Source organism: Anolis sagrei, chromosome 1, assembly GCF_037176765.1.
Source record: "Anolis sagrei isolate rAnoSag1 chromosome 1, rAnoSag1.mat, whole genome shotgun sequence".
NCBI lineage: Eukaryota > Metazoa > Chordata > Lepidosauria > Squamata > Dactyloidae > Anolis > Anolis sagrei.
Genome location: NC_090021.1, coordinates 81,943,918 through 82,016,006, shown reverse-complemented (window position 1 = coordinate 82,016,006; position 72,089 = coordinate 81,943,918). Strand labels below are relative to the sequence as shown.

Here is a 72,089-nt window from a genome sequence, read left to right as displayed (position 1 = left end):
AATCTGAAGACCTCTCTTCCACACTGTGATACAAAATATGGATAAAAGTTATGATTGCCTTTCTCAGATACTGCATCTAATATATACTTGTTTTCATTCTGAAGTGTTCAATTGGTGAAACAATGCAGACCTGCTTGGTCACTGCCTCCCTCTGATGGTAAATGTTGGTATTTCTTCCCGAAATAAAAAAGTCCCCCCCCCCCCCCCCCTATTTAATACCTAAACTTCATTGAAACTGTTATCATAGCAGAGGAGGATTAATCTGCTCCTTTGGAGCTATATATGTTGCAGAACTTATGGATATAACTGAAACATTTGAGCTAGAAATCAGAAGACATATGAGCAAAAGTGCAGTACTGGAGAAATCATGAAAATGATCACATTAATGTTGCCTGAGAATCAAACTGATTTGTAAAGTCTGATATATCATACACCTTTACTTGATTTGTCTTCAGCTGCCTGCCAAGAGCCAAGCAGATAACCAAGCCCCAGAAATACCAAGAACCCCTCAGCCTGATGGAGGGGCGTGGCTTCCCCTAACATGTTGGTTGTTCCATTGCCTGCCTGTTTCCCTGATGCAACTTTGCTACACTATTTGGCCTATCATCTTCTTGATGAGTTAATATTTATTTCTCCAAACTAGGTCCTGAGCGGGAATATAAATATTGTGTATGTTGCTTATTGTACAGTATTAGGGAAAGAGGAAAACATCCTATTCCCTTGGTTTACTCAGCATAAAAATATGTCCAATATTAAATGCATATTTTAAATCAATGGCTGCTTCTTCATATATACAGAGAGGAGGGGAGTAGTGACAATTCAGTGAGAAACAGAGCAATAGTCCCTGCTAGGTAAAATGAGGGTTGCCAAATTGAAAACTGGAAAAGGCTCCTGTACCTTAACAGTTGGATAAAAAGGGAGATTTTAGCAGATGTTGCTTGTCAGGTGACCTGGGTATAAACAACACCTGCTAAAATTCTCTCTTCTACTATCAGTGGTTCTGGCCTTCAACTCCCAGAAATCCTTACAGCTGGCTCACTGGCTGGGATTTCTGGGAGTTGTAGGCCAAAACACCTGGGGACCCACAGGTTGAGAACCACTGTACTACACCATTATTAAAGCTATCAGAGCCATCTTCACTTTTCATTCTGGCAACCCTATGTGACATCATTTCAGGTTCTCTTTGCCTACCTTTGCTCCCATTCATAGCCCAACCGACAGCCAGCCAAGTGCTTTGGAAATTCAAAATGAACTACATGGACTTGGCTGTGGTCAGATGTTTCCCCATAATTGGGGGGGGGGGGTCACTCAAGGAAAAAAATGGGATCAGGTTCTGTGGTGGAAAAAAGACCATCATGGTTTCCAAGAGCAAATTGGACATTGGAATTGTTAGCATTTCAGGGAAATAAATGTGTTTTGGTCAGTGAGGCTTAGTCATATTCCAAAAAAGGAAGAGTTGCTGACCCCAAAGGCCTGAAGTTGGTCACAAACTAAGGAGGTGCTGGGTTTTTTCCCATCATTCCAACACAGAGGTGGAAAAAAACCAGTAGTGTTATATAACTTCTCCACCTCAATGAAAAACTTATAGAGGCAAACACCTCTTACTTGTTGGGCATGAGCCACAGCAGATCACCAAGGGTCTGTTCTGAGTCAGTCAGGAAGCAGCTGCATAACATTGCCTGACAGGAGAACAGATTTCCATTGATTGTAGCATCTGCTTCCTAGTAAGGGGCAATTGGGGTTTGGATCAGGTTGGGATTCACTGTGTAGAACCATAACTATGGCTCTTACACATATGTAAATCCCATGCTTTTGATTGCTAACTTGAAGGTCCACAGCCACTATAGTTTCACCCTCTGGCCAAATTCCATTTTGTCCACATGCAACTGTATGTATAGCTCTGATAGTATCAGGATGGAAAAGTACACATGAAGATTTCTTTCATGTACATTTTCCCATCCTGTTACCGTCATTACCACAGTTACAATAACATAGTGTATTGATGGCATTTTGCCAACCAAGGAACAGACAGCTCAGAGCTATAAGATTTTCTGTGGCTTCCTTCAGCCATCACTGTATGAGTATGAACTATTCCACACCATATAGTTATTTAAAAAAGATCCCATATTAACTTCTATGGTCCTATCCTATGGAAACTCCAGACTTCCATTGGGTGGGGTAAATATTTAGAATTCTTGACCGTATACCTCAAGTGCCTCACAAAACTATGTGGCAGATGGCAGTTAAAGTTTACTGGGAAGCTGGTGGTGCTTGGACTCCTGGCCATTGACCTGTGGGGTTACGCAAGGTTTCATTCTATCTCACATGCTTTTTAACATCTACATGAAACTTCTGGGGGAGGTCATCCAGAGTTTTGAAGTTTGGTGCCATCTGTACACAGAAGACACTCAACTCTACTACTCTTTTCCATCCCATTCCAAGGAAGCTCCCCAGATCCTGGACCAGTGACTGGAAGCCATGATGGACTGGATGAGGGCTAACAAGCTGAAGCTTAATCTAGACAACAGAGGTCCTCCTGGTCAGTTGTGAGGCCAGCTGTGACATAGGGTGGCAACCTGTGCTTGGCAGGTTACACTCCCCCTGAAGACACAGATTCGCAGTCCGGGGGTCTTCCTAGATTCAGCACTGTCACTTGGTGCTAAGGTGGTAGCAGTGGCTTGGAGGGCTTTTTCACAGTTAAAATTTGTGTCCCAGCTGCAACAGTTCCTCAAGAAGCCTGATTTGGTCATAGTGGTCCATGCCTAAATTACATCTAGATTGGATTATTGCAATGCACTCTACATGGGGCTGCCTTTGAAGATGACCCATAAATTGCAACTATTGCAAAGGTCAGCAGCCAGGCTTCTAACTGGAGCTAATTATAGGGAGCATATGACACCCCTATTAAAACAGCTCCACTGGTTGCTGATAAGCTTCCAGTCCCAATTCAAGGTGCACCCACCTTCAAAGTTCTAAATGGTTCAGGCCCTGCCTTTTTTCGTGATCACATCTTCCCCTATCTGTCAGGGAGTCCCTCCTCTCGCTTCCACCACCATCACAAACTTGGTTAGTGGGGACAAGGGAGAGGACCTTCTCGGTGGTGGGGCCCCGACTTTGGAATACCCTCCCCAGGGAGATTAGGCAAGCCCCTACTCTGTCCTCCTCCACCTGGATATTCCAGCAAGCATTCGAGAATGATTAGTCCCTAGTTGTATATGCCCAGTTCCTAGTTCGCCAGATAGTACTTTGTTTTGCAATTCATCTACTTCCCCGGCCCTATGTTATGCTATTTGCACTATCCTCTGCCCAGTGTGTTTATAGTTTGGTCTTGCCCTTTTAGCAATCTCAGTCATTGTTTTTGTTGAACTTGGTCTGATGAAGCTCCAATGCAATTTGTTTTATTCTGTTATGTTTAATGTGTTTTATCTGGATTGTTGTGTTTTATGATGTTCCTTTTAATTTTTTTTTTTTGCTTTATGGATTGTTTTGTTTTCTGTTTTATGGACATTTGCCCCATTTGTAAGCTGTCCTGAGTCCCTCTGGGGAGGTGGTGGCAGGGTATAAGAATAAAGTTGTTGTTGTTGTTATTGAAAGGACCCCCTAAGCAGCTGCTAATTGTTGATGAAGTTTCCCAACAGGATTCTACACTGACCACCTCATCAGACAGCAAAAGGAGGCAGCAGTCCACTTTTCCATGAGATGTGGAGAATCCGGCACCCCACACCTTGCCTCTCCTGCCTTGCTGGGAAGGGGGAGCATGGAGTGTGCATGTTACATGCAGCTTCCCCCATAGATTGGGCATGCCAGTTCCACCTCTCTGCACCCACAGAGCTGGCATGACATTGTTTGATGGGAGCTGGACAGCTCCATAGGTGGCCAGGGCTAGATTGGTGTTTGGTGTTTGCCACCGAATGTATCCCCATATGATGAGCCTCCTAGTATTCATAGAGGTCATGCTAGAAGCTAAATCACTGCCATATGGTACAGTTTTAAACTATATTATATAGTCAGAGTAAACTAATATAATGCAATTTAACAGAACTGAACTGCATTATATGTGTCCGCACTGACCGTGCAATGCAGTTTGAAACTCATTCACATACCACAAAACCATGATTTATTGCTATTTCAGAATGCTTCTGTGCTTTCAAGCTATCAGTAAATTTCCTCCATTTGAATCTGGAGGAAAAAAAACAATGGCTTGAGATTGTCGAGTTGAATCACAGTGTTTTTACTATGACCGTATACATATGTGTACACTAAGAACAAAGATGGATTTTCTGAAAATGGATCTGGTTTTGTAAAAATCCTGATTTGCTAAATTCTAATTTACATTGTTTACTCCTTTTATTCAGAGTAGATTTTGCAACTAATGATAGAATTTTAACTGGTAGATTCTGTACTTTTTCTTGATATATTTTAAAAAATTAAATCATGGAGATAAACTCTGTATTTTGTGGCAAGCGTATGACTATACTGGCTCCCACCTAGTTCATCATAGAAGCTTCTCCGACTATTCACTCCACTGTGATCTGTGTAAGTTGTTTTAGCAGCCAGCCACGTCTTAATTGCAACACTGGCTCTTCTTCCTGTGTCCCAGAGCTTCTCCTTCTACACACGATATCCTGGCAAGGTGCCACAGACAGCCGTCTGACCACCTTGACTCGGTCATATTTGTTAGCTTAGTCTGGATAAACAAAGTTGATCAGAAGCAGACTCTGTGTACCCTGCTCAGCTTCCCCACCACCCGCCTCAGAACCTCTGGGTCACAGTAGTCAACTGTCTTATTTGTCACGGTTGAGCATGAAAAACTGGTGTCATTGGGAGAGTAGTACTTGAATGTCAGCTTCCAGAGTAACCTTCTTCTGCATTTTGATGGGCCAAAAGGAAATAACACTTATGCTACAAATTAATTAGCGGTGCTGTGGCTTTTCGGCTACACAACACATAGCATCTGTGGAAAGGTCAGCACAGGGTGCCAAAGGTCAGTGCCAAAGAATGAGAGAGCTTGTAAATCAACATAACACAGAGCAGTTCCTATCTCTTTGCGGTGGTAAATTTGTTCTGGGTTTTAATCCAAACTTTAAAGCAAATATCGAATTTGCCAAGCCTGTTTGAGAAATATGATTCAGCACTTTGATAGCTTCTTGGAAGTTTGGAGTGAAATTTAGAGTACATACTCCAATACCACTGTTAGCCAACATGGTTCCAAATTTATTTTGTGTTGTTTGCAAGAAAGCCACAAATTATTCACTTGGAAATGAACAATTTTCTCTTTCTTGTGGTCCCTTGTGTCTATTTTCCATTGCTGTAACCTGCAAACAAGTAAGTGAGGACCTTACTTTAACTGTTGTGTTGAATTTATTCTGTAAAGGACAGGTCCAAAAACCCTTTATTTCATCTCCAGCTGGTAATGTGATCATTTTAAGCCGTGATTGGCAGTGATTTTGCCCTCTAGGATTGCATTTCTAACTTCTTGTGGGGTCAGGGGCGGCTCAACCTATTACGCAAAGTAAGCATTTGCACTATAGTTGATTTTGCCCAGGGGAGCTCTTGAGGCGCTCTTGGGAAAAATAGACCTTGACATATGCGAGTTGTAGTTACTGGGATGTATAGTTCACCTAAAATCAAAGAGCATTCTGAACTCCACCAATGATGGAATTGACCCAGATATGGCACACAGAACTCCCATGACAAACAGAAAATATATATCAGTGATTGGTTGGGGGGGGGGGGGGGTGCCAAAATGCTGTTTGCTTACCGTTGATAATTGCCTAGGGCTGCCTCTGTGTGGGGTGGAGATGAACAATGAATAAATGGGCCTAGTGCAAATCCACTTTTCCTTGTAAATTCACCACCATCTCACATGAGAGAGAAAAGGGACGGAGAGCGGAATGTGGGAAAAATGACAAGGGAAACATTGTAGGATGGTAATGACCTTAATATTAGTAATGTCCAACATTCTTTCTTTCCTTCTCTTTCACACAAACAACCATACACCATATACAAAGGAATGCCACATTGCATAGAATAACATTGAAATGGAATGTATTATTTGGACATTTTTGCAGGAAAATCAAATAAGGCTCATTTCTGAAGACTTATTGTTGATTATATAATCCTAGAATTGGAAGACCTAAAGATGTTAGTGCATGTGCTGGTATCCTAAAGGCTTGACCTCTGCAATACATTGTGCAATGGGCTACTTCTGTGCCAAACTCCAGGGACATCAATTACTGCAAAACAAGTAAACCAGTCTGGTCACTGGTTCTTTTGGATTGACAATATCAAAATTGCTGCACTGGCTGCCAATTAGTTTCTGGGCAAAGTATAAAGTGTTGGTTATTACCTCTATAAGGTTTGGGTTACGGTTACCTGCAGGATTGCTTTCTTCTGTACAATTCACTCCATGCATTCAGTTCCTTCAAAGGAGATTTAATTCAACCAGCCAGAACCTGACTGGCAATTATCACCTAAAGTTTCTTTTCATCAGCAAAAGTGAGGAATAACCTTTTAGAAGATATTCAACAGCTAAATGGACTGTCAGAATTTAAAACATAATTAAAGTCTTATCTCTTCTGGCAGGCCTACCCAGTCAATTTTAAACTATAAATTTTAAATTGACATTTTATTCATTTGAATTATTTGAATGCTTGTTTTAATCTTACATCTATGTGTTTTAATCCATGTGTTCTAAATTGTTTTATGTTTTAATGTATTGTATTTTAATGTATTGTGTTATAACCTACATTGAGCCTTGAAGAGAGGCAGGTAAGAAATAATTATTATTATGTTTATCGTTGTTGTTGTTTGGGAGAAATGCAAGATACACATGTAATTTCTGTTAGCATAAAGGAACAGTACTCTGTCTCCCTCTACCATTCTGTCAGAATATGTTCAGCTCTAAAGCCAGATGTCTAAAGAGGAAACCCTAGTACACTCCATATTAGAAAAACAGCCAAATAAAAGGGGTTCCCTGGCAAAAAAAAAAAAAAAAAATCCAGCCCACACAATGCCATTTCTTGGTGTGGAATGAAACTAAAATTATACAGACATTTTCCAGAAACAGAATACCAATTGCACTTATCCATCTACTCAGCAAAAACTTCTCTAAAGCGATGTCGGTAAGCTATGTGTTTATCTTCCTGTCTCTGTGCTGAGAAACCCTCTGACTTGCATTTCTTAGTTTATAGTTGTGTCTTAACAGTCTGGCTGATCTAAGGAATTTTCTGTGAGCAAGTCTTTTACTATAATTTTGCCAAACATAATCTATAAGTAGAAACAACTGAGACACAATAAAAATATTATATTTAGTGCTGAGCCTAGCAAAGTTACTTTTCATGGACTATGAGACTGGAAGTTGTAGTCCAAAAAGTAACCTTTCCAAATTCTAATACGGTATTATACTGTTTTTGGGATTTTTAAAATTATGTATAAATAATCTTTCATTACTTCGAAATGGTCACTACTATTTGCACACCAAAAGCCTCACATCAATTTCAAATCACAGAACACAAAACACGCTGAGTATAGTAGTTCTGAGTATAGTAGACACACTGAATTCATTGGTTTTACCTACGTCAGTTCACTCTTGAACAATTGATTCAATTGATTTACTCCAGTACCGACTCATCTAAACAACAGGGTTCCAGTCATAGGACTTCACCACATGCTACTGCTATCTCACACCATTAGCATAATTGGGAACTTACCAGCATGATGACCTTCAGTATTGTACCTCTACAAGTGTCATATAATTGCAACACTTCAGCAATCTGAGGACTCATCACTGCACTTCTGGTTGAGCATTGTAACTCCACCAACCCTCAGGACTGCTGTTGTGTTTATTTTTTAAGTTAAGGAAACTTTGCAATTCCAGTGAAATGTAATATTTTAAAAATAAATAAATAAAAGTATTAAAAACTTTACCCAGAAGGAGAGAATGGGAGAGGAGGACAGTCCTGTCTCCTGATGTCACTTCTGTGCTGGATAGGGATCATCACATCTGATAATGTGATGTGACCAAGGGCTATTGATTGGTTTTGCCCATCAATAGTATTGGATAGGTTTGTAGTGGGGAAGTAGCACATGGTGCAATTACGAACTGGTATTGAAGAAAGCGGTTTTGCTCTGCAGATGATTTCATAGGAAATCCTGGAACCAGTTTGAGGCCCAGATAATAAGCACTGGTGCCGTTAAGGGTTTTCTTTTGTAGAAGTTTTTTTTTCTGGCTGTCACAGTTTTAAGATAGCTTTGAACTGCATTATATAAGCAGTGTAGATGAGGCCAGAGAGAGAGAGAATCATAGAATCACAGAGTTGGAAGGCACCACAATGACCATCCAGTGCAACCCCCTGACATGCAAGGACACACAATTAAACCACCTCTGATAGATTACCATCCAACCTCTGTTTAAAACTCCCCAGAGAAAGAGACTCCCACCCCACTCTGAGGCAATGTATTCCATTGCTGAACATCTCTTACTATCAAGAAGTTATTTCTAATGTTTAGGAGGAATCTTTTTCCTGTAATTTGAATCCATTGCGCCATGGCATAGTCTTCAGAGCAGCAGAGCAGCCCTCATATCAGGTCTGGATTATACTAACATGTATAACTTTTCCTTGTGGCCCATTTCACAATCAAACATTTCATCTGAATCTGAAGTATTTAGCCAAACCAATGATTTATGATGATTTTAAGCCATACCCCATACTCTCCAAACTATTGATTGTGCTTCCATTTCTGTGCTTGCTAAAGAACTATTCCATGCAGTTACCAAGAGGTGGCAGCATCTACTTACAAAATATAGTCCCTGTTCTATAAACCTTCAACACTCTCTTATTCCTCTAAGAAGTTGAGTTTTACTTTATCTCCCTTCGAAAACTTTGGTTGGGGTGAAATGTATCATTATATAGAACAGAAATCCAAAAAAGTTATTAATGAAAGAAATTCAGAGGGAAAGTCAAGAGAGCATTGATGAAATAACAGTTGAAAAAAGTTACAGTTGGCCCTCCGTATTCATGCTTTGTGCACCTACAAATTCAAAATATTCAGAAATCATTTTGAGAAAACAAACATTGATTTTGTTGTGTGGTGAACTCCACACTGATGTGTGGACAATACCCTGTTGTAAAGTCCCACTATTTTGGAGATCCTCAGTCTCCCTACTCATTTGAGTGGCTTGTCATATTATACCAGGGACACTAGTCTATTACACCATTAGCTGGACATTCATGGATTGGGGTATCTACAGAGGATCCTGGAACTAAATTCCAGCAGATACCGAAGGTCCACTATATTTTCTTCAAGATAGCAAGCTGGGTGATAACAGTTGCATGTTACTACAAGTTAATACTACCAATATTAGAGGTTAATAGAAAATCATGAGTAGCTATGCTAAGGAAATACAAAGTATACAGGTGGAAATTTTGGAAGGTATATATGGTAGGTAATAATTGACTATTATGGTGAACTGATATTTAAAAATAGAAAAATATAGACTTATTAAGTTGCATTTGCACATGCAAAAAACCCACAGAAATTGAAAACATTCTAATCATATTACTTGGTATGTTGTCAGTTTTCCTTACCTTTTATAGTTTCATAGATGGAAAGCCTAATGTTGGTTCCAAACCTCATGTCTCAAGAATCAAACAGAGAAAAGGTAACAAGAATGCTATGTTGGGAAGTTAGAAATAGAAACAAAACTGCCTAAATGAAATCTGCATGTAGGAAAAAAAAACATAAATGCTACTAGGGTATATAGTCCAATGTCCAAATGGCCACATGATTCCCATCTCGGTATTATATTGACAGCAATATTTTATTAGTTGAATAACCACAAGTTTAATAATCAGTAGTTTAATGCAAAAAGGCTCAAGCAGAATTTGATAAAGATAATTTTAGCATGTTGTTTTATTTGTTTAGCTTGTTATGTAATATTAGTGTCTTTATCCATGGACAACTGATTCTAAATATAATGATAACTCATTCTAAAGCATGATGGCAGAATGCTTAAGATACAGTAGCATATTCTCTGAAAGTCAGAGCTTAAAAATCAGTGTTCCAGAGGAAAGATCTGCATTGCTGTATGTGTGCAAAAAGAAGAATAACTAGCTCTCCCAGCAATAGCATAAACCTTGCCTCTCATATTTTAACCATTCTGGTTTAAAATGTTGCCTTTCCCTGTATAGAGACTCAAAACATCATAGTGAAACCCAGAACTCAAATCTGATTGCGAATAATATTTTAAAAAATGGATGTATCACTCAATTTCTGCTCACTCGTTGATTGTGATTTTTAGCCTGTTGCTGTATGACACAAGTATGTGAAGATCAAGTTGAAAATAACTCTTACAATCCTGATAACAAAAACTTACTTACTTCTTACTTAGGCGATCCCTCGTTGGACGAGTAAGATGGTCTTCCATTATGGATTTCCTTGTGGGTCCGTATGTGGCTGTGGAGCCCTATTCTTGCTCAATTCATTTTTTTTTTGGCCGCAGGGTGGTGACCCCACTGGACGCGGCAGTCCAGTCAGGGATAAGTGAGGCAGACTATGTTTAGGGCACCTTTTCTAGCCCCCTCCCCATGTGGGGTGAGCAGAGTGGGTCCTCAAAAGGGCTGCTCAGTTGCGGATACAGCTGCCGAACTACTCAACTGCCTCGGACCTTGAGGTAGAACGACTGAGTCTGTACCCACCGCCCATGTGCCAGTCTGTGACTAGGGGCTTCCAGATTTCACAGTCCTGCCCCCGTCGCCACTCGCTGATCGCCATGGGGCTTTGGTTGGTTTGTTTTTATTTTCTTTGGAAGACGCCTGTGCGTGAGTTTTTTTAATGTGTGGAGGTCAGTGCACAACTGATCAACACACAGTCTTCACAGAGTGAGGTTCCACTGGTGATGTAGTTTAACATAATGACCGTGGCTTCTCAGTCTGTTGCAGCCTTCTTCCGCCTTCACAGCCATTGTAACATGTGCCATGTTATCCTCTGCCTGCTCCGCCATTGAGGTCTTTGGGTCTTCGGACTGTGCTTGGTCTGGAACCTCCCCCGCGGCCACTCCTGGGAGTGCACGACTCCAGTTGTTGTGCCTACAGGTTCATCGGAACACGCAAGCCCCCTCACCATGACAAGGTGACAGTCCATCGAGGGGGGATAACAAAAAAAAAAAAAGATAACAAAAAGGCATGTGCTGTATTGAGAAGAAATTTGTCTCTAGTTGCAAGGTGCTAGCAAACACCTTCTTTGCCCAGCCCAAATGATATCTGAGAAACAGGATGTATATAACAGGGACCAAAGACCTGAATAAAACATTTAGTTCCCATGAAAGTACAACCAGCAATGTGGTAAATCAACATTCTTGTACATTCTGGTGGTTCAGTAGGTCTATTCTAGTTGGGACTGACACCTCAGTTTTTAGCCAAGGACAATTTTGTCCCATTCAGGTATGTTCATCCAGTATTAGTAATTACCTGGCAAAGAGGAATATGCTACCTATAACCCATTTCTGCTTCCAGGATTGCTGTATGTGGAAGGCAGTTTTGTTGAAGAATGTGGTTTAAAATCATGCAGATAGCCTATACAAAGAAGACTTTACACACATTGTGTGCAATTTGAGCCATAGAAGGGAGAAGCTAAAGCAATTCTCTTCTTGTGTGTTTAGTAAACCCTGCTAAGCAATACTTGAACAAGAATTTGGAAACTAGGAATAATACAGAAATTCCTGTAAATGGGGATCAAGGGATTGGGATTAATCCTCATTCAAGGTATATTAGCCATTTGCAAATTGGTGCAGTATTTTAAAGACCAAGAGAGTTATAAAAACAGCCATAGGAAAAAAAATTAATTGAGCTTAAAACATCTAAAATTACAGAAGTAAATTTCTACTCTTTTCTTTATTGTGAAGAATACAGTCCTGTATGTCCGTACGCAATAGACATGTGTGCAAAATTCATTCTTACAGTTTCTTCTGTTTCTTTCATGGCTTCCCTTTAGTCAGAAGCACGAAACAGGAAGCCCCCTTCTCACATGAAGCTCAGCTCGCTTTCATGTGGAGCTGAAATTGCGCACTTCTTCCTTTTCTCTTCCTTGAGCCCCGATTGCCCCACATTCACTCATGGGAGTCGCAGCCAGGCAACCCCCACATCTGATCCTCAGCATTAGGGCAGAAGGAGCCACCATCCCTTCTTTTTTGGGCATGTGTGTGTGGTGGGGTGTGTGGCTGTGCAGGTACCCAGCTGTAGGCAGGTACTGACAGGTGCATGTGCACTTTCCAGGCCTGCCTGCACTCTGCTACACACACTCTCTCTTTCCAGGAAGTGTGTGTGTGTGGTATGGGGTGTGCAACCAGGCCTGGAAAGCTTACGTGCACCTGTCAGTACCTGCCTGCAGCAGAGCACCTGCACAGTCACACACCCCACCACACACACAAGTCCCATCACACTCTCCGAGTGGAAAGTAGGGAGGGGCGGTGGTTCCTTCAGCCCTGATAAAGCATGCTTGGGGTCCGGATGTGGGGCTGCCCAGCCATGACTCCTGTGAGTGAATGCAGGGCATTATGGGCGAGAGGGAGGGAGAGAGGAGGAGCAAGAGAAGAAGCACGGTGCTCATACATGCACGCACCTGCCAGTGACTGCCAGGCAACCGAGCACCTCAGGAAGGGGAGCCAGTGGGGGGGGGGGGAGTCCCTCCCCCCCACATAATGGGCTGATTTTCAGTCCCGAAATGAAAGAAACAAAAATGACCCTCCCAATTTTGGAAGTTTGGAAACAAAATGGGATAAGCTTTTACCTGAATATATGCTGCTAGTAGGCAGTAGATAAGAACTATTAAAATATTTTAAGTTCCAGATCCTTCCATCTTTAGAGCTAAAAATGGGCACATTTAGATTCAAGCAGGATAATAAAACCTTATCATAAAATCTTATTGCCATTCAGTGATGCTCTACTTAGTCACATATTTTGTAGCCTGCTGGTACTCAAAATTCAGCATTCTTCATACTCATAAAATAATTATATTATTTCCCCAGCCAATAGCATATCTGAGAACCACATTCTTTCTCCATTCAGTGCCTTGGGAAGAATTCATTAAGCTCTTTTCTGATATCCCTGATGCTTTAAAAACCACCAACTAATCATTATCAGGAAACAGACAGTTAAACTATAAGGAATTGTTTCCCTTTTCAGCCCACTAAGCCAATTAACAGATTTGCCTTTCCATTTAAAGACAACAATGGGTGTTCTGGTTTCATTAGCCTAAGTGCAGGGGAGACAGATTATGTCACATTGCTTTATAAAAATATCTCTGACATACCATTTGTGTGACTGAAATAAGTGCACTATTTTAGACAAAGGCTGGTTGTTCTGATTGGTCACCCAGAGCTCGATAGCACTTAAATCTGCAAGAGCGGCTGCAACCAACATCCATCAAGGTCAAGCGGCCAACTAGCAAATTGACCAAAATAAATGAGGCATGCACATATATATGATGTCTTCCTGAGAGGGAGGCAAAACAGTAATGGGCCTTACATCTGGAAGAGTGGTTTTTGAAAAGTTTAAAGAAATATACTGCAAGGAAGGGATTCTTAAGTTTTGCAGTAGGCCTGCTTCCAAAATCAGGAACAGTGAATGTTCTGCAGTTCACAGGTAACAAATAAATAGTGTTTATAAGTGCACTATTTCAGACAAAGGCTGGTTGTTTATATGCAAGGTTTGGGCAGGACCAACTTTACATATCAATTGTACTTACACACAAGTTTCCACACAGTCAAAACCCTAGTTTAAACCACTTCAAGCCACCACAAGGCAGTGTGTTAGGCATAGACATGCATCACCGATTTATTTATTTATTTATTTATTAGGGCCCAAGATACCTATCTGACCGCATCTCGACCTATGAGCCCACCAGGACTTTGAGATCGTCCGGGGAGGCCCTGCTCTCGATCCCGCCTGCTTCACAGGCACGGCTGGCGGGGACGAGAGATAGGGCCTTCTCTGTCTTGGCTCCTCGGCTGTGAAACACCCTTCCCGTGGACATCAGACTGGCTCCTTCCCTGATGATATTCCGCAGGAAATTAAAGACTTGGCTGTTCAAGAAGGCGTTCGAACAAGAAGTGCAATGATTGGTAATTGACTATAGGAATGGAACAATGGAAAATGATACTGGATTGTGGTTTTGACGATGAGACGACGCGGAATGGCTTTCGTAGTCATGATGATGTTTTTTGATGATGATGTTTTTTGTTAATGATGGATTGTGGATTATTTTATATTGTGTCTTGTATTTTGAACCTTGTTCTTTCTATGTTGTACACCGCTGTGAGTCGCCCCTGGGCTGAGAACAGCGGTATATAAGCAAAGTAAATAAATAAATAATGTACTGTTACAAAAGGAATACAAGCAGAGGACAAGAAGCACAACCATAATTATTACTGGTTTGGTAAGAATGATCTCATAAATTTTCTGGATTTTTTCTACATATACTCCTCCTGAACAGTTGGATAATGTCCAGTCCCACTTCCAGAAAATATCACTTACATTCTGTTTAGTTTGCCAGGTTAAGACTATCCCAGTTCCTGGCATTAAGATGAAGAAAATAGAAATTGTCTCAGCCAGAGATATAAGGCCAGAGATAAAACTGGGTTGGTGGTGGACCAACAGACCTTTCAGTTCTTATTTCTTCATTAGTCTCTCCTCTCTGGCCCCGTTTTTTAGGGCTGGGCGGTTTCATTTCGTTAATTCGTAATTCGTTAATAATTCGTTAATTTTTTCAATTACAAAACGATAACAAACCATTCTGGAGCAATTATTTCAAAAAACGAATTTTCAAAAACGTTTTGTAAATGCTTCGTATTTTGATATTGTATTCGTTTCGTTATTGTTTTGAGGTCGTTTCGTTATTATTTCCGCATGTCTGGGCCAGTTTTATGGTTTAATTAGTGAAAAAAATTTATAATATCACACCAACAGTCAACAACAGAGGGAGAAGGAAGCTTCAGAAGGTTTTGGAGGTTTTTTAGCGTATTTCGCGGTCGCGTCCGCCATTAACGAATCGATTCGTTATTGTTTCAGAAATCGATTTGTTATTTTTTTTACCATTTACGAAATTTCGTAAATATCGAACTTTTTAAAAGGAAAATTTTGTAATTATTTTAAATATCGAAACAAAAAAAAACCCCAAATACAAATCGATTTTAGAAACAAATTTTTCCGTTGTTACCCAGGCCTACCGTTTTTACATTATAGAAAGAATAAGATGTAAGAACAGACGACAGAAAATACGGTTCCCTTCCATCTTCTCATCTCCTACCAGTGTTCTCCATCTCTGAATACCAGTGGATGACTGTGGCAGATATATGGCATCTTTTTCTTTCAGGTAACATTTGTAGTGGTTTAACATTGGACTACAATACTAGTCAAGGGTTTGAATCCCCATTCGATCATGAGACTCACTTGAGCAAATCACACACTCTCAGCATGAGGAGAAGGCAATGGTAAACCTCTTCTGCCCTATGCAGCCTCAATTACGGGGGATCAGCCACATAGCTTATTTGTGCTGACCCTGGTTTGGCAGAGTTGGTCAAGGGTAGCACCTCCCAAACCTCCTTGCACCCCATTTTCCTGCCAAAATGACAGAAAAGCCTTCTTACCATTGCAATAAGGTCTGTATCTCCTGGTTCTATCTAATTCAGGATGCACTGGAGCTTTGGAGTGATAAGTTCCCTCCCCTTCTCCTAAGGTCCATCATTTCCTGAGTGACACTGATCCTGGAAATACAGTCACTGCTGTGATGGTAAGGAGGCTTTTCCATCCTTGCGGGGTGGGGGTGGGGTGTAGACAGGCTTAGGAGACACTGCCATACCACCTCCTTGGGCTGCCTTTGGTGTGACCATCTGGGATTGTGCATGGCCACTGTCAGACCACCCACCATGTCTTTCTGGAAGATTTGAATTTTTGCTGGAGTTTTTTTAAAATCCAGGGTCAAGATGAATTAAAAAACATACCTTGGGTTAAATTGCATTAGTGTTTAGTGATTTCAGCTCCACTAAATCATGGGTGTGTAGACCCCTAGTGTTTAACTTCCCAGAAGGTCACATGAGACACAGATGGGTAGAAGGGGGAAGCAGTTTATACTCAATGGGCAGAGAGGATGACAGCAGAGAAAGTATACCTCAATGAATACATGCAGAAACATTTATAGCATTTGTCTGCACTTTGAAACAAAGGACTTCTGCTGTCCCTGAGTGTCGATTAGTCCAGATCATGGCAGGGTAGGACCTGCAGGCCAGTTGGCTGGGATGTACTGTCTGTGGTTGTTGCCGATTGGCCTCCAGATTTGGAGGGGAATTTAATAAATCGTCATTGATCTGTTTGAACTTTTGTGGCCACTGCTGATGGGGTGTGTGAAGGAAAGAATGTGGGTTTGAGGTAATGGGTGCTTATAATGGTAGTATCCCCAATCTGGGGAGGACAATGGCTCATGCTGGTGAAACACTGGGTAGCAAAAAGTGTTAGGCGCATTAATGGGTTCACAAAAAGAGGACAAAAGAGGGCGTCCTGTGACCTCTGGTTCTCCTTCATTGTTAGGTGTGTGGAGGCATTGTTAGAGGATTATGGTAATTGTGGGGTTATTGCTTATCACTAGGTGTGCTGGGGCAACATTCCAATGAAATCCATGAAAGATTTCTAGCAGACAAGAAAGAGTCCAGTGCATGCTGGCTGTATATATCAATGGCCCACAGATAATAATTCATAATTTGGGGGTTCCATTTTTTCAATAATATTAGCCTGAGTGTGTTGTTTGGATGCCACAGGATAATGTGAGTACTACATTGCACTTTGTAGCAGTGCAGGTGGGGGCATGGATCCTGGTAGCAAAGAAAGTTATGGGGGAAAGTGCTTACAATAACATCTTATAGGTTGAGAAGAGTATCCTCAGGGCTCATTTAATTGATGACTAAATTCATAGGGGTTGCTTCCTGCTGAATCATGTAACAGGAAAAACATAACATTGCCATGTTCCACATAACGTTGAAGTAAAAGTCTTTCCTGATAAATATATCTAAACATGAACAAAATTAAGCCTTTGGCAATAATCCTCCAAATTACCTTCTTCTTAGATTATTTTGCCACTGCTAACTATTTTATCAGTATCTCTGTTTTTATTCATGCTATCCATAACATTGACAAGAATTAGGTCAAATGCCATTTGAGCTTTCAATTGGAATTTCTTTAACATTTCTATTCTAAAGCTACTTATGAGGCTTCAACTGAAGCATTTACAGGATTTTGGTTGTGGGATTGTATAAGAAGTGGTAAAGCACACTGTTTGAAGCACCCCTTTAACTGTTTTTTTTTTTCATATTTTTCTAATTTGTAAAAATGAGTGTACACATTATATAGTAATGGTTGAAGCAAGATAATCTCTTCCTGGCTCCCTGAAAATTCTTGCAGATATCAAACCTGCTGACAGTTTAAATAGCAAATTGTATTCTGAATAGTACTTCAAGTTTTCCTTCGTGATAGATTACATTATGATTGCATTATCCCTCCTCTACTTATGAAAGCCAGGGCAGATCTTGATTTATTGTTGAGATCAGAAGCATAATAGAACTGCATCTGTATGCACCAGACTGAATATTTCAATGTTCAACTTGTTCTTTTGGCTGCCTTCCAGTTGACCTCGACCTACGGTGACCCTATGAATGAGACATCTCCATGATACCCTATCCTCAACAGCCCTGCTTAGGTCTTGCAGACTCAAAATCATGGCTTTTTTGACTGAGACTATCCATCTGAAATTTGGGAAGAATCTACTATTGCCTTCTACCTTATCAATCATTATTGTCTTTTCTAGTGAGTCATGCTTTCTTATAGTGTAGCCACAGTATGTTAATCTAAATTTAGTCAATTTGACTTTGAGGGATTGTTCATGATTAATTTGCTCTAGAACCTATTTATTTGTCTTTTTAGTAGTCCACAGCAGAATGTTTCTCGAGCATCACATCTCAAAAGAGCTGACTGTCTTCCTATCAGGTTTCTTCATTTTCCAGCTGTCACATCCATACATACCGTAATGATGGGGAGTATGACGATGTGGACAATTTTCTATTTAGTATTCAGTGATATATTTGCACTTAGCATTTCAGGAACTTACTCAGTTATTTCATAGTTGCCATTCCAAACCCTAACATTTTTTTTTTTCATTTTTGTTTTCTTGACTGCTATTTCTATTCTGAACATCGACCAAGGGATGGAAAATCTTCTATTTCAATTTCTTCATTGTTCATATATAAACCATCTATGCTTATTATTTTATTCTCTTCATTTTGAGCAATAAATCCATTTTTCCTTGTCCTGTTTCAGTAAATAGAGAGAAAGAATAATAGAAGTAGACTATAAGTTAAACCAGTAAATCTAACCTCTCTTCAGTCTTGGGAATCTGTTAACAGATTTTTGGCTTTTTGGACTGAAACAAGAAATGAAATATTTACATAATTTTCTGTCTGTGTGTTTAAGATGCAATTCTGAATGGGGAAATCATTATGGAGGACAAGATTCAAAAAGAGAAGATGAGACAGAGTGCTTCAAACACTGTATGAGTGCCATCTTGCTTCAAATTCAACCATGCTCAGATCATCAGCAGAATATGAAACAATTATATAGCTAGTCTTCTCTATTCAGCTAGTCTTCTCTATTCAGGATTAACATCAAATGTAACACAATGTTAATGACTTTTTAAAGTTCTGGTATAAAGAAGATGGGCAAATTTCAAGTATAGTCAAAATTATTTGTCTAATAATGTTATAATGGCAGATCAGAACACTGAACCATTGGTAATCTGAGGAAGAGGAATTCAGAGACAAAATACTCCCAGAAGACAGCAGCAGCAACAACAACAAAAGACACCTGGAATTCCACTGTGTTCGGGCTGATGATTTAAAACTCTTGTCACACCTTTTGTTGAAGGCATATGACACAGTTAACATGAGTAATAGACATTGGTAACAGATCAGCCTTATATGCACACTTTGTTCTCAATAGAAGAGACAACATAAAGAAAATAATTCAGTAGACTTCAGCATTAGTAAGGTTACATAAAGTTTCATTTATATACTGGTATCCAAATACAGAGCAGCTTTTCGAATTACAAAGTGATATGCCAGGATGAATCAAATGAAATTCTATGAATCAGTTGAGATAACAGATTGCAAAGGAGTGAATTTTTATGTCCATAATATATTGTAATTTCACCTTTAAAAACAGTCATCTTTCTTTCAAATGAGGTGAACATTATTTCTGAAACAAACTTCGTTTATTAATATGTAAAAAAATAAATCTACAGGAGCAACAGTGCAAACATTTCAGGAATTGCATGGCACAAAAATCATAAGTGAGTACAATCAAAATTATTATACAACAAACTCACTATTACTTGGAGCAGTAGTGGAGATGTATAAAACAATAAAAAGCAATACAAATAGATTGCAGTTTAAAGAAGAAGCTGAACTACATATAACTTCTTCTGTTTTATATGGTCGCTCTACTTCAGGTGGAAAAGCCATCATTCCTTGCATCTGAAATTTAAAATGAAAGAAAATTACTCCTGGTAATTATTACAGGACTCAATAATATAATTAGCATCCTATCTAAGTTTAGCTGGCGTCCTTTCATGCATGCCAAATAATCTACATGATGTGTGCTTTATCATCGAAAGATAAACTCCAACATCAATATATATTATATAATGTATAATATGACACTATATATTGCTAACAGACATCTATACTTACTTACATAGCTTTACTTGTACCATCTGAACCTGATGGAATTAACACTAAACTACTTTCCCAGCATGCTGCATTCCACAAATTTGGAAGCTGTGATTTGAATCCCTGCTAGTTGAACCTCCTTGTTGCTAAAAGTATGACATATCTCCTGTATGCCTCATGACAATGGTTTATAAATAGATCTCCAATTTATAGGAATGCTTGCTTATTCAAATCAGCATACCAAACCAAGGTCTGAACAACCTGTCCAAACCTTATATCATGTTGTGACAAAGAACTGGTCAGGGGCATCTCATCAAGAAATAGCGAGTCAAAGCAACCACTTTTACTGGGGAAGAAAGAGGTAAATGGGAGAAGGATTTTCAAACATGACTGGCTCTGTCAAAGCCAATTAGTTACACTGCCCATCTATTAGGAGATTTTGTGTGAATCTGATACAGTAAAGATCAAGATTGTGATAACCTTGGGTCATTTTGCTTGTTTGGGACTCCATCTGAAGAGTATTCCTACTTGTAAAAACTGACATATATCCACGCTTGGATCATTGTTGTTAGAAAAGGAAAATAACTATTATGAACCTTCAAACAGAGCCATATGTAGCAGAGAGGTTTATACACCTACAGTGATATAAAGACACATGCCTGAATTCTCAAAATTCAAGATATGACAGTAGTTTTCCCCCAACCTTTTAGCCTAAGAAGATATCATGACATAGGAAAGAGAATACAAGTAAGAGCCAAAATATCTGACTTCAAACAGACTTCTTCAAAAATAGTTTTAGAGATCCACAAGAGTTTGTTCTTATTCCTCATGCAGACTTATAAAGCCAATATGGCACCATTTACATTGATGAGGATTGGTATGGGAAGTGTGCAGAGACAGGAAGTGTACAGACAGGAAAAAAGAAGAGACACTCTCAAAATACCCCAAAGAAGAGAGTGATGTGTGATCACCAGTCATGGAATATCCTGAACAAGGGCACTCCAAACAGCATGAAAGTCCCCTTTCTATTTTATTACCCAGACTCCTAATCTTCTGGATCATCAGTACACAACAAGAAAAATATATTATCCCGCTTTCCTAAAGAATTTGGCTGTTTGGTATTTAACAGAAAGCTGACTTGCTCTGATCCAGTAAGACAATTCTTATGTGTGCATTTTGACTAGTGACTAGTGAGCTACCACTCTTCAAAATAATAAACTACTGTGATAAATAAAAACATACAATTGTAAAGAATGATCCTATTAAACATTTCCATTTGCAACTGTAAAGCCTTCATAAACTATACAAATTATGCAATCTGTACTAACAGTGGCTGAAGCAGAGTTCAAAAAAGGATTAAACTTACTGTCCATTCTGCATTGTCAGTTTTGGTACATCTTACATTCACTGGCAACCTAAGAACATAATCATTGTAGGAAACACCATGTTCTCTGGACCATTTAAACTTGTTCATTGCATCCATGAAAGAAAGATTTCTGTATTGCTTTGGACTCTTGATAATGAATGGCCAAGTCCTATATGTGAAGACAAAATACAGACTTTCTTATTACCACTGTAATCCTTGCCCAAAAGTTTAGTATATTGCTCATACAAAGACAACAAATTTTCAGCAAGGTTAGATGGGAGTCCACAACTGAATACCAGATACAGCAGCCTATACTTCAGATGAAGGAACTGGCAAAACTTCCTCTGAGTTTTCAGAGGATCTTTTCCTCCATATTTTTCTTCATTGTTTAGCAGGACAGTATTTATCAAACACAAAATGTACACCTATCTGGTTCCATGCAAAGCAGTTCCCTAGCCACTTTCTGTCCTATATTAGGAGAAAGGTGATCTATACATTAAATAAAGAAAAGCCCTCTGAACTTATAAATTAATGAGAGAAAATGTGGACTAAAATCCAAACAATTGGAAATAATTTTGTTAACATTTAACAACAGTGAACTCATGTGCCAATTTATATCACACTATTATATTCTGTGTACTATAGAAAAGAAAAAACTCACAAACAGAAAAACCTTTTACCTACATAAGTGTAAAAAGAATGAAAAGCTAAACAAAAAGTACAAATTGATAGTCTCTGAACTGATTTGTTAATTCCTAGCCTTACAAATCAGTTAAATAATTACAGAATGAAATAGTGAGATCAATAGTTCAATTTTTAAAAAAACAAGCATACTTATTTAGGCTTCATGCCCATTGGTAATTTTTGCCCCCTTTTTGTATGGCTTTGTACATTTTTTCAGTGCATTATAAAGACATTAGATAATTGAGAATGAGGAACACAAGTGTGTAAGTTGCAGCTATTGAATACAAAAATAAATCTGAATGATTATTTCATGCACATTTCATAATATGCTGCAAAATTTTTCCATTTTAGATTAAGTGTTCCAAGGTTATTAATGTCCTGTCTTACACAAGTATCAACATTTGTATTTTTGCAAACTTATTCAAACAATTTACCCAAAGTTATTATTGAAGGTCAGAGTGATATAGTGATTTGAACTTTAGTCTACGACACTGGAGACCAGGATTTGAATCCCAGCTCAGTCATGGACCCCCCCCCCCTTGGGAAACCTTGTCTAAGCCATGCTCTCTCATACCCCCTCAGAAGAAGGCAAAGAGAAGCCCCCTCTGAATAAATCTTGCCAAGTAAAGCCCATGATAGGTTCACTCTAAGGTCACTACAAGTCGGAAATGACTTGAAACTCTACAAAAAATTGCAATCATTATGAATGAACATTCACAACAGTGCTTTGCTTCTTAGCATATTTTTTGGGAGGATCACAAAGATGAATGTGCAAGCTCTAAATCATAATGTGTTTTTCTTCCCTAGCTGTCAAGGGAGATTATAAAACAGACATGAGTAAGGCTTTGGATGTATTCTGAGGATGCTTCTCCCTAAAACAGATTTCAGAGCCACACATTAATTGCTCTGCCACAAAAAGCTCAAAGGGAAATTAGTCTTAAAATCATCCGCAGAAAACAGTTACGTATTTTATTCTGAATAATCAAACATCAAAATTATAAACCATTAAACTTTCAATATTTGCCATTTTGAGGGTTTATGATCAAAGATAGAATCTTCAGAAATTATTTTAAATTTTAAAGAAGAACCCATTAGGTTTAACAACTAAGTTTACTCAATGGAACTTTTAAAAATGCAAACCTTAATCAGATGTTTAGATGTTTGGTCTGTTTTCTGAAAAGCACAACAAAATGAAACCAGAAGGCAGAATAAAGAAAAGTAGACTTTGGCAACATTTCAGGCACAATTAATCAAATGACAGCCCATAAAACAGTTTTCCAGCTGTAGTTCACTTTCCAATATAGTTCACTATACTTGCCTTACTGGTCTATATATTTCTTTAACTCCAATGAACTCAAGTTGCTCCATTATGTCTGGGATACTTGCACAGCGGGTGAGATTTATTCTTGGATAATACAGAAGGTATGATAGGCACATTTCATTTCTGGTGCTAAGACCACCCTGTAAATGTAAAAAGATTAGCAATGCGGGCGTCATGATTTGTTAGGGTAAAGGTGTGAAGAGAAGTTCCAAAAATAATACTAAACGTAATACTAGCAATAGAGACACGAAATCTGATGTGTTTAATGCACAAAGCAGAATTAGTAAACATATATATGAGTGACATGAATGGGTAAAACGTAATTGCAACTTTAGATCTGTCAGTGCTGGGCACATACCGCAAACCACAGCAGAAGTTGTTCCTGAGCACCCAGGGACTTCTGATGCCTGATACAATTAACTCAATTTTACCCTGTGTTAGTTGAAGTTGAAGAACGCTCCAGAGCTTCCCTTCCACAAGGTGTGTGTTTGAACAGCTAAGCCGATTCTGATTCAGAACCAGTGTCACAGTTCACACAGGCCAGTAGTACAATTCTATTTTTTCCTATGCTCTTCAGCATAGGGAAAGGGGGATGGCACCTTTTGTGTCCTGGACATCACTGGGTTCCTTTGCCTATGTCAGCAAAGATGCCTGCACAACTTGGAGAGAGAATGACAACATGCTGACAGTGGCAAAGTTGCCCAGTGAAGGCCAGATGACAAAGGTCAACAAAGATAATGGTAACAATTCAGCGAGGCCAAATCCAGTTTGGCCTAAATGGACAGTCAGGGCTTCACCACTGCCACTCCTGCGGTTTGGCAGTAGATAGGTGAAAATATCTTAGCAGAATCTGAGGGTTGTGTAGATAGGTCTTTAGTTTGAAAAGTTGTGATTTTTTTTCTTTTTACTATACCTGAAATAACACTATAAAAGGGATTATTCACAATAGGCACACACATGTTAATCTTAAGACCACTTTTCATTCTTTTGTAGACAGTTTACATTGTATCACACTCCGAATTTGTGTTATGCAGACAAATGTTGGTAAGGCATTATTTGACCAAACAATTCAGGTCTTGGATCTAAGCAACTGCACTTGGTCCCATACCTCCCCACTGCCACCCCCTTGTGTTGCCTTTTATTTGAAGGCACTTTTATTTCATATGAAGTCATGTTTCAAGTATCTTACCCAAGTCATATGTTGTCGATCCAGGGTACTATAGTGACATTCAGTGATTAAATTATCTCCCTGAAAAACAAAATTCAAAACACTCAGTGTTACAAATTATAGTACTGCATTCATCAAGTAGCTATTATTTTATTTCCTTTTTAAAAGAAACAATCATTTAAGAGTTTGTGGCCTGTACAGATAAACTTTAATTTAAATGAGTACACAAATTACTCCAAGGTAATATTATGAACTTCCTAATTAAATTTCATCGAACTAAATGGGTCTTACACCTATGTAAATAGAAATTGAGAACTTGTTTTTCTAGTAAACTGCATCATCACCTCTCCACCTAGGCATATGAGAGCTGTAGTTCAGCAACATATACTGTGTCACATATTCCCCAATCTCAAACAAAATATACATGTGGACGATTATGTTGTAATATATCAGACATCATCTTTGATTTGGGAACATCAATATCTATAAACAGGACACTCGTTTCTTTGGACAAGGTTGTAGAATTTTTCCTCATTAACATCCAATGAACACTTCTTATTCCAATCTACTCCCACTCTATATGGCAAAATAGAAAAAGGTGTGTGGGAGATATCAAATGGTTACATGTAGAATGGAAATGTAAGATGGGAGAGATGGCAGATTTACAGCCATACCATCAGAATAATCGTGACTATTCTGAATTCTTGATATCAATACTTAAAAAAGAATTTGCAATAATAAATAAAATACTTGGTGCTGTTTTGATATAAAGCCAGCTGTCCCATTTCAGGAAGTTAACTTTTAGAGGATTATCAAGTGACTACCACCTGCCTGGTGGTCATATAAATCAGACTTACTTCAGAGAATAATGTTGACACATAGCAATAATACCAGCATCATTGCTACTGTATATATCATTATTTTTTTTTAAAAAAAAAACAACACAGACAACCAAAAGCTTTAAAGAATACCTAAAAGTTATATTCAATACATTATCCATCTCATAAATGCATGGCAGTTTGTCATCTTCAGGGCCTTGAGGCTGATAATATGGCTGGCTACCAGTGACAAATGCTGACAGATTTACATAGGGAAGAACATTTTAGTCTCCAGTTTGCACACCACACAATTTATTTACATAGCTACCTAAACTTCTTACCAGGAACAAAACGATCCATAGCCTGAAGAAAAAGATCCTTCCACAAAAAAGTCAGATTGAAAATAAAATGCCGTGAGTAGAAAATATAAAGAAACAACAGAAAAAAATGCTAGAATGATGACAAAGTGTGACTTTGAATATGAACTAATATGAGCTAATAATCTGTAGGGGGAAAAATAAATGACAATTTCAATTAATTTCTAGACTTAATTTCAATACGCACCACTTTTGCATCAGTTTGATATTCATTTTTCAAAATATCTGTGCAAAATTTGTGTGCATCTTCATGCTCATTTTCAATATACACATTCAATTTTACAAAATAATGTGGGTCAAAACTGTCCCAGGGCAAATTCAGCATTCACCATTCTGGATCGGCCTTGGGATAAAACTGTCCTGAGATAAGACTTATCCTGTCTGTCATTTCTCTACACTAGTTCCTTCTCCTAATGTTTTTCTTTCTGCGTGTATCAAGATTAGAGTCGGAGGTTTAGCAAGGGCCAGGGGTTTAGCACAGATGATAAATCATCAGCAATTATAAGATCTATCAACCAAAAGGTTGCAAGTTCAAAGCCCCGGGTTGGCGTGAGCGGCCAACTGTCAACCCTAGCTCATTGTTTACCTAAGCAATTCAAAAACAGCTTTAGCTGTGATTAGAGAAATTAGGTACCACTAAAAAAGCGGGGGGGGGGGGTGGTGTTTTATGACACCATAAAAGAAGGAAGATCAGAGAATGCTGGGCGATCAAAAGGAAGGAGGAAGTCCTGATGGCTCTTCATCATAGAAGATGGAGAAACAGCACCCCCTGGACTCAAGCCCAACCTTCCATGGCACCTCCTGCTCTGTTCTGTCTGTCTGTGTATTGTCTATACAAAGAAGCATGGAATGTTTGCTGTGTATGTGTACTGTGATCTGCCCTGAGTCCCCTTCGGGGTGAGAAGGGCGAAATATAAATAAAGTGTTGTTGTTGTTGATGTTGTTCTTGTGGCAAAAAGAGATATCTGTATTTTCCTAGGGCATAATTTCACACAAATGAAAAACATTGTCCTAAAGAAATAACAAATATATTATTGAAATGGAGGCAGGAAAATCATACAGGCAAGATGGTTCTTTCTTCTTTTAGATACTGGAACTCCTGGAAGTTGAAGTCAAAGTCATCATCATAAGCCAGCAGCTGCTGTTCATCACCGTTACGAAAATGGCGCATTCTTATAGCTCTACCAGCAAGGTGTGCATGGAGAAGAACTGCAAACACATGGATCCCACTTGGTTTCTCAGCCTCAAGTGCCTGAAAAAGACTCATGTAACTTGTCAACTTGCCACTTTGTGTAAGAAACTGTATATAACATAAGAATGAAATAAAGATTCAATATTTAATATGTATGCAAGATGCATCACTTTCCACAGAAGTATATTATCAAAAAAGAAGCCCCTGGTGGTGCAGCAGGTTAAACCTCTGAGCTACAGAACTTGCCGATAGAAAGGCTAGTGGTTCTAATCCGGGGAGCAGTGAGCTTCCCCTATTAGCCCCTACTTCTGCCAACCTAGAAGTTTGAAAATATGAAAACGTGAGTAGATCAATAGGTACCGCTTTGGAGGGAAGGTAACAGCACTCCATGCAGTCATGCTGGCCACATGACCTAGGAGGTGTCTATGGAAACACTGGCTCTTTGGTTTAGAAATGGAGATGAACATCACCCCCCAGAGTCGAGACTTAATGTCAAGGGGAAACCTTTACCTTACTATATTATCAAAAGAAATACTTCTTGCATGGAGTTCATTCAAAACTTATGACAACAACTGGGATGATTAAACTTTACAGTATCAGAGAAAACATAATCAAATTGCAAAACCCAACATTTCAAGTAGAGGTAATAAAACAATAATACATTGACTGACTTATACAGCAGTGTTGACATTGTTTTACAGGCAGCCTTCTCTGGTAGTCTAGCAGCAGCCTTTCCCCAGTTATTTGGAAAGATGGGAAAGAAGTCTAGACATTAAGATGATTAGGCAAGTTCACTCTCAAATGTCCTCACTGAGGGCATGCCAACATGGGCCAAAAGAACCATACTCACTGCAAATGGACTGCTGATACTCTTCATGACAGTAGTTCCAGTGATTAATCTGGATTTTGGGGGAGTTAAACCAACTTTACCCTAATTTAGGTAAAGTCAGGGGAGTACTCTGGAGTTTGCTTGAAACTCTGGGGTGTTCTGAGGCCAGGGCAATCTGGACAGCTGGATCACATCACTACTGTGATCACTTTCCCTGTGATGATCACAAATAATTGTGCTATCGCCAATTCAGAACATGAGTTTTGGAAATAGTATTATTTTATTAATTAAACACATTATTGTCAATTCACATTGTAAAAGTGCATGTTATGGCAGAATATGCTGTACAGTTTGTCTAATTACTAGTATTGAAGATGATCTTGAAAAGGTTTACAAATTAAAACAAACTCCGTTTTTCCTGTCACAAAGTTTTAAGAATTCATAGTGTGTGATAGTAAATTCCTCAAGGTCTGTAAAGTCTTGAGTACTCACTGGTTGGCTCATTTCATGTGGAATTCAAGATGGCAGAAGCATAATCTATGAATACATATGTTAATCTATAGATTTTCAACTTAATTTGTATCACCAAGCCAAGCTATAAACACTAACCATGGAGTAAGTGATAACAGCATTAGAAAATGAAATGTCATGGTATAAAGCAAAAATGTCATTTGTCTTTATAGTCTGAGGTGGTACACCATTTTCTTCCTTTTTTGAAGTATTCCATACAAAATCAATGGTTTCCAGATTATCCGCTTTGAACTTGATTATATGAGTCTGCACTGTCAGATAATCTGGGATAAGCAGATAATCTGGGATCAGATCCTGGGATATAGGGCAGTGTAGACGGGGCTATTCAGTTTCTACAGAAATACATGAAATGAAAGCACTAGTTACTTGTGAAGTTCTATTGCATGCCCATATATTTGATCCGAGACATACTGTAATGCAAATACTCATTACTTCCTTCAGAAGGAAGCCAGTTAAATGCGCTTTCAGTTAATGCAAGAAATCACAAAGCAGGAGACACATACTTCTTCCAGGCATTCCTGAGTGCAGTGACCTTCAGATACAAAGTCTGGCATGTCAGGTGGGATGTTGTGAAACAGACTGACCCAAAGACCTGCTTCTATAACACCAGCATCATATCTCCTTAAATCTGGAGTATAAAATAGCCTCAATCCAGAGTTATCTATCATGCCTGAAAACAAAAGAGCAATGGTCAACAGCAGCTACAAACAGGCATATAATATCCTTTCAGTATTAAGAAGCATTGGGAACTACCTGGTGGTTTTGTGTAAATACAAAAATGACACAGAGGGGAAATTGTACTTAAGATGGGTCAAATGGGTTACAGAACTCAGAAAAGCTGTAAATAAACATAGTCATTGGGGGATAGCTAGGCAGAGGATGCTGATTTCTGTACAATTCTAACCTATTCTGAAAACACATGTTTTTATGCACATTCAAGGGCCTTTCTGGAAGGCTGCTTTCTAACAACACACACACAATTCTTACACAGTTGTTGTGGGGTATCATCCAAATATCTTTTTAGAAGGAAATACACCTCTGGGGTGGCAATCCAATTAAAAAGAACTCAAGCTGTAATGTTTTCCCTTAGCAAGTGCATGATCTGCAACACTGTTCAGGACATGGTCTTACAAGTGTCATAGTTTTTACATGTTATTTAGTAAATGAAGTTTGTGAACATTTATTCCTTCCTCGTTGAAAAATGTCCTTCTGTTGCATTAGTGAATGAAAAAGATCTTAATGTTTGTTATAGGTAGAAAAATATTCCCGGGGGGGGGGGGTTGTGAATGCCAGAGACTAAGACTCCCTTCTTACAGAATAATGCAACAACTACATGATTTTTAAAAACAGTTCTGCCTCTTTTCTATCTTATATCTGTTTTACTCTGAGGATTTATATCCCAGTTTATAGAAGAAGTGGACAGGCCTATATCACACTACAACTAGGATTTCCCTCTAATGTTCACTAAAAAAAGACATTGTTGTTATGTTGTTGTTATTATGTGCTTTCATCATTTTTGACCTATGGCAACTCAGTTAAATATACAAACACATACTTGCAACCAGGTTAGTTGTAGGACTTGACTATACTGTAAAGCAGATAAAGCTGTAGGATCAGCATATATCACATTTAAACTACAGGTTAGTTGTAGGATCAGAATAGGTTCTGATTTATTCATGAATACTTATTCAAAAATATGCTTATGTAGAGTTATAGCCCTGATACTACAGATCTAATTGTTAATAACTTTTCTGGATGTAGGTACAGGAGAAAGCTGTCAGTTCTCCAATATAATGAAGGACCTGCAGTGTTTTTCCACTGTGGCAGTTTAACTAAGATGACAGAAAATTATAGATGTTATCGGTTTGGCCTGTAGCATCCTCTTTCCCCCAAACAAACAATATCTCTTATACAAACTCTTATCTCAAGCAGCCTTTTTTTCCTCCATTAATATGGACTTTTTCTTTATATATTCTAGCCTTTACAAGACAATGTTTTAAACCAGCTAATTGTTGTTTGTATTTTTCCCTTTTTATGTGAGGTGTATTAGGGGTGGATGTTGATCTCTTGGCTTCTCTGTGGAAGAGACTGCCATCTCCATCTTTACTCATCTCCATTCTCACTTTGCAGATGCACAATTTTATCCCAAGCTTTAGCTGAAGTCACAAAGTATCTGCGGTGCCCAATGTAAATGAGAAATACTGCATTTATAACATTATGGCTATATGCAAAAATAACATTAGCCATCAAATTAAAGAAATTCATGGCTAAAACACTGGTGTATTGTTGTTTTGGAAACCCATTTCTTATCCTTTTGAAATGGAGTCAGCTATGCAGGGATTTTTAGGTTAGGTCTTCAGCTTTTCCACACAGGAACAGATTAAGTAACCTGTGAAACTGGCATATGCACACATGATTATACTTGTTCCAGAAACAGATTATCAAAAAGCATTGCATGTAAATGCTAGACCTGGAAGTATAGCAAGTCTGTCCTTCCAGCGCACATCACATCCTACTTTCTTCTAGGGATGTAAATCATATTTTTTTAAATTCAAAATGATCAAACCGTGTTGAGTAACCTTTGTGTGAAGAGTCTTGGACTGATGAGAATCTTTGCAGCTTGGAACATATTTTAAACAAAACTTTCAAGTGATCTTTTTATTCAGGGAATAGCATTTTCTGTGTAGAAAATATCCATTGCAATAACACAGAACTATTAGTTTTTGCACCAGAAACCTGTTATTTTAGATATATTTCACACAAACTTAAACATGATTGATTTACATATAAAAGTGAAATTTCTGCACAGGAAACAGTTTTTTCTACAAAAAACAACCAGGTGTGAATTTCTCAGATTACCAATAAGTTCTGAATTGTGAATTGGTTTGAAGACTTGCATGGTTTTCAAGTATGTTCTTTACACAGGTAGAAATATGCTAAAATCACTTCTTACTTTTTTTGAAAAGAAAATTAGTGAAGAGCTGCTACTTTACTTTTTCCACATGAATATGGGCAATGGCTTGTCCACGTCCAAATCTTAAAATATCTCAGATAGACAATTTTAAACAGCATTACCATTCTCAGAAAACAAGGACTGTCGTTTCCTATTAATTGGTTTTAGGAGAAATGAAAAATGAAGAAACATACCTTCCACATATGATGGATTATCATAATGGACTTCCATAAGCACATACTGTGGGTCTAGTGCTGTCCCAATGGATAAGCCAACATGGGGAGGATATGTAAAGCCCTAGAATGTGAGATATGAAAACATGTGTAACCCAGGCTCGATCTAACTTTAAAATGTTTAGCCCTAGTCTATAGCCTATTTTCACTGAAACTGTGATATATCTTTTCCCTATTCTACTTTCTTGCAAGCAAACATCTTTTCAGGTTTTTTGACAAATGATTGGCTGAATCTTTTTAATAAATTCAGATATTCCCAAATAAATAACTTCATAAATACAGAGTTGGGTGGAACACCAAGAGCCACATCGTCAACTCCTTTCCAACTAAAGCACCCTTGAAAAACAGCCATACATCGTCTTTTTAACAGCAAAGGAGAGTTTGATAGGGTTCAAAGTAGTTTATTCCACTGTCGAACAGTTATTATTGTAGTGCACATTTAAGTTGTTTCCAATAGATGGCAAACCTAAGGCTAACGTATCATGGTGAATTTTTTACAACATTAGTTCAGAGTGGGGTGAGCCTTTCTCTAAGAATGTGACTTGTTCAAGACTATCCAGAAGATTTAATAGAAAAATTGAGGTTGAAGTCTAATCTTGAGAGTCCACACGTGTACAGAGTACAAAGGAAAAAGAAAAACGTGTGGTCCTTTTCAGCCATTCAAAAGTGAGCAGGAACTTGGGACACCTATCTCCAGCAACCCCATGGTGACCACTCACCAGCTGTTCTCCACTCACCAATCTGGCCCCACTTTCACCATCCTCCACCCGATTTCACTCCAATCCCAATTCAAGGATCAAACCACCACATTCTTAAAATGCTTCATCTCAAAACCAGCTCAGTATACTGGAAAAATAAAAAAATAAGTGTTTTTACATGGGAATGTGTTCCAGCAGGGCAGAGACTGAGGTAAGGTCACATTCTTCTCGGCAAGAACAAATCTTGCCAAGAAAACCCTGTGATAGGTTTGCCTTAGGGTAATCATAACTTGGAAACAACTTGAAGGCACACGACAAAAACAAGAACAATCAAGTCTGTTAGGATTGCTTTTACGTCAATGACTGTTGTAATAGTATAATTTGTTTAATCTTGTTTTACTATTCAAACTTATCCAATGCTGTATATACACCCACAATTTTGAGGAATTAATTTTAACCATGTTGTGATCCACCTTGAATCCTAGTCATAGACAGAACATGGATGAAATATAGAGATAATTTTCATTGGTATATAATTTCTTCATCTGGATTGCAATGCAATGTGCTATATGACCCTTGTGTACAAAGTGCTACTGTATGTATTAATTCTGAACTAATAGATTTTGTCCAATAACCAAAGTTTGCTGATGAGTTTACAAAGACAAGTGAGCCCTTTTTCAATTTCAAGTGTAGTATCAGATGGCCCTGTCTACTGGATAAAATCCATATAATGCAATATTTGAAAGCTCGCATTTTCTGTGTATATACTTATTTTATATTATCGTTAAACTTCATCATGTTTAAGGCAGATATCATCTGCCTTCTTCTGATCCCAAATTTATCAGTATTTAGAAATATTACCTACAACTTATTATTAAAAGACACTTCTTTGGGATACTTTCTGGAATGGTGTTGGTGAAAAAGACATGCAGATAGTGAAAAGACATGTAATTGTCAAAAGATTACCTGTCTGTCACCCCAATTAGTAGTGGATGGGTATGGTCCACTCAGGACCATTTCAAGTAATGGAATAGAAGTCCTGGATCTAATCTATATCATTAATTTTATAAACAAATCATAATAACTATTTATCCTACCTCTCCTCCAATGGCCCAAGCAAAAATGACAGTTTCACATGTGAGGAATGAATCAGGCATGTTTGGATGATAGCACTCATGACCATAATCCAATACACTATCATTGAGACTGCTGCTACATTGATAAAGTAGAATGTGATGCACCACATTCTCATGGCCTTTCTGTATCAGTGGTTCAACCTGTTGAAAGAACAAAAAGTCTTATTAATTTAATCCAGTAAAATCTTAGCAAAAGTTAATAACATTTGTTCTATATCAGACTCCAGGTAAAATATCAAGCACATGTCTGTTAATTGCTCTCAGTTATACTTAGCCAAAATGTTTAAATGAGTCAATTAAGATGGCAAACACAGAATTATATACACCTTCTAAGCTAATACAATTAACTAAAGTAGGCAATAAACAATTTGATTGGAACTGCTATAAGAAGCCATAGCATAGTTACAGTTTTTCAGAAATAGTGAAATTTCCAGAACAACATGACGTGGGTGTGTTATGTGCTATCATGGTATCTTTCTTGCAGGGTTTCCCACTGCTTAAAAGTCTGGAAGGGACAAGAACCCTTTGGTAACAGTATATGATTGGCATGTAGAAGGTACCAGGTTCAATCTCTGACATCACAGGTTAGAAGAATCAAATTGTTAATGTGAAATATCATTGCCTAGGAACCTGGAGAGCCACTGACAGTCAAAAGAGCTTGCCAATACTTGTCAAGGTGGACCAATATTCCAGCCTAGTATTAGGCAGTCTTTTATTAATGTTCTGACAGAGTACGAAACCCTTAAATTATTGCTGTCACAAATGGTTTTAGCAGGCCAACTATTAAATAGAAGCAAGGAGAGTGATAAGGTGAGGACAGCAGTAGTATCTCTTTGTTGGATGAGTGTCTTCTCTCCTCTGCAACCTGCTCTACTCCAATCTGCTCTGGAGGACTAGGAAATCTCCAGAGTAGGCTGATGTAGCAAAACAGGCTACAGAGATGAGTAAGAGGAGACAACAATCAGGTTCTGTTGTGCAAATGGCTATCTAGTCTACTTCTTTTCTGGTCAAACAACACTCAGCCACTGGCCTCACAATGTTTTTCATCCAGACATGTTATCCCACCTCTCTCTCATGCACACACTCCTAAGAGAACCCTATTGGTCATTTTAGGCCAATCCATCTGGACGATCAATCAAGGATGGGTATATACAAGGATACTTCTTTATGCAGATGCCACATTCTATGTGCTTGAAACAAATGCATACATCCAAGGGTGAACATTTAGGGTGGGTATGATATGAAAAATAAAAATTCATTGTGATATGAAATATCAAGACAGGTAATTATGACTATAATTACAACAATGACTGATTTATGTGATAGATACAATGTAACAATACTGAAGAAGAGCTAAAATCAAGCCCATTTAGCTATATCATTTTCCTTTATTTTCTGGTACTAGAAATGTTTGTTTTGAAAACAAAATAGCACATCAACTAGATTTTAAGAGCTGTTTATTTAATTTAAAAATAGAATCTGAAAGGATTTAGGCTTGCCTCTCAGCTGGATTTTGTTTTCCCATACTGATTTTCCACATACTGAAATCTTCACAATGTAATTAGCTTTAAGTTAGTTCTTTCTACTATACATAAATAAAAGCTGTAATTTTGGTGTGCTAAAATAAATGGAAACTTTGTAATTGATTTAGACAGTGTAACAAATGTAAACAACACCCACCGACACATACATGAGCTAGAATTATTAAAAGGGTGAGAATATTACAGTTACAATATGTAAGTAAAATAAGGAGGGATTCAGTAAAAAAAAGTTATAAGAATATTTATCTTAGCTTGAAATAATGCAGTGCTTGTCTTAGAAGTGTAATACTTCTAAGTGCCTCTCTAGGACACCAACATCTACTCACATTTTTTTAAAAAAACAAAACAAAACAATAACTTTCTCTTCAAAGCAATAAGTCATCACCCAAGTTAGAAATCCCTATGCTTTCATTGTCAGTTTTATAAACATTATTAACATTAATTCTAACAAGTAGACTTTTGTTCAGCTTTTGTTCTGTTAAAAACACACACACGTGTGCGCACACACAAGAAAACAGTTAGTGAATAATTCTATTACAAATGTATTGTCTGGGATGCTTTGTAGTTTCATGGAAAAACAGAAGTTGTAAACATTCATGATGACTAAAGCATCCCTTCAGTAATCTGAGAATAATTTAATGATACGAGGAACCTTTTATCCTCTTTATCTGGAGACTAGAAACAAGGAGAGGGGAAAATGAAAAACAAAGGTGCTCAAACATCAGCTGAAAGCCAAGCTCAAAATACAAGGCTGTGAGTACTAGACAAGGGAGAGAATGGGATATACAGAAAAACAGTCCATAAATTAATAGGCAGAACAAAAAACCTTTCAAATATCTTTACACCAATGTGCAGAATTAGAGAAACAAGATGAACTTGAAGTCCCATTCAACTTTCTAGGCATAACAGAGAGATAGTAGGATGACACCCATGAATGGAATACTACAATCAAAGAGTCTAATTTATTGAAAAAGAATATATGTGGCAAAAAGGAGGGGGAGTAGTAGTATATATTAAAGTCATATTCTGTTGTACAGAATGCTGTCATTGATAGCTTGGATGAGAGTTTCTTGAGCAAGGATTTGGCTGTTGAATTAGAGCCCAGCCAGGAACAGCAACCCCTTCAGTCACACCCAGAAGTAACAACTACTCAGCCAACTGGCCAAACACAAGAGGCTTCCGTTGAGCAGGATGAGGAAGAGTTAACTGTGCCTTCCTTTGTGGAATTAAGGAAAGAAAAGAAAAGACTCAGCTGAGGAGATCAGCATGGCTTGCTGTGAAGGCCAGCAATCGGGATCAGCAATGAAAGCAGCATTTAAGTGTACTCGCAGTGTGTTGGCAATGTTTTTGCTGATTGCTGACTGCAACTTCAGTATCCATGCCTTGAACTTGGAACCTTGTCTCTCATTTACCTTGTGGAATTTGGATTGCTCCTGGACTTTTGACTTCTGGATACAACCTCGCTGTTTGACATTTCGGAATTTGGCTTTGCCTCTGGACTGGACACTAAGCTTTCCCTTCCACTTGTTCCCTTGGGTTATGTTTCTATCACGGACTAATTGGCTTGATCCTGGACTGTAATACCCCCCTGTTATTGTGTGTGATGTATGACAAATGCCATGTATATATGTGTGTGTGTGTGTGTGTGTGTGGTTCCCTCATAATCTTGAGAATTTCAGGATTCAATGAAGGTAAAGGCTAAATGTAACAGTAGGAAGTAGTGGAATGACAACTGTGGTGATTACAGATGTGTAGCCCAAGTTTTCAGGATCAGTATAAGGAAAGCTAAAGGTCAGAATGAGCTGAGACTGGCTAGGAAAGAGGGAGAATTACAGAAGAAGAAAAAACAAGGGAGGGGAAAGTGTTGATATACATTCAAAGCAAAAGAATGATTAGGTAAACAGTGGGGATGATGTTTGATAAGTATGATGACATGCTACCAGATCACAGAAAAAAGGCAGAATTACTCAATACCAAACAGAATATTGTGTGCTTCTGTGCAGCAGCAGAGACCCTGGCAAAGGATCTGGATTGTTAAACAAAACTAATAGGAAGTGAGTCAGAAATTCCCTAGCTAACCTAAATGAGTTTAAATTTGCAAGTTCAGGCAAACTGCATACCACAGTACTGAAGGGAGTTGTTGGCATATTCTCTTGCTGGATCTACACTGTTATATAATCCAGTATCTAATCCCAGATTATCTGATTTCAAATGGATTATATGATCCTTGATCTGATCTTAACTGAACCAAGACTTTAACATCTGCATTGGGGTATCAAGGCACTATTGCATTAAAGTAAGTTCTGATGCATCATTTCATGTCCTATTGTGTGTGAGAATGCCATGTATATACATGTGGTTCCCTAACAATCTTCATATGAGGATGCAAGGTAAGCCAAAGGCTAGGAAAAAAAAGGAAGGAAGTAGTGGAATGACAGCTGTGGGAATTAGTTTAATACCCCCTTTCTTTCATGACTCCTTAGTTCCTTTAAAAACAGGTACAGGGTCAAACCATACTTTCTGCTTGTATGCACAACATTAGAGAGAGAGAGGCTGGGGGGCGGGGGAGGCAAAGAGAGAGAGCGCTACTGGGCTTCACCTAATACATCCCAAAGCTTCAAAATGTTATTTTTGCAAAAACAAAAAACAAAAAACAAAAAAAACCCAAAAAACTGCAGCACCAAGTCTCACTTGGAATATTTGAAATCAACAGTTCGCATTTGGCAACCATGGCATTTTGATTCTAGCCAACGAGAACTGTCTACCTTCATTAGTCAGTCCCTCTAATCTTTGCACCCATCTCTTGGTTATTTAAATGAGCATTGAAACAGATGTGTGTACACTCTCTTCCATCTGCCAGGCCCAATCCATAATAGTGGCCTTAAATTGGCTCTGAAATGTTTATCATGGCCTACAGCCTAAATAATTTAAGCTTACCAGAACTTGTCTGATTTTGGCTACTAAGCAGGGTCAGATCTTGGATGGGAGATTGTCAATGAATACCATGTGCTGCTGCCATGGTTCCAACCTTTGGTCCTCCATGTGATTTGGACTTCAATTCCCAGAAATCCCAGTCATCTGATAACCTGTTAGGAATTGTGGGAGCTGGAGTCCAAAACATCTGGAGAACAAAAGGTTGGGAACCACTGTGTAGGCAATATTTCAGAGGAAGGAACTAGCAAAACCACTTTTGGATACTCCCTGTCTAAGAAGCCCCTATGAAACTGCACCGAAATTGCAATAAAGAAAATTCAAATCTGTGCATTTCATGTATAAGTATGCAGGAGAAACTGTAATATTGAAATACGTCATGCAAATTCCCATTACAAACACAAGTGATCTGTATGAATGGAAAAGATTTAGAGGATGAAATATGTTTTCTATTTACTTTCCTGAAAATGATATGTTACTTTGTTAAAGTGTTATTTTAAATTGCTTTATACCTAAGATACTGTATGTATGCATTTATTTACTTTGTATCTCGCCTTCCTCCCTGAGGGAACTCAAGGTGGCTAATACTTAAGACCCTTTAAAAATAAGAATACACATACATTCCTATATGAAAGGAGAAACCCAGTGTTATTTAATAAGCTAGTTGAAAGTAAACACAAGGAAGATCCAAATATCAAATGAGACATGTAACAGAGGGGATGGGAATTCAGACACAAACATGCACCACACTGCTTATCCAGTTACAGTATTAAAATGGTAGTATGCATTTAATCTAAGACAACAAAGATTTGTTTTGGATTTGAACCAACAAATTTACAAAACTTGTTTTCATGTGGACAGTTCTAATTCAGTCATTTTTTGGTTTCTTGATATAATCCAAGAATATAACATCTTCCCTTGTGTTGATTTCATCTAAAATATTTACAGTCAGCTTGTTATCCACAACAAACAACATCATATGAACACTGCAAAATAGACAAATTAAACACCCAAAGCAAAATAATCTCCAACAGAAAGCACAGTCCCATGCCAAACGTTATACCATCAACTGTTATAAAACTGTAAATTCTCAGTGCCAAACTCTGTGTGTGCCAGAACTATCCTGTTTTCCAGCTTCAAAGTGATTGCAAGCAGGAAATCAGAAGTAGAACATTTTCTCAAAGGTACACATATTCAGCTATTTTTAAAAACCAGGAACGATTCATTGTAAGTTGCTATAAACACTGCTTACAGAAGGGAAACAGAAACCACTTTCTTGTGGCCAGTTCATCAAAACTGTATCCTTTTACATATGTACCAAATGAAATCAAGCAAGGAAACATGCCCCTTTAGCCTCTCCCCATGATATTCCTGCAAAATAAAAACAGTTGCCACATTTCTAACAGTTCCAAAAGATTATCAATAAAATGGAATCAGAATAACCCAAGGGATGGGCAAACTTGCCCAATCTGAAGTTTGTTTAATTGGTTACTGCATCAATTTATATTTTAATTTTTAATGAATTTTTGTCCACAATTCCCCACATTTATGCATTTTATACCGTTTCCTGGGATAAACTGCATTACGCATTTTGTGTGCATTGTTTAATTTGCATTGCAAATTCAGAGAAGTATACGAATGGAAGTAACAGAAAAACCCCAAAAAACTAAGGTGTCTCATTTTTCCCAAAAGCCTTTGTTCTTGGAAATACTTAAAAAATAATCAAAAACATTGGACTATATAATATTTTATTGTGGAAGAATGGATACATTGTTTAAAACAGTTTGTTTATGTATTTACTCCACTTTTCTCAAATTATTTTTAAAAACTATATAATAGAATCATCTCATATAGCAGATACCTGATCATTGCAATTCCTGTATACCCTTTTTTCAGTTTCTGTGTTTGGAATGCGCATGTTGTATTTGTTTGATACTAAGGAAGGTTAAAGGAAATAAATTTCTAGGAAAACAGAAAATTTTTTCAATGACTTCAGAATTTTCAGAAATTTTACATCGCTTCAAAGGGTTTCTAGATTACATTTGCTTCTTCCAAATATCCAGGTAGGATCACACTGAAGACGATTTCTTAGAAACTGAGTGCCATTGTCACCACAGATCTAAAGGAAGAACTTCCAGAGTAGAGTTACTTAAAAATACAGTAGAGTCTCGCTTATCCAACCTTTGCTCATCCAACGTTCTGTATTATCCAATACAGCCTGCCTCATGCCTGGATCCACAGCTGTTTCAATACATTGTGATGTTTTGGTACTAAATTCGGAAATACAGTAATAACTACATTACATTATCAGGTACCGAACTGCTTTTTCTGTCGATTTGTTGTAAAACATGGTGCTTTGGTACTTAATTTGTAAAATTGTAACGTAATGTGACGTTTAATAGGTATTTCCTTAATCCCTCATTATACAACATTCTACATTATACAATGTTCTGCAAGCCCATTTATGTTGGATAATCGAGACTCTACTGTACAACAAATTGCATTCCACAACTTTGAAAAAGAGGGTTTTTTAAAAAAATGACTGATTATTTGTACAGTATCACCAGTTCATTTCTTAAATATATAAAGAACAGATAATTACAAGTCAAAGGGTGATGTTTAAAATGTTCTGGAAATGTCCACCTGTAAACCATCTCCTGTGTTATTACTTACTGCAAAGCTTTACAGGTGAAGTGGACTGTCAAAGTGCAAACAAACAGTCCTGTAAGCTTAATAGGCAACACTGAACATATGATGAAAGAATCTCCTAGATCAAAGGAACCATAACATCAACCTTCATGATATGAAGTTGAGCTTGATTTAATGGTAAGTACTTTGCACAGGTAACACATAACCAGAATACAAAAAAATACTTGTTGCTTCTCTCCCTTTCAGAAAAAGTGATGCAATTTGCATCAAAGGAAAAGTAAGTAATGGAATAATAAATAGTTTCTGTCTATCTCTGAAGATAAGAAACAGTGCCCCCATTAAGAATCAAATGCTGTGGTTGCTGGTTAGGCTTTCGATCAATCATGTGCTTGAACTGGAGCCTCTTTGTGTTTTTCACACTGTGGGCTTTGGCATTGCAAATACATTCCTATGTCAAAAAGCCTAGTTGCCTGTGGCAACAAGAATTTTAAGGGACTGTACTTTTTAATGAGAGACTACTGTGGAGCTAAAAATTATGTTTAAATAGCATCTGCTTGCCTGTTCCAGGGCAGATAAAACATTTTGGCAATTTGTTCTTGGCTTTAACAACACACACATAATGATGCACCACATGGCAGGCTGTGCCTATCTGCCTCTATTTATGTCCTGATAGCATTTGTATGTTTTTGAACTGTGGTGTTGGAGGAAGGTTCTGAGAGTGCCTTGGACTGCCAGAAGATCCAACCAGTCCATACTTCTGGAAATAAAGCCCGACTGCTCATTGGAGGGAAGGATATTAGAGGTAAAGATGAAGTACTCTGGCCACATCATAAGAAGAAAGGAAAGCTTAGAGAAGACAATTATGCTGGGAGAAATGGAAGGGAAAAGGAAGAGGGGCCGACCAAGGGCAAGATGAATGGATGGCATCCTTGAAGTGATTGGATTATATGAGTCTACCCTGCCATATAATCCAATTCAAAGCAGATAAGCTGGATTATTATTTCAGAGTTTATTATATAAATGCATGATGACTAAAAGATGGAACTTGAATACAAACAGGAAAACAAAACACAGTGATATTGTAATGGTGTGTGTGTATATATATACAGAGAGGGGTGGGGGAGGGAGAGAGCCTGGGCACCTGCTCAGAATCAAAAGAAACAGAGTATCCCTGAGTGTAGAAATGAACTGATTATTTCAATACATATTGTTTTAATGCCCCCATATATTGTTGCTACACCTTTCTTGGTCATGAAGCATACAGAGAACAAAATCAGAGCATTGTGAAATTATTCGGAGATGCCCTAATAGGGTGGACATCCTTCTTCAACATCTGTAATAGTTGTACTCTTCATGTATTCATTTTACCAAACTGAAACCCAAGAAATAATAACAAAGGCAATAACCAAATTTGCAAGAGAGGTAATTTAACAACTGCACAGAACAACTTAGGAAATTTTAGTAGATAGAAGCAAGTGTTTTAGAAAGCCTTGAGTGGTATACATAATGCATACGCTGATTTCTTGGATTTTAAAGCACACAGGGCATTAGCACTATATATAGGCAAAAATGCATATGCGTGGAATTATGCCTTTGGCAACTATGGTGTCCTACAACTAAAGCATGATGCAAGTGCACATCTAGCCATAAAACATGTTTGCAGCAATAACAAAGTACTGTTGCCTGCCTTCTGAAAACTATGCATATTTCAGGTATCAAGATTTGTGACATTTCATAATCCATAAATTGATAGTATGGCTGATTTATAGAAACTAACATAGTTTGATCTACATGCATTTAAATTAAAGGTAACAAACCAAGGACATTAGTGTGTATTTTTGGATACATGTTTCTTAGTACCATGATTTAGGAAGGGAGGAATGGGAATTGTAGACCAGTGCTCCTCCCACATCCATCCTCCCTCTTCAACTCAGCTTTGACACCTGGGTCCTTTTCTATTTCATTTTTTTAATTAGAAACTGGGAACTGTAGTCTAAAGTTGGTTTAGTAAGCAAGGTCTTTAACCACAGTATGTATCAGATGACTGTGGTTTTAAAACATCAAGGTCAAAGCATGGAAATCAAAGCACAGCACAAAGAAGCATCTCAAGGAAGAACGTATGGCTTGATAAACTATGGAAGGAAATGTTTAATTCTGTGAAAATGACAAAATTACATCAACGTTATATTTACCCCTAGAATTCCATCAATCCAACTACTCATATCCTACATATTTCTATCAGTACATCAGGTTGCAATTTTGTCATTAATATGGACACACAGGATCATGAAAATATATGTTCTACTATGTCTTGTACTCATTAGCATCTACTTCTACAGTAAATGAAACAGACTCTAAAAAGCCGTAACTAAATGGCCCAGTCCAAAGACTCGTTAAGTCAGGAATGTACTCAATAGTGTCCTTCCTCTGATGGGTCAATAGCTGAATGAGTAGGAAGACCACTTTTGCTGATTCTCCATCTCAATAAGACAAAGGAATATGGAAGGAATGTTGGAAATGCCATGAAGAGAACTAATAAATATTCCTTCACCTTCCACTGATACATCAAAACCTCTTTTGGATCAAAAAAGAACTTTCAGAGAAGGAATATTATTGGATACAACTCTTAACTCAGCAAATCTCAGGACAGTACTGTTAAGTTCTGCCCTCTGATTCCATTCTACTCAACATAAAACAAGGAATATAACAGCAGTAACAAAAAAAAAACCCCTCAGATCTTTCTTATCTTTTATTTTCTACACATTATCAATTGTCCAAATGGTTCTTTTTTGGGGTGGGTGGAGGAAGACATTGAATAGTTTTTTTTAGTAGTCCCAATCATCACAATTCATGGTAGGGATCCATTCTATGACATAACTAACAGGGGCTGGTATCAAACCAGTGTTAAGTCTGAATAACTAGTTTCCTCCTGCCCTTGCCTTGACAGATACATTGGCAGAAACGACTGAAAAACTAAATTTTACAGTTGACATCAAGGAATTGAGAAAGCTAACATTTTATGTGCTTTTTCTATAGAGTTTTCCTCTGATGCTGAAATGATTATTTTAAGACATTTCCCTAACTGATTGATCAGCTAGCTTAAAACATAAACTTTACCCAAAGTTCAGTCTTCTTAGATGTGTTATTATGTATCAATTCATGAGTTCATGGATCTGTGTATCTCAGTTCTCTTAGATAACATGTGCTCTATACAAAGCGGAGGGAAGTGCAAAACTAATACTTTCCTAATGTGGCTTTGCAGCTGAAACCAAATCCAAGAAAATGTTGAAGAAATCTGGAATGTAAACACAGCTGTGGTTGAATAGCAATATGTGCCTTATCAACCAAATGGCAATGACAAAGACGGGAATTCCTCTGGAATCCATGGTGAAGCCCAATCTTTCTTTCCCAGACAATGCTTAATTTTGTCTCTCATATATTCTTATTTCTATACCCTTAGAAATCCCAAGGTCCTGGAGGCACACAATGATATACAAATTGAAATTAAATCTAGACAAGACAGAGGTACTCCTGGTCAGTTGTAAGGCAGAACAGGGTATAGCCTGTGCTGGATGGGGTTACACTCCCCCTGAAGACACAGGTTCACAGCTTAGGAGTGATCCTGGACTCATCACTAAGCCTGGAACCCTAGGTGTTGTGGTTCAGCACCAATGTGATGGGAATGGGAGTGCAGATGGGATTGAGAATAGTGCAGATGTGGGCTCTCAGCTTTCTTCCCATGAATTTAGAGACAGGTCTGTGTCTTCAATGTCTTCACAAGATCGGAATGTGAGTGATAAGGCAGTTGCTGGGAAGCAAGGTCAGACAGTCGGTGGGATGCAAGGCCGCGCAGGCCAGGTGGTGAGAAGGAGTGCACGGCTGGCAGAGAAGGGTTGACCTCATCTGTGGGAAAACTGCTCGTTAAGGCTTGTTTGATGTTTGCTGTTTTGCTGTGAAACGTATAAGTAATCTGCCTGGACAGAGATCCTGTGTTAGTTCAACGTTGCAATATGGCTTGCAGTAGCCCAGTTCGGGGCTAAGGATTTAGCAACAGCCTGCTTCGTGTAACCTTAAGCTGCTTCCTGGTTTGGGGCTTCTGGTTTTGCTTCATGTCTTCTGCTTAAACTTCCAAGGAATATATTGGACTTATTATTTTGTAACCACTGAATCTTTTACTGCTTTTACTTTGATTGTTTTCAATAAACTCTTTTACTTCTCAAGATTGGCTGGTTTTGTCTGAGTAAGCAAGGTGAATCTATTCTGAGGTACAACAGTTTGAACTAACCACCAACAAAGTCCTTGCTTCTCCCAGCCACTATGAATCCCGCTGAAGCTCAAGCGATGCAACAACAGCTGGTGACCCTTCAGCAGCAGATAGCAACGATGCAAGGGCAAGCAGCAGCCAACCCTCCGGTTCAACCGCTAAGGACTCCCATGGCGTTGCCTAACAAGTTCTCTGGAGACAGCCAACGGGTCAAGGACTTCCTGGGGCAGTGTGATGCCTATCTCACAGTGCGGGCAGCGGAGTTTCCAGATGAAGCCGCCAAGGTGGGCTTTGCCTACAGTCTGTTGGAGGGCCCGGCCCTCTCCTGGGCCACCGCGTTACGTGAGGCTGCTTCCCCTGTGTGCAACACCGCCAAGGCTTTTATGGATGAACTGCACAAAGTATGGGGAGGCCAAGTGCACCGGGAGATGGCGGATCGTAAGTTGCGAGCGCTCAAGCAGAAAGAAGGACATTTGGCCGAATACATTTCAGAATTTCGTGTTTTGCAGCGGGAGCTTGCCTGGAATGATGCCGCCTACATGAGTGCTTTCAAGGCGGGGCTCACCCAGGAGATGCAGTTGGAGGTGGCCCGTTCCGCTGTCCCAGCCGATTTGGAGGAGTTGATGTCCCTGTGTATCCGGGTAGATGGGACTATGACTACCCAACGCCATATCCTCGCCGGCTCTCGGCCAGTTGGTCGAAGGGGGGCCGATGCAGGGATACCACGTCGCTTGGGACCGCCGCCAGCTCATGTGCTTGACGCAGAGGAGCCCATGCAGTTGGGTTCCATGCGCCCCAAAATCGATGCGGCGGAAAAGGCGCGGAGACAACGGCTGAACCTGTGTTGGTATTGTGGGGGCAGTGGACATTTCTCTCGGGAGTGCCCCGTAAAGAAGAAGATGACCCCTCGCCTGGCGGGGGCCTCTAGTTCAGCGGAGGCCGTGGCGCCCCCGGCCCAGAGTTCGGGTGAGCAGTGGGCCGAACAGCCGGCGGGGGAAGGCAACGACCGAGTTTAGCTGGGCTCGCTGACTCGGTCTCCATCCCGTTTCCAGAGCCCGCCACTGGGATGCTGTTCTTTCTGTTGGTTTCGTTTTGTGTGGCTCAAAAGACTCCCACAGCGGTGCACGCCTTGGTCGACTGTGGGGCCACTAACAATTTCATGGACAGTCGGTTTGTGGAACACCTTGGATTACAATGCTTAGACCTTCAGCCTCCCCGGGATGTACAAAACTTTGATGGGCGCTCGCTGAAAGCCGGGCCGGTCGCTCGCTATACGGCGCCCGTACAGATGAAGGTCGGGGACCATATGGAAGAGGTCTCCTTTTTGGTCACGGACCTTCCACACGCTGTGGTGCTGGGAATCCCATGGCTGGCCAAGCACAACCCGACCATTTGGTGGTCCCAAAAACAGTTACGATTCACTTCGGCCTTTTGTAAAGACCATTGCGGCGGGGAGCGGAAGTGTCGGCTCGCAGAGGTTGCCGCACAGGCTACGGGCCAGCTGCCCGCCAAATATCAAGATTTCTGGGACGTTTTCAGCGAAAAGGAGGCGGAGAGACTTCCCCCCCACCGTCCGTACGACTGCGCTATTGACTTGATTCCGGGCGCCCCGATTCCGCGTGGGCGGTTGTATTCTCTCTCGGAACCGGAGCTGGCAGCTCTCCGGGAGTTTTTGGATACCAACCTACGTAAGGGGTTCATTCGTCCTTCGCAGTCGCCGGCCGGCTCCCCAGTTTTGTTCGTCAAGAAGAAGTCAGGGGAGCTGAGACTTTGTAATGACTATCGAGCATTGAACAACATTACGATCAAGAACCGCTATCCGCTTCCCCTCATCCCGGAGTTGCTCAACCGGTTGCGAGGAGCTCGGATTTTCACCAAATTGGACCTAAGGGGGGCTTATAATTTGGTGCGTATCCGGGAAGGGGACGAGTGGAAGACAGCCTTCCAGACCCGTTTCGGGAGCTTTGAATACAGAGTTATGGGTTTCGGACTCTGCAACGCTCCAGCCACGTTCCAGCACTTCGTCAACGACGTCTTCCGCGATTTTTTAGACCGTTTTCTAGTCATTTACCTGGACGACTTCCTGATTTACTCGACGAATCCCCGTGACCACACTCAACAGGTGCGTGCGGTGCTTCAGCGCCTGAGGGATCATGGACTGTACGCGAAGCTGGAGAAGTGCGCTTTCGACCTAGAGGAAGTAGACTTCCTGGGACACCGCATCTCGGCGGAGGGAATCTCCATGGACCCCACTAAAGTCTCCGCGGTGTTGGAATGGAAATCCCCTGGGAGCAAAAAGGACATCCAAAGATTCATGGGGTTCGCCAATTATTACCGCAAATTCATCCCCGACTTTGCCCGCTGGGCGGACCCTATTACTCAATGCCTGAGAGGTAAACGGCCGTTCCTATGGACTGAGGCGGCTGAAAGAGGGTTTCAGCGGCTCAAGGAACTTTTCACTTCCCAGCCTATCCTGCAACATCCGGATCCTACTAAGCTGTTTGTGGTGCAGGCCGACGCGTCGGATGTGGCGGTCGGGGCAGTGTTGCTACAACCTGCGGGGGATCATCTCCAGCCCTGTGCATATTTTTCTCGACAGTTGACTGCCCCAGAAAGAAACTACACCATTTGGGAAAAAGAGCTCCTAGCCATCAAGTCCGCGTTTGAGACTTGGAGACATTGGCTAGAGGGTGCTCCCCAACCAGTGGAAGTTCATACGGATCACCGCAATCTGGAATATCTCCGTACGTCCCGGAAGTTAAACCAACGACAGCAGCGTTGGGCATTGTTTTTTGAGAGATTCAACTTCCGAATTTGCTACGTGCCGGCGGCCCAAAACAAACAAGCAGATGCTTTGTCGCGCAAGCCGGAATATACTCGGGGCCAAGAAGACTCCTCAGAGTCCTGTATTTTGCGGCCAGAAAACTTTGCATTTACCAACACAACGAGGCCCCCTTCGACTTTGGCTGAAAGAATCCGGGCACGGCAGCAAGAGGACTTGTGGGTGCAAGAACAACTGGAGGCCGGATTAAAGTTCCCATTTCAAGAAATAGATGGGATGCTGTGTCATCGTTCACAGGTCTATGTGCCACTTGGCCCCGAGCGGGAGGAAATCTTAAAACTATGCCATGATACCAAGCCGGCGGGACATTTTGGGATTTTTAAAACACTGCAGCTAATACTGAGGGACTTTTGGTGGCCCAAGATCCGGCGAGAGGTCGAGAAATATGTCAACGGCTGTCCTGTTTGTCACCGCGCCAAGAATCCTACTGGCAAACCGGCTGGTTTGCTACAACCTCTGCCTACTCCGAGTCGGCCCTGGGAAATTGTGTCGGCCGATTTCATCACGGATTTACCGGAATCCCAAGGTTTCACTACCATTCTGGTGGTGGTGGATCTGTTTACCAAGATGGGACACTTCATTCCCTGTGGGGGAGTGCCTACTGCCAAAGAAACTGCCGATTTATTCCTAAGCCACATTTTCCGTCTTCATGGACTTCCAAAGAGCTTGGTGACCGACCGTGGGGCTCAATTTACTTCGCACTTCTGGAAGGAGATACAACGACAGTTAGACATCGCGAGTCGGATGTCGTCGGCGCATCATCCACAGTCTGATGGCCAGACCGAGAAGACCAACGCCACCCTTGAACAATACTTGAGATGTTTTGTCAATTATCAACAGGACAATTGGGCCTCGCTTCTTGCTGTAGCCGAGTTTGCCTACAACAATGCTACTCACGGGTCGACTAAAGAGGCCCCGTTCTTTGCTAACTATGGATACCACCCCCGGTTCTTTCCCTCCGTGATTGGGCCTGGGGAGGTCCCTGCTGCTACCACTTGGCTGCAGGAGCTCTCAGCGATTCAAGAGATCTTAAAGGCTCAGCTTGAACAGGCAAAAGAGGATTACAAACGGATGGCAGATACCCATCGTCAATCAGGTCCACCGATTCAAGTGGGAGATCGTGTTTGGCTGTCCACTAAACATCTGCCTATCCAACGCCCCTCTCGGAAGCTTGACGCACGGTTTGTGGGACCATACCCAGTGGTGGAACAGTTAAATCCTGTGACCTTTAAACTAAAACTTCCGCACGGCATGCGGATTCATCCAGTTTTCCATCGATCTTTGCTGCGACCCGCCACGGAAGTCCGGCCGGATGCTGGCGGGGCTCCTCCGCCCCCCCCCGATTCTACGCGATGGCGAGGAGGAGTTCGAAGTAGCGGACATTTTAGACTCTCGTCGTCATCACCGCAAGTTACAGTACTTGGTGGACTGGGTGGGCTATGGGCCTGAGGAGCGCTGTTGGGTGGATGCTCGGGATGTTCATGCTCCTCTCCTAGTGTCCCATTTTCACCGGGCCTACCCGGCCAAGCCCGGGCCGGTGGGGGGCCCTCGGGGGGGGCCCTAGGGGGGGGGATAGTGTTGTGGTTCAGCACCAATGTGATGGGAATGGGAGTGCAGATGGGATTGAGAATAGTGCAGATGTGGGCTCTCAGCTTTCTTCCCATGAATTTAGAGACAGGTCTGTGTCTTCAATGTCTTCACAAGATCGGAATGTGAGTGATAAGGCAGTTGCTGGGAAGCAAGGTCAGACAGTCGGTGGGATGCAAGGCCGCGCAGGCCAGGTGGTGAGAAGGAGTGCACGGCTGGCAGAGAAGGGTTGACCTCATCTGTGGGAAAACTGCTCGTTAAGGCTTGTTTGATGTTTGCTGTTTTGCTGTGAAACGTATAAGTAATCTGCCTGGACAGAGATCCTGTGTTAGTTCAACGTTGCAATATGGCTTGCAGTAGCCCAGTTCGGGGCTAAGGATTTAGCAACAGCCTGCTTCGTGTAACCTTAAGCTGCTTCCTGGTTTGGGGCTTCTGGTTTTGCTTCATGTCTTCTGCTTAAACTTCCAAGGAATATATTGGACTTATTATTTTGTAACCACTGAATCTTTTACTGCTTTTACTTTGATTGTTTTCAATAAACTCTTTTACTTCTCAAGATTGGCTGGTTTTGTCTGAGTAAGCAAGGTGAATCTATTCTGAGGTACAACACTAGGTCTCAGTGGTGGCCAGGGGAGCTTTTGCATGATTAAAACTTGTGCTCAAGTTGCGCCCATACCTTGGGAAGCCAGACTTGGCCACGGTGCTCCACGCTCTTCTTACATCCTGAATAGACTACTGCAATGATTCTATATGGGGTTGCCTTTGAAGACTATTCAAAAGCTTCAAGTAGTCTGATGGGTGGCAGCCAGCCTGCTCACCAAAGCAGCGTACACCTGTTGCACAAGCTCTATTGGCTGCCAGTTTGCTACCGAGCACAATTTAAAGTGCTGACTTTAGCCTATAAAGCCCTAAATGGTTCCGGCCCATTTTACTTGTCCGAATGTATCTCCTTCCTTTTGGCATGATTGGCAGGGACAAGAGACATGGCTTTCTCAGTGGTGACCCTCGACTATGGAACTCTCTCCCAAGTGAAATTAGATCAGCCCCCTTCCTCCTGACCTTTAGGAAAAGGCTAAAAATGTGGATGTTTGACCAAGCATTCAATGAGTAATCTAGCAGTGCAATAAGAAAAGATGTAGTTCCAACGACAAATTGGAATGGCCACGGACTACGATATTGGATTGCATGCTTTTAAATAATTGGTTTAAAGGTTTATTATGCTAATATAATTGTCACCTATATATGTCAGCCATCTTGAGTCCCCTACAGGGTTGAGAAGGGTGGGGTATAAATAGAGTAAGTAAATAAAAAAATATAAATATCTATTTCTGTGTACCGTTAGAATGCACCCCATATACCTTATATATGACAGGTTCCAAATTACTACCAACTGAGAGACAGTTGATTATAGTGAATAAAAATTATGACAATAATAGCATATTTCACTGTTTTGTGCTTTAACATCTTTTGGAAACTAACCGGGCCAGGAAAAATGTATTTCACATTTCAACTAAAGCTTTCATAGATGCAATGTTTGACCAGAATCAGTAGAAACTATTTGCAGTTACTGGTAATATGTTCCCCTAACAACACCAACTCCAATTTCCTTTAAACCCTGATTTGATCTATCTAGGAATAAGATTATGAACAGAGAAGTAGCACTACAGGAAACTGGACTAAAGCTTATGCAACAGCACTGAAGTTTGGAAACTAACAATATTCCATCACATTTTTTAAAAATGGTATTCCTTAAGATCTCATGTATAAAGAAATAAATACACAAAAAACCATTGTGCTTAGAACTAAGAAGTGCAAATTCTCAATCATACATATTTAAAACTAGATTTTTTTTTAAAAAAAAGCTAGATGACATACCTTTATCACATGATGCTTTTCATGTAGTGAAGGTATTTTAAACATTTGGCACCAATATGTTGTGTCTTTGTCTGGTATAGGCACCTGTCTTAATAAAAGGAAAAGAGAAAGCTAATATAATATAAAAGTCTCCTTTTTGTTTATTGTATATGCAGCAAACAATTGTATCAATCGTGACATTAAAAGCCAAACTCAAAGTAACTTACGCCTTGGTTTGTCAAGTCAAAATAGGGCAGAGAAGGATCAATAATAGCATTCTTCTCAGGATTCAGTAAACGAAGACTCTTCGTCCCTCGATTTGAACCATGGTAATTTTGACTTCCTTCTCTGAAGTCTTTGTCATGATATGACCATATCACCCTTACTGTGCTCTCCTAGAAAAGAAAAAAAAACTTACTGATTAAGCTTGTAGGAAGGAATAAAAACTTATCATTGCTACTCAAAAGTAAATTTTCCATCTATATACCGTATATCTGTGTTTCTAAATAATTGTTACTCAGATTTTAGAAATTGTCTTTTTGTGATTTTACAGGAGGCATAAGTGTACATTAGAAGAAATATTCAATTATTATATTAACAGTGCTATTTTTATACACCTACAAGTCCTCTACTGGAGCATATGTTGAGTTTTCAAATTATTCCGCATTAAAATCTTATGCGTTCTACTCAGAGGTTAAGATTTCCGTGGCACTTATGGTGAGGTGGATGATCATAGGTATCTATTCTAACTTGCTCATCACATTTCTATATATCATCTGGTTTTATTATCAAAGACATAATTCTCTTTCCCCTATTCTGAGTCAAAAGTTTGAAGCCTTAATTTTTCAAACATTTTGTTGCTTCCAAATAATAATAATAATAATAATAATAATAATAATAATAATAATTGTAGTAATCTTGCTGTGTATAAATAACAACAACAACAATAGCTGATATATCACATAGTCCTAGACACTTGGGAAGTGTTCAACATGTGATCCAATGCAACAGCCAGAATAGTGATCTTGTTTTCTGTGTACTAATCTTGTTGTGTATCATATAATAATAATATCATCAGTGCTTAACATTAAATCTAGTTTTATACTCTGGCATCATCACTTTTCATTATTGCATGAGGGCTCCCTTACTCTCCTCTAGGGATAGGTAATACTCTTATCAAGGATTTTTAAAAGATGTACCTAATTTGTGCCTCGTAGGCCTAAACCAGAAACACATGCATGAAGAAACACATGCTATACTGTGTGCAGTTCTAAAATACATGGAAGTACAGGTTAGTCAGTGTATGTGGGAATATTCAAATGCATTTGAAAAATGCACATACAATAGTTATGTATCTGTGGATGGAAAAGAAGGCCCGTACAGAACGATGAGAGAACTGATTTTGCGGTGGAAAACCGAAAGCCTTCATAAAATGAAGCTTGACCAATTCATTTATTCATGTTTTCCTTTTATGTTTCTCATATCATCAAAATTTATTCCAGAGGGTCCCTAAACCATGTGAAGCAGGTTTGAAGATTGCACTGGGGACATCCAGTTGAAGGGAAGAATCCATACTATCAGTTGTGTCTTTTCTTCAGGACATATAGTTGTATACAACACTCACACTCATGAGATGTACTTATGTAACATGGATCATCCAGCAATTGTAATTAGATGGACAAACAACTAACCTAAGAATGAGAAGCCTATAAATAACTTTATTTAAATCTAATATCTCTCTTACCATCTTTCACTCCAAACTGGGTTAACTATTCTATTGTCATATAATTTGTAAGTTAAAGAGTTCTAATTAACTACTTTACCGTTATACTCTTGTCATTAGGATCACAAGTATGAAGTTGCCGATTGAAAGCTAGAACTGTATGGGTACTGTTTTCCATGGCATACTCCAGATGGTAATCCTGCTGTGAATCTTTTTTCAGTGTTCTGTCTGCGTTAGTAAAATAATCCTGTTGAAGACAGAAACCAAAACATTATCATGCTGAGTTCGCTTTAAATGTTCTGAACTCTAATCCTTTTCATTTTCCTGGAAAGAAATGCAAAATTGTTATATAACATTTTAAGCAATTCTTAGCAATTAACAAATAGGAAGAAATCTGAAATTTAGGCACAGTTATTCTCTCACTGTATGTATATAACATAACTAATCACCTATCAAAAATTGAGATGCAACAAAAGAAAAATGACTAAAAATATATATAACCACAGTACCATTAGTGGGAATACAGCATAGATAGCAAAATTTTATTTTAGTTACAAAAGCAATACACTCTAACATTTCACTGAAGGAAGGTCACAGAGCCTGGTGACATTCAGGAGTTTTCTGCAAACGCCAGAGCCCCCCCCCCCCCAACTTAGCTTAGTGTGGAACAAAATTGGGTTAGGGGCTAAAAAACTCTGGATATTTACCAGATATTCCACACATCAAGAAGACTGGCAGCGCCAGATTTGAGGTGACTATGTTAGGACAGACAAGAGCATCTTCCTTGCTGAGTTCATTAACCATCTTATCACACGGGGGAGGACCCTCCCCACACAGACCAGCAGTGTGCCATTTCATTAGCAAGCTTGGTGAAATGGCAGGCACAGTGACACTTCCCCCATCACACAAGAGAAACATTGCCCAAACATGGCAGAGGCGTGCTGGCTCCCATGTTTGGAGGGAAGCATCCAAGGATACATCCACTCTTGTTGGAGGCGAGGCCTCTGCCAGAAGTCACACAATGTTGTGTGATGGTCAGAATAGGGCTCTGTCCCTGAAGAAGGCTGGAAGCATCCTAGGATGCTGAATTTGGTAAGTGTGATGAGGTTGTTTAAGCGCAAACTACTTTTGTATTTTGAACACACTCTACAGAAATAGAAGTAAGCTGAGGATAAAGGGGAGAAGTGGGAAGAAGAAAGCAGGACACCTTAAAAGCAGATGAAAAGTGAGACAACACAAGATTAATCAAGATGTCCCTGCTAAACTGGTAGAATTGGAGGGTATGATACTGGAAAGATGATATGCACACTCATAGGTTAAAAGAACTCCTATTTTGGGTTTACTTTGTTATTTCCTATTAATCATTAAATGGGAAAGCATTAATCATTTTTTGAACTCTTTTCAGAAGCATATCTATTTCTCTCAAGTTTGCTATATTTTTTTAAAACTGTCATGAAATATTTGTACCTCAATCCTATCTCCGGTTTTAGTTCCTATGGAACTTATTTCACAGTGCGTTTAATCGCCAGGGAACAAGCAAGTCAGCTTGTCTACAACTAATTCATTTATTCTCTCAGAGAAATGTTTAGCAGAAATATGATATAGTTGTATATATTCTTCACATAGCAATCCCCAGGAATGGTTTAGTGTTTTTTTCTGAGGAAATATTATCCTAGTCCTCAATGTAGTATAAGTATGATTTAATGCATATGCTGCATCAGTAATGTAGTGTCATTAACCTCTTCACCTCTGAATTCTTTGTCATCATGTGCAGCTGGTTTTCTCATGCTGTCCCTGTTCTCTGTATCACTCAAACTCGTTATTACCTTAAAACCAACTCATTCCATTATACAATAATACATAAAGGACAAACAGTGCAACTGATCTTATCAGCTTCATGCATTGGTTTCCTATTTTGCTCAGAATTAAACTGCCTGTCCCAGAGAATGTGTCTATGTGCCTAATGTACAACCTTACACATGCCTTCAAAAGCAGACTGGAAAACGTGCAGCCCTCCAGATGGTATTGGATTGTAGCTCAGTTCACATCACTACCTTGCCAGTGCAACCAGTGTAGAAGAAAGCTGGTTCAACAACATACAGCGGGCCACCCATATTTACCATTTCCTTCACTGATATAAGGCAACCTATATGGCTTCCCCACTTTCCCTTCACAATAACAGTGCTATGAAATAGGTCAGGATGCAAGAGATGAAGTTCACCCAATAAATTTCATGGCTCAGAGGGGGAGGATGACAACCTGTAACTCCAAAGGTCTACTCAAACCACTACATATACTACACTTAGATACAGTACTGGTTTCTATCTTATTCCTCAAGCAAACATTTATTTTCATTCAACACTCACACATAGCACTACAAGTCAAAGGGTACAGTGAATGCAAGGAGGCAAATAAACAACACAACATTCCCCGTCAAACAACTCAGAATGACAACTGAAGATTTGAAACTATAAGAAATCACAGACAAAGGTTCATGAAAAACACTTGTCCACTTCTGGTGGCTGCCCTTGGGGTCCCGTGTTGCCAGCGTTTTAAAATGGAGAGAAGCCTCTGCAGAAAACAAGGAGGAAGTGGGGGAAATCAGAAGAAATGACGGGAAACAACTAGGGATGACAGGCCATCCAGCAAGATGAGGAAAGATAGTAGGGAATGAAATAAGACTGTTCCCTTCACTTTCCCCCACTTTCATCCTGCCCACCTGATGAAGTCCTTAGGCTGAGCTGCAAGCCATGAATGCACTGCTGTCTTCACCTCTTCATCAGGCTTCTTTCAGGGGTCCAAACAGGTCATAGTCTGATGGGGCAAGATCAGGACTATATGATGACTGCTTTAACAATTCAAATTGTAGTTGTTGGAGAGTGTAGACAGTACGGGTAGCGGTACGCAGATGTGTATTGTCATGCAACAACACACCACCTTTGGATAGCAGTAATAATGACAAACATTCTACATACTTTCTCTATATGAAGTCTTCAATAAATATTGGCACTAGACACAGCCTCAGACCACAAAAAATAAATAACTTCTCTTACTTTTGAGCAAATCACAAGGGGGGGGGGGGCAGCCATTTTTTCTTTTACTGCGATTGCAAATAAACTGACATAACACTTTCAAAACTGTAAAGCACTAATATGACAGTGACCAACAGAAGTTTTAATACAGTATAACCAGTGTGCAAGTAATTTTTGAATCTCACTCATATATATGAGGAAGACAGCTATGGTGATGGCACATAACCTTTTGGACTCAAAGTAGTTTGTTAACAGGATCTTAAATCCTTTCTAACCACCAAATGGATGACACGCTATTTGTCATGGATGTATGTTTGCTATGTTATGACAAATGCAAACATGTTTGGTGACAATGGCTGAAATTAGCATTTTATCAAACAAGCAATTATTAGTTGGTAGGTAGAATCAAACAACTAGGTGCTTTTCAATCACTGGAAAGCATTTAGAAATGTAAGTGTCACATGGGAAGTTGATTTTATGTATCATAAGGATGTGGTGTATAATTTTCTACAGATGAAGACATTTATGATGAATTGCTCTTCACATGTTGTTGACCCTGCTCCTTTCCCTCAGAAGTATTTGCAGTTGACGTAGTGCCTGATCAGTGCTATACAAAATGGCAGGGGGAGTACTTGCTTATGGATGTAGAAAAAAGCTCTGTTTTATCCTTGAAGAATGTAAGCAGAGCTGCACAAGGAACCTTGACGGGGGGGGGGGGGGCACAGTTGTCACTGTGTGCTTGAACAGGTGTTTATATGGAGAAGAGCTCCACAGACACTTGAGAACATACAAGATAGTTTGTCTTTTTACATTAGTAAAGAAAAGGAAAGATGTTCATGGGGGATGCAAAATACAAAGATAATTTGGTAACCTGATTAGACAATTGAAACACTACATATGGGCTGTTATGCTTGTTAGATGTTTGTTCTGTTATTACTAAGAAGCTACCATTGACAGTTGATGCTCACACAACAGAATAAAATTGGTATGATGGCATGTGTTGGGACTGGATGAAGAATAATCCTAACACCGAGGGTGCATCACCACTGTCAAATAATACAGTGTAGGGGAATATTAGCCTGCATGCATCCACACAACACACATAGGCTAATGCTATTTAACCTGGGGTAAGATGCTTAATGCAACTGCACCCCAGATTATAAAAAAACACCAAAATCCAAATTCTGCTCCAGGATTTGGATCTTCTCTCATTTTGGGGCCAGTGGAGTCAGCCATAATAAATCTCTATGTGGGATCCAGGATTGTGTTCCCACAGTCACCCCAGTCCCCAGCTCAGGCAGCCCAGGGAGGTGGAATGTCAGCTCCTTCCTGCCCCCACCTTCCAAATCAAGATAATCTCTCCTTACCAGCAGTTCCTGCTCTTTCCTTCCTGTTTAATCATCATAAGTAAGCCCAAATGTTTAGGAGGAACCTGCTCCCAAGCTGCTTTGCTCACTTAATGAAAAAAAAAAACAAGAAGTAAAAAGCATAGACCTCAAAGTAAGTGTCGTTTTCTTTATTTCAGTGAAATTGGGGTGCTGGAGGGGTTGAAATCCTGCCCCATTCCTAGCCATGTTGAAACTAGTTCCAGCAAAGCAGGGCTTTGACGCGAGTGCCTTGCCTTCACGGCAGCTCAGGGCACCCCAGTCTGGCTGCAACACAGCTTAGAACTGGTATCATGAAGGTTTTGAGCCACATTTTGTGTTGAAGAGCCCAGAGAGTCTTGATGGATCAGCTGAAGGGCCAATCTGATCCCACATCCTGATTCTACAATATTACTCAAGGCCACTGCTGAGAAACCACTAACCAGATTCAGCATTCTGTTTGTGGCTTTTCGCCAGTGGATTTAAGTAATATGGTCTCCCTATGGATCTCTAGGTTCTCCAATGTGACCCTATGGTCAACTTCTGCTGAATGTTGATCACAGACATGGACTGGAGGACCTAGAGCTTTCTAGAGAGACCATATTAATCAAATCAATGAATAATCAAAGCAAAAGAGTCACACTGGAGGGTGTACACATTCTTACAAAGCTGTTCTCTCATGTAAAAAAAGTATTTTATCATTCATCTTTCCCCCACTTTTGCTGTGGACCTGTGTATTAATCCCAGTAAATGTAGAGGGCTGACAACCCAAAATTTTGAAATGCTTCTAGACAAGCACCATCTAAGATATTAAATGTGTAGCAACATTGACACCTCTTTCTTTGCTGTCTTTCAGTTTGTTTTCTAAACATTACTCCCTGGCTGATGAGATGATTGCTATGAAAAAGTAGCTGCTTATGTTCTCTTCACTACTTTCTGGCCTTTATATTCTATTTCTGCAAAGCACCTCTAAATTAATCGTATGGGTTACATTTGAATAACCCGTATTCTTTATTTGGAGAGCCAGCTAATGAGGAAGAGTTATAACGAGGAAGAGTTGTAAAGAATACAGCACTTTTCAAGTACTAATGAAGAGCTATTCACAAAAGGGTTTATGCCACAAGTACGGACTATTTTTGTGTAAGAGTTCAACAGAAGGATATTACAATGCGACCTTCTTGTATAACTTGCACAAAACAGGCATTCATAAAGCAGGATTACGTTCTACAGAATGGATCTCTCAGCCACTACGTGCTGCGGGTGGAGATGCACAATTCCAGACTGGGGTAGAGATCAAGGCCTACAACCGGCAGGAAAATGCATGCTGTGTTGCTTCATAAGCACAAAAAAAAGAGGCAGGGAGAGTTTGCTGGTTTTTAAAAGTAAGATGCAAAACTTTGAGCTGCCTTGAGTGCTCTCATAGCAAGTAATGAGTTGGAAAACCTATATGAGCAATATTGCAAGAGTAGCATGACCACAAGCTATTTCTCTGCGGCAGCACCCAGTCTTCATCCATCAAGCATCTTTGCTTCACTGCACTCATATGTATGTGCAGGGTCCTCCACTACCACCTCCGGGCTTAAACATATTTACAATAGGCTCACCAGTCAGCAGCTAAATTACAACCAGTGGCCTAAAAATGTGCCTGTGATAAGTTATATAGTGGTACTCCACAGTTCTATAAGCTCACCCCTCCCACTTTAGCCTCACTTTCACTCTTTTCTCTTTTCCCACCCCTCACAGAAAAGCTATTAGGCATGCTTGAGAGGGCCCTCTTATTTAGACATGAGCCTTGCACTTTTCTAATAGTTAGTGCTGGTTTCCCACTCTAATCTTTGAACTCCTGGAATGCTTGGCCACTAAAGCATCATTCCCCGCTCACTTTTGAAGAATGTGTCAGCCCTTTGTAAAGACCTTTTTTGTCTTTCTGTCTCTGTAACATAATTGCACCCTTCAGCTGGATTGATATATATACAAGGAGGTAATAAAATCGTCTTTCAAGTTGTCTTCCACCATAACCAGAAACTGAAACAAAAGACCCAAGTAAAACTCACTGGTTGTGTTAAGGGGCCCAGAAAGAAACATTATCTTAATGTTATTGCTTTATTAAGATGTTTGTATGCATATTCTTATATCTAAAGTTAATTCTTTCTAGTTTGATATTTTATATCAGCTAAATATTTCAATATCAACCTTACTTTTAACAGCACACCTGGTTGGCAAAGGTGACCAAGAATTCAATGCAGGTGAATCCATTAACTGATGGATCTTTCGGCACAAATCCACGTGATTACTGTGATTCTTGTAGAGGAAGTGAAGTCTCTAATTCCAAGGCATGAAAATCCAGGGGTAGGCAAGGGAGGAAAGAATTCATCTGTCTTCTGCTAGTCCACTGAGAAGAAGTTAATTTTTGTACTAGCCTGCTAAGGGGCTAACCTGTATCTCTTTTCCAATACAGGTAGCATGGAAATACAGACTTTAAAATCTTTGCTGCATAGTTGCTTTTTATTTTGTTTTCAACAAGGCTGATATATCTTCATATCAATGGAAAGAAATTAGTTAAAACACACCCCTACTTCGGCACTACTTTGGCCTAAATCCAACTGCTACTCCCACTGAAGTGGACCCCTATTAAAACAATTGTTGTTAATTACTGTCAAACTGACTTTGATCTTTGATAACCCTCTAAATGAGATACTTCCACAATGCCCAGTCACCAACTGCACTGCTCAGGTCCTGCAGATCCAGGGTCATGGCTTTCTTGACTGAAATTATCCAGCTGTAATGTGATCTTCCCCTTCTTTCTACCGCAACAAGTATTATTGGCTTTTCTAGGAAGTCATACCTTTTCAGGATATGTCCAAAGTACAGCAGTCTCAGTTTAGTCAACTTTGCTTTCTGGGAGCATTTCATCTTGATTTTGTCTACTAACTCAGTACCTTGTTCAATGGGTGTACTTTAGCTCAAACTAGCAATTTGATTCAGACACAAGTATTATGATATTGCTGCTGATCAGGTTAACATGCAGAGCTAGATAGACAAAACATTGAACCTGGTATAAGAACACTTCTAGTCTTCCTATCCTGTGGTGAGCTTTTAAGTTAAGCTACAAGCATTCTGTCAAGTGATTTTTCTGAGATTCACATCTTTTAATCCCAGATGTTCCATATTTATATGTATGTTGACACTGTCAAAGAATACAGGGTGGATAAGACAAGAAGACTTGCTGTGCAACAGATCTCCTTATTCCTTCTCCACCAAGGCTTGTTCTTCTGCCATTTACATTTCTAAGCTTAAGCAATCAGTCCCACTCATGTCTACTTAAAGAACAAGTCTCACTGAGATCAGTAGGATTGGAAAGAACGAACAGCAGCATTTGTGTGCCTGATGCCTTGATGTGCTTGTTGGAAATAGCAACCTTCCAAGCCTCCACTAACTGTTTGTTAATGTATATACAATTGGTAGTCTTAAGGTTTGACTTCAAACAGGGTCATACCATTCTTTTGACTAGCAGTTTTCAGGTGGTTTCTATGATCATAGAGATTCACATTTGCCAAACCGAAGAGCATCATTTTACCTTTGCCATAAGGTTATGGTGTACTGGAATTTCCAATAGAATCATAGAGTTGGAAGAGACCCCATGGGCCATCCAGTCAAACCCCCTGCCAAGAAGCAGGAATATTGCATTCAAAGCACCCCCGACAGATGGCCAACCAGCCTCTGTTTAAAAGCTTCCAAAGAAGGAGCCTTGGCCACACTCCAGGGCAAAAAGTTTCACTGCTGAATAGCTCTCACAGTCAGGAAGTTCTTCCTAATGTTCAGATGGAACATTATGGACTTTCCAATAGTGGTGGACTACAATTACTATTGACCCAACCAGTAAGGCAATTTTGGAAGACATCAGGCCCAACATTCTGCAGCTTACTTGTTTTCCACTAAGAAAAAATGGATCATCTATCTTCTAAATTATTTGGCATGGAAGATTTCATTATTTTGTATTTTTTAATGAAACTCATGTTTTAAATCTCACAGAGTTATAAATTATTGGGTGCACTCTATATGAATTACAAGTAAGAAATTGAATGTTGTTGTGAATGGAAAGAAGTGTAAACTACAGAGATCTTGTCTACACAAGCCAAAAGCCCTGGGCTCACTGCAAATGGAAGGCTGTCTCTCTTCACACACATAGCTACTTCTGGTGAATATCCTGAGGATTTTAGCTTTAAATTGGCTTTGCCCTGCTTCAGGCAAAGTTGTGGGATACTCGCTCCAGAGTTTTCTGGAAACTCCAGCATCTACCATGGCTTCTGTGTTGCCTGAACAGATGGATAAGGTCTGATTCGGCACAATCCACTGCCCAGACCAAACACTGTCACCATCACACTTTCCCTGCTTTCATCAGTGCCCCTGGTGGTGAAGTGGCTTAAACCTTTGTGCCAGCAGGATTGCTGACCAAGAGGTCAGTTGTTCAAATCCAGGAAGAGCAGGTTGAGCTTCTGCCAATTTCAGCTCTCCTTGCAGGGACATGAGAAAAGCTTCCCACAAGGATGGCAAAACATCAAACATCCGGGCATCCCCTAGGCAACGTCCTTGCAGACGGCCAATTCTCTCACACCAGAAGTTACTTGAAGTTTCTCAAGTCACTCCTCATATGAAGAAAAAAACAGTGCAGGGAGAGTGGATGGAGTGTGCCTATGCTACTGCCATTCCTAGCAGGCCTTGGAGCTCTCTACAAGCCTGTGCAAGAGTTCACATAACAAGCATGAAGATTGCAAAGGTCATGTTCCCTTTCTTTTCTAATCATATGGGCACCCCATTCCGACATCAGCAGAGACAGCCATGTAACCAGGCAATATTCCTTGTTCCTCCTGATTATAAGAACACTTCTAGCATCAGCCAAAGTCAGAATGGTGTGCCTGCACATGAGAAGGAAGGAGGAGGGATTGCCCTCTTCTTCATGCTATCATTCAGGTGCCCCACTTTAATATATCAGGAGATGCACCCACAATGGCCAGGAGCTTGCATGGAGCTCCATGACCAGTAAGGAGTGGTGGTAGTGGGGGAAAGGGAAATGGTAAGGTGTGCCCTGCCCCAGAGAAAGAGCAGTGCTCCCCAGCCATGCAACCAACAACTTTGGATTGGGCATCAATGTGCCAGATCCAGGACTGCACCAGGGCATATTTACATTGGGCTTAACAGGCCCATGTAGATGAATACAACCCATGCTTTGACCAATTCAGGAACTGTCCAATGTCCTTTAAGAGAGAATTACATTTCCGGGTTGTTGTAGGTTTTTCTGGGCTATATGGCCATGTTCTGGAGGCAATTTTTCTCCTGACGTTTCGCCTGCATCTATGGCAAGCATCCTCAGAGGTAGTGAGGTCAGGCGAAACGTCAGGAGAAAAACTGCCTCCAGAACATGGCCATATAGCACAGAAAAACCTACAATAACCCAGTGATCCCGGCCATTAAAGCCTTCGACAATACAATTACATTTCCGTTTAGACAGTTCATCCTGGCAGTGCATGGCCAGATGACTGCTTTATATTCATAAATGGAATGGGCTGGGATAATCATATTTATATAACTCGAGAGACTACACATATTAGAAACTGTTCTGAAGTTGAGTTAGTAGTATATCATGTCAAGAATCCAGACAGACAAATTTAGAAGATGTAAGGACTGCATTACCAAATCCCAGGGACTGTGTGAATTATGGCAATACAAAATATGAATTGTGGCCTAATTCCAACCTCAGAGTAGCTTAAAATATCACTTGTTTTAGATGTTAATGTGTTTATATACCATCAAAAAGTTATGACAGTCATTTTTCCAAATAATATGCAATCCCAGGAATAGTATTTTCCATAGGACTTGACAAACAAAGGAAAGCTGCAGGAGGAGACAGAAACCTGACAAAAATTGGTGCTGGATGTATTGAGAGTGCATGAAATGGTGTGAATATTTCATTGCTGGCAACACTGCTGATGTGTCTCCTGCTTCAAGAATGTGTACACATGAACACATCCAAGTGAATGCTGGTACGTTTGTTATTATTAAAACTAGTAAACAGGGCTTGCAATTCTGTGCACATTTACTTTGTTACGTTGGGATGTGTGTCTTTGAACAGGGCCAGATTTACTTAATAATGACTACAAGGTTGCCACACCAATGTGAGATGAGTGGGACTAGAACACACATGTGAAGGTTTCTCCCATCAACCTACTCCTTTGGGTCACTTTACTGCAGGGCTGGACAGTGTGCAGGGAGCTACAACTCCCGTCACTCTAGCCAGCCTAGAGTGCAATAAATTCTGGGGTTGGAATCCAACAAGACTGCCATTTGTGCCAGTCCCAGTTTTAATAACCTGAATTTCACCTTAAATAAGACTGACATTAAGTCCAAAAGCATCCAGACCTATAAACTCCCAGGATTTAACTCTGATGGATAAAAGAAGTCAAAAGACAATGCACCAGTTCGCAGCTAACATGTTGCCCAAATGGAAGCATGCTCCTGTGGCTTTGAAATTCTACCGCATCCCCCTTATTCACCTGACCTTGCACCATTGGACTTCCACCTCTTTCCAACAATGAAGTTATTTTTGAAGGGCAAGCATTTTTCAGATGATGAGACTCTGATTTCTGAAGTCACAACATGGCTTTTGGAGCAACCTGCCAACTTCTACAAGTGAGGTGTTTACAGTTACTTAAAAAGATCAGAGAAGTGTGTGTTCCTAGATGGCACCCATATAGAGAAGGACTCATAACTGTGCCAAGTTTCATTGCTCTCAGTCCACAGGAAGTGGGTCAGGGGAAATCTTTAATGAACGTCCCTTGCATATTAATGATAATAATATACGGCATAAGAAATATGATCTCTCTTTAATGATAGCAAGAAAGCTCATCAAGACAAGGGAGGCACTGATAGTTTCCACTTCTTCACTCTTTCCTCTTCAGAAAGATGCATTTCAACACCAGGTTTAAAAAAGTTAGGGTTACTTGTAAAAAGAATCTGAAGCATAATGTGAAGAGTCAAAAATATGAACTGCCATAAAATGAATCTTTAAATTGGAAGAAGCAGCTAAAGCTAATGTATGGGCAAACCCAGGGCCAAATGCAGCCCCTTGGGCTCTTTTCTCAGCCCCCCCCCTCTCTCCCACCAACCTATCTTTCCTTCCTTCTCTCAACCTCCTTCCCTCCCTCTTTTTCCTTCCCTTCCACCCTTTTGTCTTTCCTTCCTTTCTCTCTTTCCACTCTCCCCCCCTTACCTCCCTCTTTCTCCCTCCTTCCTTCCCTTCCATCTTTCATTCTTCCTTCCCTCTCTCCCTCTTTCTCCTTCCTCCCCCTCCCTCCCTCACTTCCTTCCCTTTTGCCTTTCCTTCTCTCTTTCCTCCACCCCTCCCTCTTCTTCCTCCCTTCATTTCCTTCCACTCTTTCTCCCTTCATTCCATCTCTCCTTCCTTCCTCCTTCCCTTCCTTCCATCCATTTATCCTTCCCTTCCACTCTTTCATCCTTTCCTCTTTCCCTCCCTTTTGTCTTTCCTTCATTCTCTTTTCTTCCTCCTTACCTCCCACCCCTCCCTCTTTCTCCTTCCATTCTTTCCTTCCATCCTTCCCTCCCTCTTTATCCTGTCTTCCTTTCCTTTTGGCTTTCCTTCCTTCCCTCTTTCTTCCCCCCTTCCCTCTCTCCCTCTTTCTCCCTCCCTCCATTCCCTTCCATCCTTCCTTCCCTCTTTCCTTCCTCCTTCCCCTCTTTCTCCTTCTATCCTCCCCTTCCTCCCTTTCCTCCTTCCTTCTCTCTTCCCTTCCTCCTTCCCTTACTGAGCAGCCAGTCCTCCTAGCAGGGAGTGCTAGCATGCAGCCCCCAAGTTAGAAAGTTTGCCCATGCCTGAGCTAAGGGAGGAGGAAGGGAGGAAGAGGAGGAGGAGGAGGAGAGTAAAAAAAGAAGGCAGAGAAGAGAAGGACAAAAAGGAAGAGGGGAAGAAGGGGAAACTGCAAGCGGATCAAGAAAAACTTTCCTCTCATTCCTTTATTATTTACTTATTGTTACTGGGTGCCTTGCAGTCGTTTTACACTTATGGCGATTCTAAGGCATGGGCAAATTTTGGCCCTCCAGGTGTTTTGGACTTTAACTCCCAAAATTCCTAACAGCGAATTGTGGGAGTTAAAGTCCAAAACACCTGGAGGGCTGAAGTTTGCCCATGTCTTACATACCGCCAAAAAAAAGAGAGAGAGATGTTCAAGGGTCTGGAGAACGAGCCCTATGAGGAATGGCTTAAAGAGCTGGACATGTTTAGCCAGAAGAAGAGAAGACTGAGAGGAGACATGATAGCCATGTATAAATATGTGAGAAGAAGTCAGAGGGAGGAGGGAGCGAACTTGTTTTCTGCTGCCCTGGAGACTAGGATGCGGAACAAAGGCTTCAAACTACAAGAAAGGAGATTCCATCTGAACATGAGGTAGAACTTTCTGACTGTGAGATCTGTTCAGCAGTGGAACTCTCTGCCCCGGAGTGTGGTGGAGGCTCCTTCTTTGGAGGCTTTTAAACAGAGACTGGATGGCCATCTGTCGGGGGTGCTTTGAATGCAAATTTCCTGCTTCTTGGCAGGGGGTTGGACTGGATGGCCCATGAGGTCTCTTCCAACTCTACGATTCTAAAGTTTCTTCCGAGAGGGCTCGCCTTTGCTTCCCTCTGAGGCTGAGAGAATGTGCCTTCTTGCCTAGGGTCACCCGGTGGCTCTTCCTCCGCCCCCGCCCCGCTTTCCCTGTCCGCTCTCACCTGCAAGTAGGGCTTCCCCCGGTCGAGGCCGCCCACCACGAGGTCCGCCGAAGCCATGGCCCCCGTCGGGGAGAAGCCGAAGCCCACGTAGCCCAGGGTGCGCACCTCCAGGCGGAAGGCCACGGTGCTGCCCCGGACCCCCCAGGAGAGCCGGTAGCGGGACGCCCCGTCCAACACGGCGCTGTGCGGGTAGTGGCGCCCCGGCACGAGAGGAAGAGCCCAGAACAAGGCGAAGGCGAACAGGAGCAGCAGGCACAGGGACGGCGGGCCACGCAGCATCCTCCTCTTCCTGCTGGGCTCCGCGCGCGCTCCGGGGCCAAGGGGTGGAAGGAGCGCTCGCGCTCCTCTCTCTGGCTCTCGCTTTCCCTCTGGATCGGGCAGCGCCTTCCCCGGCCTCGCCTGCCTGCCTGCCTGCCTCGCGCTTGGCGCCTCTGCCTAGTCGCTGCTGCTGCGCCGGATCATTGGAGGGGGCGGGAGGGCCTCACCCCGCCCCCTCTAGCCGCCGGGGAGAGAGAAAGATAGAGAAGGAAGGAAGGAAGGAAGGAAGGAAGGAAGGAAGGAAGGAAGGAAGGAAGGAAGGAAGGAAGGAAGGAAGGAAGGAAAAGAAATGAAGGAAAGAAAGGAGGAAGGAAATGAAGGAAGGAAAGAAAAAACACAGGGAAGGAGGAAGGAAAAAAAGGAGGGGAGGAAGAAGGAAGGAAGGAAAGAAAGAAGGAAGGAGGGAGGAAGGAAGGAAGGAAGGAAGGAAAAGAAATGAAGGAAGCATGGAGGGTAGGAGGGAGGAAGAGAGGGGGGCGGGGAAGCATCCAAGGAACCTGAGAGACATTTCTGAGGACAGAGAGAAGGCTGGGTTGGTAGGATGGCAAGTTGGTTAGTCCCTCTCAAAAAACCCAGGACTAGACAAGTGCCTGGAAAGGATGGCGACCGAAGTTTCTCCAAGGGCCTCTCTTCTTCATGTTAAAACTTGTGCCCAAATAAATAAATTGGGGGGGGGGGGGGTTAAGAAAATGCCAAGCTAGCGGTTTGAAAACATGCAAATGTGAATAGATTAATAGGTACCGCCTTGGTTGGAAGGAACAGCACTCCATGCAGTCATGCTGGCCACATGACCTTAGAGGTGTCTACGGACAACTGTGGCTCTTAGGCTTAGAAATGGAGATGAGCATCAACGCCCAAAGTTGGACACAACTGGACTTCACGTCAGGGGAAACCTTTACCTTAAAGAAAATGATGCCAGAAACCATGAGGACCGAATTGAGGTTGTCCTACTTTCGCCATATCATGTTTGTTTGTTTATTTAGCAGCAAATTAAAAATACAATTATAATGTATTTTAAAAACCACAAAGTTTAAAAATTAGTTTTCTACTAAATGTCTTTTGACCAGAAGCTGGCCACTTGGAGTGCCTCTGGTGTCGCTGTGAGAAGGTCCTCCATTGTGCAGGTGGCAGGGCTCAAGTTGCATTGTAGTACCGGTAGTTGGTCTGTGGTTTGTTCTTCTCTACACTCACATGTCATGAACTCCACTTTGTAGCCCCATTTCTTAAGGTTGGTTCTGCATCTCGGTACCAGAGTATAGCCTCTTCAGCGTCTTCCTAGTCACCCAATCTTCTGTGTGCCCAGGAGGGAGTTTCTCATTTGATATCAGCCATTGATTCAAGTTCTGGCCTTTAACCTGCCACTTTTGGACTCCCACTTGCCGAGGTGTTCCTGTGAGTATCTCTGCAGCTATTAGAAAGCTATTTCTTGATTTAAGGAGGAGAGGAAGAAGTAGAGGAGGAGGAAGGACAGATGATGATCATGATTATGATTATGATAATGCTTGGTAGGGTAGAAGGAAAAGAGGAGGGCACATTCCAGATGGAAAGACTGAATCAAGGAGGACACTGCCCTGAATTCACAAAATCTGAGTTGATGACAGGATGACTTAAAGATCTCTCTTTCATGGGGTCACCATTACTCAACATGAAGGCAGTTCAAGGGTCATGAGAGAAACTGGAAAGGTCACATTGAGGCTCTTACATCCATAATGACACGTTGTTGTTGTTCATTCGTTTAGTCGTCTCCGACTCTTTGTGACCTCATGGACCAGCCCACGCCAGAGCTCCCTGGCGTCACCACCCCCAGCTCCTTCAAGGTCAGTCCAGTCACTTCAAGGATGCCATCCATCCATCTTGCCCTTGGTCGGCCCCTCTTCCTTTTTCCTTCCACTTTCCCCAGCATAATTGTCTTCTCTAGGCTTTCCTGTCTCCTCATGATGTGGCCAAAGTACTTTGGACTACATATCCCACATGACCTCCCAGCAGCAAACTATCCAAGGATTCTGTGACTTGTCATGGAAAAAGTAACAATTTCAACCCCCAAGCCACAGCTTTGGGCTGTGCTTGGATTGTTGCAAAATATTTTGTTTTGCTGTCAATAGCTTCAAGACACAGACTTCTTCACATGCCAGATACATTGCTTTGATCCCTCTTGTATATCTGTGTAATAATGCTAATAATAGTCCGAAAAAGGATCCTTGCACAAAGTTCTGTACTAAGTAGCACCATTCTTATTTAATCTTACCACCTCCCTTCCCCAGGCTATCACCACAAGCAGTGCACTTTAGCACTACTATAGCACCACATTCGCCGTGAGGCAAACTGCAGCCTGGGCAAGCTGGAGCACATCATGGAATCGGCAGCCAGGTTGGGAACATTAGTTTTGTAGATTAGTCTGTGCTGTTGTGCCTTGAGGGCTAAAGGCAGATTATACCACAATGTAAACTTCACCCCAAAAGATTTAAATCAAAATCACATGGACAACAATCACTTGTACATGCATGGCCAATTATTAAATACTTCTACTACAATGAAGATGAGGAAAGGTCAGGTTTTTGTTAACATTTATATACATGCTTATGGATAAAACTGAAGAGGTTGTTTCAGCAACTGCACCTAGGTACAAGTGCTCCCTTATAGTCTCAATTTTTTTCCCAAAATGAAAAAAAAAAAAAGACTTCTCGCAGAAAAGCCTGTATTTCCACAATTGGGCACATCTCTTACTACATGTCACCATTATCATATGTGCTGCTTTCATGGAAATTGTCCACTTAAACCAGAAGGAATTACTAAACTTTTTAGTCAAGTTCACTTTATTACGGTCAATGACCAGCTCATGAGAAGAGGGACACAGTCCCGCACAAACAAATCAGGTCTAAGGGTGAAGAGATTTAAAACTCTATAACTAAACTTTTTAACTTCACTAAATTGTAAAGACTTCTCTTGCCCAAAGCCTCCCATACTTATGTGTGCAAAATGTCATCCTAATGCTAGTCATTAGTGGAAGGTCAGCGGTTCGAATCCATGAATGAGATGAGCGCCAATAGTTATTTCCAGCTTCTGCCAATCTATCAGTTTGAAAACATGCAAATGTGAGTAGATCAGTAGGTACCACTTTGGCAGGAAGGTAATGGTGCTCCATGCAGTCATGCCAGCCATATGACCTTGGAGGTGTCTATGGACAAAGCCGGCTCTTTGGCTTAGAAATGGAGATGAACACCACCCTGCAGAATCGGACTCAACTCGACTTAATGTCAAGGGGAAACCTTTACTATATATATTATATTCAGAGAATAGTGCCAAAACACCTGATACCTATTTGTGAAATATTGGATAGAATTCATCCTCTTATTTCTACAATGTCTGCAAAAGTCATCTGATTATGCTGAAGAATAAAAAGCACTATAGCCATATATACATTTCTTTTGGTGCTCAGATTTCCCAATCTCCAATTATATTTAGTCCCTACCACGGACTGCTAAAAAGACAAATAAATGGTCCTACAACACATGAGGACCAAGCTCTCCCTAGAAGCCAAGATTGCTAAACTGAGGCTATTGCACTTTATCCATATCACAAGAAGAGGTTATTTACTAGAAAAGAGGATAATGCTTGGGAAAATGGAAGGCCATAGGAATAGAGGTAGAATGCATTCCAGATGGATTAACTCAATAAGAGAAGTAGTAGGCATGGGCCTGAAAGACCCAAACAGAGTCGTTGAACATGGGGTGACTTGCAGGTTTCTCACTTGGAGGCCCATCATAAGTCAAAATCAGCTTGAAGCCAGGTAACAGCAACAGAAGTTTGGGGTGCATCTACATCAGTGGTTCTCAACCCTAGATGTTTTGGTGTTCAATTGGTAAATTGGCTGGGATTTCTGGGAGTTGTAGGCCAAAACACCTGGGGACCCACAAGTTGAGAATCACTGATCTACACTGTATAATTAATGCAGTTCAACACCACTTTAACCACAGTGGCAGAGTTCTATGGAAGCTTGTGATTTGTAGTTTGGTGAGGCTGGCACCAGCATTTTTGGCAAAGAAGGCAAAAAAAAAACCCCGCATGAAATCACAACTCCCATAATTTCATAGCATTAAGCCATGATAATTAATGTGATGTAAAACTACATTAATTTTTACATTATAGATTCCCCTCCTCCCCCCCCCCCCCCCCCCCCCCCGGTTACTCTCAAGATTAAGCTACATGGAATTGGGCTGTTTCAGAAATATCTAAATGGGCTCTAGAATGTAATCATGTCAACAGCAGACAATCCTATAGAATATCTCTTCTAAATTAATCTGTGTTTTATTAATGAAGTATCGCATGCATTCACATTATTGATTCTCTCCACTGAAAGCACATACGGTCTGACAGATCCTAATAAGATAATTTTAGATGGAAGACTTTTGAGTGCCAGATGTAAGGTCTTAATATGCCACATACCCATAAACTACAGACAAACAACTGACTGTTCTTCATACAAATAACGTCCTTCTACATACTAGTAGGATTAACAGAGTTTACATAGTTCAAAAGTCATAACCCTGCTCAACTCTGATGTATCAATTAGTGCCTCTTTTTAAAAGGTACTTTCCCCCTTCAACTGTACTTTAAGGCTAGCTTAGTTGTGGTGAACTGAGTGAAATTAAGTTTTTGTACATAGCAAAAAGACCACTCAGTATATATGGAAAACATTCTGAGAGTTTGGTATTTAATGGTCACTTTTAAGCAGCACCAACAAACCACACACCACTGAAAGAAAGCAGAGACATTCTGAAGAAATTCTCAAAAGGACACATTTTGGTTAATCCTGTTTCAGAGGTACAAGGAATGTCCTCTGGAATTATGTATCATTATGAAGCATGTTTATATTTTATTTCTGTTTCTGGATTTAGACTTTAAGGTGACTTTTGGATACTTAGACAAGTAAGGTAGCACTAAAAGTATGTTATCCTTCACAAAAGAAGAAGGGGTCCTTAAAATAGACTTTCCACATTTGATTTTATAAACCAAATGACATCACCATAGAATGAAGGATATGGAAAGCAAAATAATGTAAAGAAAGGAAGAAGTCAAGTTTCAGAAATCACATCAGTGGGTATTTGCTTTTTTTCCTTTGCCGTATGTTTGGTACATAGTTCACAAACTGAGCTACATATATCATGCTGTTAAAAAAAATCACATGCTTCTACCTAGCCTTTTAACCCACTTTGTGAAATTGTCTCTGTGCCATCCACTCATATTCAATGAAATGATTCCTGCTCCCAGCCCTCACATTTTCATCGCAAACACCTTCCTTCATGGCTCCACAGTTCAGTGGGGCAGATCTTCCGAAAATGTCTCTGAAACTTTGAGTGTCCCTTGGGTCTGTAAAGAGCATTGCCTCCAAGCTATTGGGCTTTTTACACACGTATGTCCCTAGTTTTAAACACTTATATCCATCAATGGCCTGTGTGCTAATTTGCTTGGAAGCCAGCAAGCATTACAGAATAGTAACCAATGAGCTCTCATAAAAGCAGAGAGGAGCAATTGCAAGCTAACAGAGAAGGGGAAACTTCCCCTCCCATAACCCAAATTGGATTGCTGCAGTACATAGCTCTGAGAGGGCAGTTTACACGGAGTTTCACAGTTAAACTGACTTGAGTCTGTAAGAGGATATATTGAATGGATATTCAAGAGTCTTAAAATTAAGCCTGGATTATGGAAGGATCTACCGAATGCATTAATTCTCAGTAATCACAGTTCCTATAACTACTGCTCTAATATATCCAAGATTATAGCTTTTCCAGATTCTCTGACCATGTTTTTTTGTTGCAAAAAACCTGGATGCTTCAGTTAGTCCCTAGTTATAAATGCCCAGTCCCTAGGTCGCCTGATAATATTTCGTTCTCTGCACTTCAACCCATACCCTCGCCCTATGGTACGCTGTTTTGCACTATCCCATGCCTGGCCCTTTTTAAGGCCTGGTCGTGTTCATTCTATTACTGGTTATTGGTTTTGTTGAGCATTATTTTGAGTTTCAATGCTGTTTTATATTGTTATGTTTTATTTCATCGTGTTTTTATCTGAATTGTTATATTTTACTATGCTCTTATTTTAATTGTATTTTTGTTTTAATGGATTGTTTTGCTT

The 72,089-nt window shown here is 40.4% G+C and overlaps 1 protein-coding gene across 2 annotated transcripts; it reads right to left on the bottom strand.

Moving 5' to 3' along the window:
* Positions 1-19,084: 19,084 nt before the first annotated feature.
* MOXD1 (monooxygenase DBH like 1) lies at positions 19,085-66,110 on the bottom strand. 2 transcript variants are annotated; one of them, XM_060753381.2, is made up of 12 exons: positions 65,640-66,110; positions 52,566-52,712; positions 50,970-51,137; positions 50,764-50,847; positions 33,036-33,215; positions 31,202-31,304; positions 28,558-28,724; positions 26,563-26,754; positions 24,329-24,388; positions 23,137-23,279; positions 21,135-21,303; positions 19,085-19,573 (listed from the first exon to the last, which is right to left on the bottom strand). In XM_060753381.2, exons 1-12 carry the CDS (start codon positions 65,916-65,918, stop codon positions 19,409-19,411), a joined length of 1,857 nt encoding a protein of 618 aa, XP_060609364.2. In that variant the 5' UTR covers positions 65,919-66,110; the 3' UTR covers positions 19,085-19,408. The 2 variants fall into 2 exon arrangements, with proteins under 2 accessions (XP_060609364.2, XP_060609365.2); XM_060753382.2 differs by lacking the exon at positions 65,640-66,110 and adding an exon at positions 55,185-55,271.
* Between the last annotated feature and the right edge of the window lie 5,979 nt (positions 66,111-72,089).

Excerpts from the sequence above, each read along its gene's own strand:
- MOXD1 (XM_060753381.2), bottom strand. The coding sequence starts at position 65,918 with ATGCTGCGTGGCCCGCCGTCCCTGTGCCTGCTGCTCCTGTTCGCCTTC. Across the intron at positions 52,713-65,639 it reads GGGGGAAGCCCTACTTGCAG|GATTATTTTACTAACGCAGA; the intron begins GTGAGAGCGGAC and ends TGTCTTCAACAG. Across the intron at positions 31,305-33,035 it reads CTTGGGCCATTGGAGGAGAG|GGCTTTACATATCCTCCCCA; the intron begins GTAGGATAAATA and ends CTCACATTCTAG.